The 72,089-nt window shown below is 35.3% G+C and overlaps 1 long non-coding RNA gene across 1 annotated transcript; it reads right to left on the bottom strand.

Moving 5' to 3' along the window:
* Positions 1-34,263: 34,263 nt before the first annotated feature.
* Positions 34,264-43,111, bottom strand: LOC116421064. Its single transcript, XR_004231383.1, has 3 exons — positions 43,027-43,111; positions 40,929-41,047; positions 34,264-34,423 (listed from the first exon to the last, which is right to left on the bottom strand). It is a non-coding gene; the product is annotated as an uncharacterized LOC116421064 (long non-coding RNA).
* Between the last annotated feature and the right edge of the window lie 28,978 nt (positions 43,112-72,089).

Here is a 72,089-nt window from a genome sequence, read left to right as displayed (position 1 = left end):
ATAACAGTTGAATAATATTAACATTTCTCCCCTTCTTTAAATTGAAAAGGAGGGGATTCTACCTGCCAAGATAAATGCAGGAGCTTTGTGAACATAATTGCAAAACACTTTTCACACAAATAAACTAAGATCTAAACAATTGGAAAAATATCAATTGCTCATGAGTGGGCTGAGTTAATAAAAAGGACAATTCTACTTAAATTAATCTACTTATTCATGCCATGTCAAAAAAATTGCCAAAATTATTTTATAGAGTTAGAAAATAGCTAGAAAAATAATTTCAAAATTCATCTGGAAGAACAAAAGGTCAAAAATAACAAGGGAATTAATGAAAAAGAAAAAGCAAAGGAAGATGGTTTAGCAATACCAGACTACATTAGAAATTTGTACTAAAACTACATTAAAAAACAGCAGTCATCTGAACTATTTGGTTCTGGATAAAAAAGAGTGGTAGAATATATAGAACAGGATAGGTACACAAGACATAAGAATCAATGACTGTTGTAATATACTGTTTGATAAACCCAAAGACTACAGCTTTTGGGATTAGAACTCATTATATGACAAAAACTTCTGGGAAAACTGGAAAATAGGAAAACAGAAATTAGGCATAGACCAATATCCCACACCCTATACCAAGCTGATGTTGAAATGAGTTCATGATTTAGGCAAAAAGAGTGATATTATGCACAAATTAAGAGAACAAGGGATAGTCTACCTCTTAGGGAAACATTTTTGAACAAAGAAAATTGAAGAACCTTATGAAATTCAAAATGGACAACTTTGATTACGTTAAGTTAAAAAGTTTTTGCACAAACAAAACCAATACAGCAAAGATTAGAAGGAAGAAGAAAACAGCCAATGTTTTTGATAAAGACTTAATTTCTAAAATATATGGAGATATTCAAATTTATAAGAATATAGCCATTCTTATACCCCAAAGAGATACTAAAGAAGGGAAAGGAACCTGTATGTGCCAAAATGTTTGTGGCAGCCCTGTTTGTAGTGGCTAGAAGCTGGAAAATGAATGGATGCCCATCAATTGGAGAATGGTTGAGTAAATTGTGGTATATGAATGTTATGGAATAGTATTATTCTGTAAGAAATGACCATCAGGATGAATACAGAGAGGATTGGCGAGACTTACATGAACTGATGCTGAGTGAAATGAGCAGAACCAGGAGATCATTATATACCTCAACAACGATACTGTAAGAGGATGTATTCTGATGGAAGTGGATTTCTTCGACAAAGAGAAGATCTAACTTAGTTTCAGTTGATCAAGGATGGACAGAAGCAGCTACACCCAAAGAAAGAACACTAGGAAATGAATGTAAACTGCTTGCATTTTTGTTCTTCTTCCTGGGTTATTTATATCTTCTAAATCCAATTCTCCCTGAGCAACTAGAGAACTGTTCGGTTCTGCACACATATATTGTATCCAAAATCTGCTGTAACCTATTTAACATGTATAGGACTGCTTGCCATCTGGGGGAGGGGGGGGAGGGAGGGAGGGGAGAAATCGGAACAGAAGTGAGTGCAAGGGATAATGTTGTAAAAAATTACCCTGGCATGGGTTCTGTCAATAAAAAGTTATTAAAAAAAAAAAGAATATAGCCATTCCCCAACTGATACGTGATAAAAGTTTATGAACAGTTTTTTGGAATTTCAGAATTTCAGAAGAAATTAAAGCTACTTCTACTTATATGAAAAAATGCTCTAAATCACTATTGATTAGAGAAATGCAAATTCATACAACTCTGAAGTACTACATCACACTTCCTCACAGATAGGCTAAGATGACAGGAAAAAAATATTAATGAATGTTGGAGGGATGTGGGAAAACTGGGACATTAATGCATTGGTGGAGTTGTGAAATGATACAATCATCTTAAAGAGCAGTTTGGAATTATTCTCCAAAGGGCTATAAAGCTATGCATACCCTTTGATCCGTAGTGTCATTATTGAGTTCACAGAGATCATAAAAGAGGGAAAAGGACTCCCATGTGCAAAAATGTTTGTAGCAGATTTTTTTTTTTTTTTTGTGGTGGCAAGGAATTGGAAATTTAGTGGATGCCCATCAGTTGAGGAATGACTGAATAAATTATGGTATATGAAAGTAATAAAATATTGTTCTATAAGAAATCATGAACAGGCTGATTTCAGAAAAGCCTAGAAAGGCTCATGTGAACTGATTCTGAGTGGAGTAAACAGAACCAGGAGAACATTGGACATAATTAAACCAAGATTATGTGATGATCAACTATGTTATACTTAGCTCTTCTCAGCAACGCAGGGATCCAAGACAATTCCAATAGACTTGAGAAAGAAAATGCCACAGTATCTTAGAGACTAAATATAAATCAAAGCATCCTGTTTTCCTGTTTTGGGGGAGGTTTGCTTTTTTGGGAAGCTTTTCCCTTTTGTTTTGATTTTTTTTTCACAACATGGCTAATATGGAAATATGTTTATAATGACTATACATGTATAATCTATATTAGATTGTTTGCTGTCTTGGGAAGGGGATAAGTAAGGGAAAGAGGGAGAAAATAATTTTGGAACTCAAAATCTCACAAAAATGAATGTTGAAAACTATCAATATGTAATTGGAAAAATAACATACTATCAAAAAAAAAGACAAATTGACTAGAAGTTTCTTTAGTTCTTATAGTATCATTCTTCTCTTTCAATTCTTTCTTTTCCTCTCACCATTGTTCAAATGGCTTCTTATGAGCCTCAATCTTTTTTTTCTCCTGGTATTTTTTACTGATTTCTAGCCTCAAGTTTCTCCTTTGGTCATTCTTTCCTAACCCCTGCCATTTTTTTCCCCATCTTGAGTCATTCTTGTCCCCCCTCCTTCCCTCCCCCTCACCTTTTTTTTTTTTTGGGCAATTCAGTCTCTTTTCTGAGATATTCTAAAGGTACCTGCCCATGCCATGTGGTCCCCAGTCATGAGGACTCCAGATATAGCTATCTAATCACAATCCACTATGACATCTTCTTTTCTTCCAGTCATTAGTCCACTCCACTGGTGATAATGTCAAAGACCCACCCACATAGAAGACATTGTCTCACTAATCTATTGTACTTTGTTGGTAATGCCCATAGCTAGACTTATACATAAATTGACCTGGATCCATATCTGAATACACCCTCTTCACTGAATCATAATCATAGGACCATAGATTTAGAGTTGGAAGGAATCTTAGAAATCTTCTAATTCAATTTCTTTTGTTTTATAGAAAGGCAAACAGGCTCAGACCTAATAGAAGGTAGAGACACCTTAATCCAGAACACCTTTTGCTCTATCAATTAATCTCTGACTTGGTCTACTTCCTGAATAAATTCAGTCCTTCCAATCATAAGGCTGATTTCTGTCCATGTTCCAGCCTCCAAATTATCTGAAATCCACTCCCAAAACACTTCTGTCACAAACACTCATGGACTAGATCCCCTACTGTTGTGTCAAAACTCCATCAAAAGAACATTTTGATGGTGCCTAAATGGCAGGGGGAATTTGCAAGCTTAACAAAAAGCAGACAGCTGTCTTCTCTTACCTAGTTTTCTTTTTTATAACTCAAATGCTCCTTGAGTCTCACAATGAGCAAATATAAACTGAAATGCCAGTCTGGGATTGTACCAGCATGTTTATAGAGTGCCATGATCTAGGAACTGAGATGGCCAAAAGCACCAGCTGACAAATAGAGATATAGAACCTATGAGATTAGGAACTGAAATTCAGGATATAGAAACTCTCCTATCAACAAAACCCAATTTTCCTAAAATTCAGTTTTTTTTTTTAAACAATACTTGCATTCCCCATCCTTGAACATGGCTGATATGCTTAGGATACTGGTCTTGTTCAATCGTTTTAGTCATGTCTGATTCTTTGTGACCCCATTTTAGGGTTTTCTTGGGAAAGGTATTGAAGAAGTTTGCCATTTCCTATTCCAGCTCATTTTACAGATGAGGAAACTGAGGCAAGATTTACCCAGGGTCACACATCTAGTAAATGTCTAAAGCCAGAAGTAAACTCAGAAAGATGAGTCTTCTTGGCTTCACTTCTGGCACTTTACTGTGCCATTGAGGAACCTGGACTAATGGAGATGGTATTTTCTACTTTTACTTTTATTTATCTATTCATTCATTCACTCATTCATTTATTTATTTTATATAGTTCCTAGATTGAGAGTTAGAAAGGAATTTTAAAGGCATCTAGTCCAATCCCCTTATTTTACAGACAAGTGACATCTGCTAACAATACTACCAATATCTCCCCATGAAAGAAGCTTCTCCCATTTCAGGTTCCTTAGATAGGCTAGCCAGAACATACTAGAACCGGCATGGCTATAACCAGGGTCTGATTTAAGCACTCCTAGTTGTACTGACATCATCCTTCTCCCAGAATATCCCTTATACTCGCAACCCTTAGAAGCCTGCCAAGATAAGCTAGCACCTGGCCAACTTGGCAATCACTCCATAAATGCCAAGGTCAATTCTTGCTTCTCTTCCAATGCTGATATGGAAATGTGTGCCTTCGGGGATAAGGGGAGCACTGCATGTCATCTGTGTGACCAAATGGACTGTTTCATCAACGTAACAAGCACTTGGAGCCCTCCTAATTGTTCCCAGAGCTCTGCTCTGCTACCTTTCCTAACCCATCTCAGGTGACTGAGGAAAAAGGAGCAGGTGTGATGCCGCTGTTGCTTTTATCAGTTGTCGGTTGCAATCATGTTGCTCTCACTCACACTCTTTCCATTCAAAACCATGTTCACTTTTCTCTTGTGCTCCAGCACTTCCTCCTCCTTGAGGAGACTTCCTGAAGCTCAGAAACTTGCCATTTAGATATGCTTTGTAATGCGCAATCTGTGCAGGATTTCTCGTCACATCTTCCAGTGCTTACTAGTACAGCTGACTAGGAGGTTGCAAAGGCAGAATCCCCCATCCTACAGTGCAGTGCCGCGATTCTCCTGCTTTCTCCTTCTTTCCTTTTCTATATACATAGACTTCTTTCTTCATAGACTACTGTCTTCATAGACAGTACAAAACCCACTAAGCCTCCCAAAACCTTGACACTTCATCACATGTTGATTCTTTTGCATACATTCTGTACTGCCCAAAGAAATCCTACCACCAACTCTCCTATCAACAGTATACAAACCCTACCTTCTTCAATAGGAAGGACTACTTTCTTTATAAAAATTTTTATTTGATTTCATCTTAGATTCAAATAATAGTGAGGAGAGTTTTATCTTTTTGTTTATTGGGGAAAGTTCTAGTATTTCCCCATTGCAAATGATAAGTAGTTCTTGGTTTTAAATAAAAACTTTGACTGAATAATGATCCTTTCATCCTTACGCTTTTTGGATATTTTGGAACAAATATGTGCCAAGTATGTCTTTGTTCCCTCCCAGCTATTGTCATTGTCATATTAGTCATGTGGCCTAAAAATTTTATTTCTATGATCATTTTTGTTTTTTAATTTAATGTTTTTGTTTTTTTGGTGAGTTAGTCAGGGTCCAATGACCAGGGTCACACAACTAGTAAATATCAAGTGTCTGAAGTCAGATTTGAACTCCAGTCCTCCTGACTCCGAGGCTGATGCTATATCTGCTGGTCTTCTACCTGACCCCTTTTTAATATAACTTTGAGCCAATCTTTTGCTTTTACTATAAATCCAACTTGGTTATAATTAATTTTAAATTGTTATTATTTTAGTCTTTAAAGAATTAATAACATTTCCATCTTACTGGGAAGTGCATACCTGTTTAGAACCCAAACCACTATGACACAGTTTTTATAGTGTCCATATATTTATGATACAATGGTTTTTTAAAAGTTATTTTTTTTTACTGAAAACTACCATTAACCAGTCTTTTTATTGGCAATAAATTAATATTAACATAATAAATTTGTTATATAGTCTTTTAGAAAAGATCTTATTTAATATCATTGCCTAAATATTTATTAGTGAGATGAGTATCTAGTTTTCTTTCTCTGTATTATCTCATTTTGACATAGGTATTAGGAACATTTTTGTCTCATAAAAAGTTTGGTAGAGTGCCTTATTTTGCAACTATTAAGAATTATTTTTAAAGCATAGGAATTAATTATTCTTTGAATGTTTGATAGAATTTGTATCTCTACATGGACCAAAATCTTTTTTTTTTTTTTTTTTTTTTTTGTAGTTCATATATGTCTTGTTTCTTGAGGAGGACATGTTATGTTACACTTTTTGGTAAAATCTATTTCCTTTAAATTCTGTTTTGTTCAACTTTAATTTTGCATAACTTATTTCTATTTTATTGTGATTTTAATTTAATTTGATTTTCTCTCTCTTTTGATCAGATTAATGAAAAGTATATTTTATCAGTCTTAAAAAAGCTGTTTTATTTCTCTTAAACAGTCTTTTTGTTTTTCATTTTGTTTTTTCCTTCTCTTTTCCAACATTTCTTTTTTTATACTTGTTTTGTGTTCATTTAGTTATTTTTTAGTTTTTAAGAATTACACACTCACTTTATATATACACATACACACTCTTCCTCTCTCTCATATATTTTTTAAGAGATCTAATTTTTCCTGAGGATTATTTTTGCTGCAGCCCTCAAATTTTGTCTTATTGTTGTCATTTTCTTTTATTCAATTGTTAATTGTGTGTATGATTTGTTCTTTTGTCTCATTATTTAAGATGCCATTAATTGCTATTAGTGTCCATTTGGCTATGAATGTTTTGTGCTCTCTGAATTTATTACCATTTTTGTTATGTTTTGGTTTGTAAGAGATGTATTAATTTTTTAATAGTTATTTGGGTCAGCAATTTTTAAAAAAGTACATTGTGATGATGAAAAAATGTATACATACATATATATGTATATGTATATATAATATAATCATTCCAAATGTCTTTCAAATTTAAATTTTCTAATAGTCTTCTACTATATATTTACTTTTTGTTTTTTTTCATTTATTCAACTTTAAGAATAAACAATAAAATTTTTTTATAATTATTATGTTGTTAATTTTCGATATATCTCAATTAGCTTTTTTAAAGAAATGAATTTAGATGCCATTCCATTTAGTATGTTTGGTGTTTGCATTGTTTCATTATCTATGAGCATTTAAATTTAACAATTTCCCTGTTTATTTTTCTTAGCCCTATGATTTTGTATTACTGTTCTGCCTGATATAATGACTTTAACTTGTTTTTTGGAATGCTTTTATGCATAACAAATTTTGTTCCAGTAGCTCATTTACATTCTACATATGCTTTTGTTTTAAAATATGCTTTCTGTGTGCATGTAATTTTTGGATTTTGTTTTATTATGTATTCTATCATTTTCAAAAAATTATTGGGGTTATTATAAATGTTTAGTTTGCATTTTTGATTAATTCTTTTATACTAATTTTCTCCCAAACCACTTTTATGTTGGGACTTGGTCCCAATTAGTTCTGCTTCCACTAATTTGATTCCATACTTCTATCATAGTTTTTCCCATGTAATTCCTCCTTAACGCACTCTATCTCAGTTTTCCCAACTTCTTTGTGATTATTTTCTATTCCTTCCTTTCTTCTCAGTTCTTTTTCATTTCCCAAGCAAGGATGGAACTTGTAGCTACAAAAATTTGCAAAGAAAACATATCCTTGTCCACATCCAAAGAAAAGCTAAAAAGGCATTATGAAATAAATTGTGCAATTCCTAATTTAATGGATCTTACAAAGTGTCAGTCTAGAGTTAGATTGTTATTATACCTGACTAGGTTTGCTTAGAGGTTCACAAGACAATATTTGCAGCTCAGAAAATATCACTGGCAATTTAAATTTGAGTGTACTTTAAATAGTTTAATATGGAAAGAAATATTGAGAGAAAGTGTTTTACTTTTTAATTATGTGCCAATTCTACCACTTGGGAAAGTGTTTCACTTCTCCATGGATCTGACAGGTACATTTTTCAATGTTCCCCTAATTTATGATATTACCCTTTATGTCAAAGTCATTTATCTGTTTTAACTTTACCTTGTTATACAGTTTGAGTGTCTTCTCTTCATAGTTTCTGCCACACTCCTTTTCAGTTTTCCCAACAATTTTAGTTAAATGTTGAGTTCCTGTCTCCAAAGCTTGGTCTTTGTGTTTATCAAATATTAGATTACTATGGTCATTTACTATTGTATGTTGTGTACTTAATCTATTTTATTGATCCACCACTCTATTTCTTAGCCAGTACCAGTACCCTTGTTTCCAAGGGTAATGTTTTTATAATATAGCTTGAAATCTGGAACTGCTAGACCACTTTCCTTTACTTTTTTTCCCCACTGATTCCCTTGATATTCTTGACCTTTTATTCTTTCAGACAAAATTTTGTTATTATTTTTTCTTAGTTCTATGAAATAATTCTTTTGTAGTTTTATTGGTATGGCACTGAATAAGTAAATTAACTTCAGTAGCATTGTCATTTTTATATATTGGTTCAGTCTAGCCATGAACAATTAATTTATCCAATTATTTAGATTTATCTTTATTTATGTGAAGTATTTTATAATTGTGTTCATATAATCCCAGGATTTGTCTTGACAGGTGGACTCCCAAATATTTTGTTGTCTGAAGTCTCTTGCTGCTGGGTTTTGTTGTTAGAATAGAGAAGTGCTCATGATTTATGTGTGTTTATTTACAATCTTCAATTTTATTGAAGCTGTTAATTATTTAAAGTAGGTTTTTGATTGATTCTCTACGGTTTTCTAGTATATTATCATATCATCTGCAATGAGTGACAGTTTTGTTTTTACATTGCCTAATTTTATTCCTTTAATTTCTTTTTCTTCTCCTATTGTTATTACTAGCATTTCTAGTACCGTGTTGGATAATAGTGGTGATATTGGACATTCTGGCTTTTACCCTGATCTTACTGGGAAGATTTCAAGTTTATTTTCATTATTGGTAATGCTTACTCTTGGTTTAAGAAAGATACTGTTTATCATTTTAAGAAAGTCTTCATTTTACCCTATGCTTTCTAGTTTTTTTTTTTTTATAAAAGAATGAGTGTTGCAGTTTATTAAAGATTTATTCTTCTTATTTATTGATATAATTTTTGTTATTGTTATTGAAATGGTGAATTATAACAATAATTTTCCTATTGTTGAACCAGTCTTGCATCACTGATATAAATCTTAACTATTCATTGTATATGATCTTTGTGATATATTGCTATAATCTTCTTGCTAGTATTTTAATCTGAAAATGTTACATAGATATTCTTTAAGGAAATTAGTTTATAGTTTTTTTCCCCCTCTATTTTTGCTCTCCCTGGTTTAGGTATCAAAGCCATATTTTGTCAAAAAAGGAACTTTTTTTTTCTCAAAAAATTTAGTCAAAATAAAGACAGGACTCCTTCTTTACCTATTTTTTTTTCATATAGTTTATATGGTATTGGAATTAATTGTTTCTTAAATATTTGGCAGAATAACTTGAGAATCCATCTGGTCCTGAAGACTTTTTCTTAGAGAACTCACTTATAGCTTGTTCAAGTTTTTTTTTTTTTTCCTAAGACAGGGTTTTATAAGTATTGTATTTCCTCTTTTGTTAAACCAATCAGTTAATATTAACCTAAATATTCATCTTTCACTCAAGTTGTCAGTTTTACTGGCATACAATTGGGCAAAATGGGCTTTAATTTCATCTTTATGGTGGTGCATTTACTCTTTTTCCATTATTTCATTTATTTTTTTTTCTTCTTTTTAAAAACCAAATTAACCCAATGTTTATCTATATTATTGATTTCCCCATAAAATCTGTTCCTAGTTTTATTAATTAGTTCAATTTTTTAAACTTTGAATTTTATTAATCTCTTCTTTAGTCTTCAAGATTTCCATTTTGGTGTTTAATTAGGGATTTTTGATTTGTTTTTTTCTAGTCCTTTTAGTTATATGTCCAACTTATTGATCTATTCTTTCTTCCTTTCATTGATGTACATATTTAGAGATAGACATTTTCCCAAAGTACTGCTTTGACAGCATCCCACAAATTTTGGAATGTTGTCTCATTGCTGTCATTTTAAAAATGAAATTATTGATTATTTCTGTGATTTGTTCTTTGACCCACTCATTCTTTAAAATTACATTATTTGCTTTCTAATTAGTTTTAAATATAATCTTGCATGACCCTTTTATTAAATATAATTTATATTAAATATAATTTCCATTATGATTTGGAAAAGATACATTTATCATTTCTACTTTTTTGTCTTAATGATGAGATTTTGTGCCCCAATACAAGGTCAATTTTCGTAAAGGTATCACACACAGCTGAGAAAAAGGTATACTCATTTCTATTCTTGTTTAATTTTCTTCAAAGTTTATCATGTCTCACTTTTCTAAGATTCTATTCATCTTCTTGCCTTCTTTCTTTTTTGTTTTATGGTTAGAGTTATCTAACTCTGAGAAGGAGTTGAGTACATCCTCTAGTACAGATTTATTGTCTGTAAATTCATGCAACTTTTCCTGTAAAAATTTAGATGCTATAGCATTTGGTATATATATATATATATATATATATATATATATATATATATATATATAGTTCCTTTTAAGCAAGATGTAGTTTTCCCTCCTAAGTCTTTTTATTAGGTGTATTTTTATTTTTGCTTTCTTTGAGATCATGATTGCTAGTATTATCTTTTTTTATATCAGTTGAAACATAATAGATTCTGTTTCAGCCTCTTATTTTAATTTTGCATGTATCTGTCATTTCACGTGTGTTTCTTAAAAACAACATACTGTTGAATTCTGGTTTCTAATCTGCTTTACACTTTGCTATACACTTATTTTATGGGTGAGTTTGTCCCATTCACATTTATAGTTATGATTATTAGCCATGCATTTCTCTCCGTCTTTTCTTTTTTTTTTTCGTTATTCCTTTTCTCTCCTTTTAGGATGTCTACCTTCTAAAGCCTATTTTGCTTCTGACCACTGCCTTCTTTTATCTTTTATTATTCCTTCCTTTTTGTTATTGCCCTTCCCTCCTATTTCTCTATTAAGATAGTTTATTTAAGCTATTAAACTGTGCATATTTGTTGACCCAGTAATATTTCTCCTAGGTTTATACTACAAATAAATAAAAGAAAGAGGGAAAACTACTACATGTGCAAATATATTTATAGCAACTCTTTTCTTGGTGGCAAAGAATTAGAAACTGAGGGGAATGGTTGAACAAGTTATGTGATATGAATATATAGTGTAATGAGCCAGAACTTGAAACAAGGTGCTAAGTGGAATCGAGGAGACAATGGTTAAATCTAGTTTAGCATTGATTTAATCCTACAACAAATAATGGCTTCCTAGTCATATAATGACTGATGTATACTCAGTATGGAACATATAAGCTAGGAGTCTTAGCCAGGATTGACATTTGGAGGAAGGTAGAGGCAGAAGCTGGCAGAGGCAAAGGACTGGTGGCAGGAGCTCAAGCTCTCGGAACCAAGACTACAGAAGGCCTCTAAGAAAGCTAACCAGGCCCCAGAAAAGGAAACAAGACCTTTTAGAAGACAATAAAGGATTTGGACTTTAACACCTGGCTGCATTTGTGGTGATTACTGAACTGAAAAGAAGGCTGCTCCCAGAGACCCCAAGAGAACCAAAACAAAGAACATTACAATATAGAACACTTTTCTGCTATGACAAATGTTGATGGAAATAGTTTTAAAGAAATCTGTGAAGACCTGTATGAACTGATGCACTATAAAGTGAACAAAATAAGGTAACCAATTTATATAATAAAAGTTGAAAAAGTTGAAAAAGCAAACAACTCTGAGAAACTTAAGAACTTTGATCAACATGTTGACTAACCACAAACACAGAAAGCTTTTAATGAAACATGCTATCCACCTCCAGATACAGAGGTGATAAACCCAGAATGTAGACTGAAGCATATCCATCTCTATCTATATGTAAATAAAAGTATATGCTCTAAGTGTATAATCCTGTGAACTCTCAAATCATATAACTTATTTACTTTTTAACTCTTCTCCTTATAAAGCTGGCCTTAGGTAGGAGAAATTGACAATCAATACTTCACTAGAGTAGTGATATAAAGAAGAAAATAAATTTTCACATTATGACTGGTAGTGCCCAGTTATGGGCAAAATTTGGTAGTTGAGGAGTTTTGTCTGGAGTGTCCCTTATTTGCAGGACTCAAAGCTCAGCTAGCTTTTAATTAATCCCTTTTAAAGCATTAGTTGAATGACTTAAAATATTACCCCTTGCAGAGGTGTTTGTTCTTAAATAAGAAGATTTTGGAGAAAAATCTTCAAGACATAAAGGAATAAAGCTAATGTTAGGCACAGGGACAAGGAATAAGGAGAATATTGTTTTTGGTGACTCATCAAGTCAGACAATCAATCAATAGGGGTTTAATTATTTACTATGTGACAACTGTGTGTGCTAAGGTCTGTGGACATAAAGAAAGGCAAAATAGTTTTCTCTGCCCTGGAGGAACATATTATCTACTGTCATGCTATCTATATTACTACGAGAAGACAATATACCAAAAAAAAATGCACAACACATATACACATACATGTACGTTTATATATATTTATAGGGCAGTTAGGTGACATAGTAGAGAGTGCCAGACCTAAAATCAGGGAGACTCCTCTTTCTGAATTCAAACCTGAATTCAAAGACACTTACTAGCTGTATAATCCTGGGCAAGTTACTTAACTCTGTCTACCTCAGTTTCATCATCTAGAAAATGAACTAGAGAAGGAAATGGCAAAATACTCCAGTGAAGAAGACCCCAAATGGGTTCATGAAGAGTCAGATACAACTATAAAATACATACATACATACATACATATATACATATATATGTATATATATACATATATATGTATACACACACACACACACACACACACATATATATATATATATATATATATATATATATATAGAAAGAGAGAGAGAGAGAGAGAGAGAGAGAGAGAGAGAGAGAGAGAGAGAAAGGATGGAAAATAAGGAAGAAGGGAGAAAGAAAGGAGGTAAGGGGAGGAGAAATTCAGGGGAGAGAGGAGGGAGAAAGAGAACAGATGAAAAACAATATAAAATAAGTGACATAAACATATGTGTGTGTGTGTTTGAAGACCAAGAAAGGTAATGGGTTTTGAGCTAAATCTTGAAGGAAGCCAGGGAAACTTAAAGAGGTGAAGGTGAAGGGGGAGAATGATTTAGGCATGGGAGACAGTCAGTAGAAAGGCATGGAGATGGGAGGTGGAGTGCAATATTTGAGAAACTACATATAAGCCAGTATTATTGGATCTCTAAAGTATGTGGAGGGAAGTTATGTTATAAGAAGACTGGAAAGTTGGGAAAAGTGGACTAAGCTATGGAGTTTAAAACTAGCTCAGGTACGGAATGGAGCCAGCCAAAGTTTCTGTGCTGATTGTAGTAAGATCAGTCCCATGAATGATCACTTCACTTCTAGCCTGGTCAAATTAGTTTGGTCTCAAAAAAATTAAGAAAATAATAAAAATCACCTTGGCATTTGACTAGAGGATGAAATGGAATAGAGAGGGACTTTAGGGAGGGATGGCAAGCAGTTAGAAAGCTGTTATAATGGTTCAGTTTGGGGCAGCTAGATGATGCAGTGGAGTTTCCTTTTCTGGGGCCTGGTTAGCTTTCTTGGAGGCCTTCTGTAGTCTTGGTTCCGAGAGCTTGAGCTCCTGCCACCAGTTTCTTTGCCTCTGCCAGCTTCTGCCTCTAGCTTCCTCTCTCTAAAAGAACAATTTGTATTTGTTCCTGCAGGTAATAGGGAGTTACCAGAACTCATGGGACAGGTGAGTAATGTAGTTAGACCTATCCTTGAGAAAAACCATCTTGTCTGGGAGTGGAAGCTCCCTGCTTAACTTTGGCTACCAGGAGATTAGGGCTAGTCTGGAGGGAATGGATCAGGTTGCCTAAGGAAAGGAAAACTAGCTCAGGTAGGAAATGGAGCCAGCCAAAGTTTCTGTGCTGATTGTAGTAAGATCAGTCCCATGAATGGTCACCACTTCTAGCCTGGTCAAATTAGTGACACCATTTGGTCTTAAAAAAAAAAAAAAAAAAGGAAATAATAAAAATCACCTTGGCATTTGACTAGAGGATGAAATGGAATGGAGAGGGACTTTAGGGAGGGATGGCAAGCAGTTAAAAAGCTGTTATAATGGTTCAGTTTGGGGCAGCTAGATGATGCAGTGGACATAGCACCAGTCCTGAAGTCAGAAGCACCTGAATTCAAACACTTAACACATACTGTCTGTGTGACCCTGGGCAAGTCACTTAACTCCAATTGTCTAGCCAAAAACCAAAATAAACAAAGAATAGCCTACTTCTCTGCCTCTTAAATGTAGTAACCTTTCCCCCAAAACTGAAAAAGACAGAAAGAAAGGGGAACTATTTGCAGGCAAAATTAGGCCTTTATAATAATAATAACTAAGATTTAGTGATCATTATGTGTCTGGTACTTTGCAGTTATTATTTCATTTGATGCTTGCAACAACCTTGAGTTTGTTGGACTCTCTGTGACACCATTTGGGGTTTTCTTGGCAAAAGATTTGCCATTTCCTTCTCCAGCTGTTTTTATAGATGAGGAACTGAAGTAAACAGGATTGAATTCAGGAAGATAAATTTTCCGGACTCTAGGCCTGGTACTCTATTCATTGAGCCACCTGGTACTCCTGAGAAGTAGATGCTATTATTATCCCCATTTTACAGATGAGAAAACTGAGGCAGAGGTTAAGTGACTTACTTAGTGTCACACAGTAAGTTCCTGTGATCATTTTTGAACTCAGGTCTTTCTGACTATAGGCCCAGGTCTCTATCACTCACTACTGCCCCTGTGGTCTAACTATAGTTTACTTTATGAGTGGTTTGATAGAATGTTTCATTTTTGCATAATTGGGGCTTAGCAGTGTGCCTGTGACATAGCAGGTGCTTAATACAGTTTTATTCATTAATTTATTAATTGATTGACTAATTGGTAAGTGGGGAGTTTGCTTGACCGATTTGGGCAAAATTAGCTTGCCCTGTAAGAGCAATGTGTTCTTACCTGCTTTCCCCAATATTCAGCACAATTGAAAAATGATCATAAATAATAGCATTGAAACTTTCAAAAGATCAGGTTCTGGAAAACAGATACATTTCAAAGAAACAGTATTCTACCTAGTTAAAAAAAGGTCTTTTCATACATTTTTGACATGCTTTATTTCTGATCTCTTTTTTGATAACTGAAGGTATGTAGAAAGATCCCATAACAGTTTCTTGGAAATAATAAAATAGCTTCAAGTGACTTATCTGCCAAGAAATCTGAAGATGAATATAAGGCTATAAAGGAAGAATCACTTCATATTTCATAAAGCTGCAATTCAGATTCATGGCAGGTGAGGAGTGGAAAGTAGAATTATCCCAAGAATGTTTTATAGTGCATATGGAGATATTCAGTTCATTGTACCAAAGAAATTCTGACTTGAATTAAGGGAATGAAGATGATCACTTTCTCCCCTCTGGTCTCATTGCAGTGATTTCTTTCTGGAGATAGTGGTGTCAGAGCATGGCTAATCGAGTATAAAGATATAACATCAAAGTTTGTCAGGCTTTATAGTCTGTGATAGAAGAATACAGATTTGAATCTTTAGTACCTTAACTTATCCTAGCCTACTTCTTTTTGTTGTTCAGCCCCCATTTCAGGGTTTATTTGGCAGAAATACTGGAGTGATTTGCCTTTTCCAGCACACTTTACAGATAAGAAAATTGACTCAAATAGGATTAAGTGACTTGCCCAGGATCATACAACTGAGACCGAATTTGAACTCAGGAAGAGTTCCTTGACTCCAGGCCTAGCACTCTTCCATATGCACCACCTAGCTGCCCTACAGCCTATTTCACATTGTTTTGGTTTAGGAAGGACTTTTTAAAAATCTTATTTTTATTGATATTTTTTGTTTTCACAAAACCTTTCTTTTCTTTCTCTTATTCAACCAGCTATCCCTTGCTATAAGACTTTAAAAAAAGGGAAGTAACCAGCAATTTAGCAAAACTAACCAAGACATATATTGTATCTTAATAGTACATACAATTTTTTATACCCTAGGTTTCTACCTCAGTATGGAAGGGAGAAAGGTGATTTTCTCAAGTCTTCTTGAGAGTCAGGTTTGCTCAGTCAAATTCCATGGCATTTATTTTTTTCCTTTCCATTTACATTATTGTAGCCAATTCTATAATTGTAGCCATTGTGTATATTATTTCCTAATTCTGATTGTTCTGCTTTATATCAGTTCCTATAAGTCTTTTCTTGCTTAGAAAAGACCTCTTGATTCTAAGCATTGTTAGATACTGTAAGAATGAAAAGAAACCTTTAGAGGACATTTAATTCAAGAAAGTATTTTACATTTTCTTCCATTTTTTCATTCTTTTTAGTTTTCTTGACTGAGTCTTAATGTCCCATAGAATCATTAATGAGCTTGCATTTGTCCCATTCTAATTTTTAATGTGTGATTTTCTTCAGTTAGCTTTTATATTTCTTTTCCCATTTGATCAATTTTACTTTTCATTTTTCTTCAGTGGATTTTTTTTTGGGGGGCCTATTGGGTTTTTTAGGGATTTGATTTCTCTAGTGGATTTTTATTTTGCATTTGTTCAACTGTATTTTTAAGGAATTGTTTTCTTCAGTCAATTTTTTTCCTTCCTTTCCCAAGCTGTTGACTCTTTCTTGCATACCTTTCATTTATTTTTCCAATTTTTCTTCTACCTCTCCTATTTGCCTTTTGAAGTCTTTTATGAGTACTTCCAAGAAGTCTCTTTGGGCTTGAGAGCAATTCATATTACTCTTTGAAATTTCCTCTGTGGACATTTTGTCCTCATTTAAGTTGGTGTTTTGGTCTTCCCTCTCACCATAGTAGCTTTTTATAGTTAAAGTTCTTTTCTGTTTCTTGATCATTTTCTCTTCTTCTCTTTTAAAGTTTTCTCTGTTGTACCTTTTATGGTAGAGCTCTGCTCCTGGAGTAAAGAGGATGCTGTCCCAAGCTTCCTGTGCAGCTCTATCTGCCCCAGTCCCCAAGTTTAGCATGCTATGTACTGCTCTATGTTGCTTCTGCTAATAATATAGAACACCTAACTCACACTTATTTATATTTATATTATATTTATATTTATATCAGTTTTCCCATATAGACTTAGCTTTCCAACTCTAGATGTATCTTCCTGAGTCCAAATCTGGTCTTAGATACTTATTATCTGTGTGATCCTGGGCAAGTCATTTAATCCAATTTGCCCCATTTTCCTCATTTGTAAAATGAGCTAGAGAAGAAAATGGCAAAATCATTCTAGCATCTTTTCCAAGAAAATCTCAAATGGGGTCATACAGAATTGAATATGATTGAAATGATTGAGCAACAATAAATTTCTTCTCACTGTAGTCTTTTCAGTGAAAAACCTGGGGGCTCCTCCAGTTTCTTTTTATTTTTTATTATAGCTTTTTATTTTTTATAAGTTATATGCATGAGTAATTTTTCAGCATTGACAATTGCAAAACCTTTTGTTCCAACTTTTCCCCTTCTTCCCTCTCCCTCCCCCCCCCCATCCCTTCCCCCAGATGGCAGGTTGATCAATACATGTTAAATATGTTAGAGTATAAGTTAAATACAATATATGTATACATGTCTATACAGTTATTTTGCTGCACAAAAAGAGTCGGACTTTGAAATAATGTGCAGTTAGCTTGTGAAGAAAATCAAAATGCAGGTGGACAAAAATAGAGGGATTGGGAATTCTATGTAGTGGTTCATAGTCATCTCCCAGAATTCTCTCACTGGGTGTAGTTGGTTCAATTCATTACTGCTCTATTGTAATTGATTTGTTTCATCTCATTGCTGGAGATGGCCACGTCCATCAGAATAATTGATCATCATATAGTATTGTTGTTGAAGTATATAATGATCTCTTGGCCCTTCTCGTTTCACTCAGCATCAGTTCATGTAAGTCTCTCCAGGCCTTTCTGAAATCATCCTGTTGGTCATTTCTTACCAAACAATAGCATTCCATAATATTCATATACCATAATTTATTCAGCCATTCTCCAATTGATGGGCATCCACTCAATTTCCAGTTTCTGGCCCCTACAAACAGGGCTGCCACAAACATTTGTGCACATACAGGTCCCTTTCCCTTCTTTAATATTTCTTTGGGATATAAGCCCAGTAGAAACATTGCTGGATCAAAGGGTATGCACAGTTTGATAACTTTTTGGGGCTCCTCCAGTTTCAAAGTTCTATTGGTAGCTTTTATTGGTCTGGACAGTCTCTGGCTCATGGGATAGGTAAGAGAATTAGGGGTAAGATGGAGGAGTGGGGCAGAAGTCATATGAAGTGAGATAAAGAGTAAGAATGGGGTCCCTTTAGGAAATTTGAGGAGTAAGGATAAAAGCTGTAATATAAAGGAGAGAACTCTAGGAACACTGAGGGAAAGAACAGTGTGGCACCAAACAGAAGTATCAGGACATGGATTTCTATTTTGCTGCTTCTATTCTCCTCCATTTCAATCAATCAACTGATTTATCAAAAATTATTTATTAGGCATTTATTATGTTCGAGGCACAGATACTTAATAAATGCTTTTTTGACATATTGTCTTGATGGGAATGCAAATAAAGAAATGAAATAATCTTCCCTCTTAAGAAACTGACATCCTAAAGGGAGAGACAAAAAGTACATATATAAAGAGAACAAATACAAATAAACATATCATAGCTAAATAAAAGATAGCTTGAGAAGAAGAGCATTGTCAATGGAGGAATTAGGAAAGGTTTCACTAGCCCATGAGTTCTTTTTTTCTTTTCTTTTCTTTTCTTTTTTATTTAATAGTCTTTTATTTACAGGTTATATGTATGGGTAACTTTACAGCATTAACAACTGCCAAACCTCTTGTTCCAATTTTTCACCTCTTACCCCCCCACCCCCTCCCCCAGATGGCAGGATGACCAGTAGATGTTAAATATATTAAAATATAAATTAGATACACAATAAATATACATGACCAAACTGTTATTTTGCCATACAAAAAGAATCAGACTCTGAAATATTGTACAATTAGCTTGTGAAGGAAATCAAAAATGCAGGTAGCCCATGAGTTCTTAATAATTTTTGTGTCATGTACTCCACTGGCATTCCACAAAACCTATGGACCTCTTCTCAAAAGAATATTTTAAATGCATAAAATAAAATACATAGGAATACATAATGTCAAAATATATTTTTTTTCAAAAAAGTTCATGGACCTCAGATTATGATACATACATATATAAACAAATATGTTTATTTCCCCTCTGAAATCTATACAAAGAAGGGGTCCATAATCTCAAGTTAAGAACCCTGTATATGTAAAGTGATGTATGAACTGTTTGTCTTGAAGGAAAAGATGAATTCCAGTGTGAGGAGATGAGGAGATAATTCATTCCAGATATGACAGACTCTAATGTAAAAGCAGGGAGAAAGGAGTGGGGTTTGTAAGGAAAGAGAGAAGGCCATTTTGGATGGATAATAGAATAAGGGAGAGGGAGAGTTCTTTTTCTTTTCTCTGCATGTCATCAGAGCACTGGAGGAAGGGAAGAAGGAAGGAAATCTGCAGGAAAGAAAGGGAAGTTGCAGCAGCTATTTGCATATTTACCAGTACATTTATACATTTGGGTAAATGACAGATAAACTATTCTAATATTGAAAACACAGGACCTAAAAGTTGGATATCATAGATTTATAACTGGCAGGGACCTCAGAGACCAATTATAGCATTTTACAGATGAGTTTAAGAGATGATAAACAGTGATTTGGCTGTGTATCACACAGGAAACTTATATTACTGAGCTGAAACTAGAAATTGGATCCTTTATCTCCAAACCCAGTCTTCCTTTTACTGTACTATGCTTATATTAATTCATGGTTTTTAAATGTCTGGATTTAAAAAAACACACACATAGGAAATGTTATTTTGTTTCAGACATGTTATTTCTATACAATAACTTTATAGTTTATTATATCTTCTTACCCTGAAGAAGAATTACAATTATGGTTAATTGATAAGCATTTTATTAAGTGCCTACTGTATACCAGGCATTATGCTAAGCCCTAGGAATACAAATAAAGGCAAGAGATGGTCCCTGTCCTCAAGGAGTTCATAATATAATGAAGGAGACAATATGCAAACATCTGTGTACACATGAAATATATACAATAAATAATCAAGCATTAGGTAAAGGGGGATTAGCAAAGGCTTCTCATAGAAGATGAAATTTTTATTAGGATCTTAAGGAAAACCAGGGAAGCTTGTACTTAGATTACAAAAATCACACTTTGCTCCTGTTAAAGGCATTTTTGTGAATGGCAATAGGCTCTGGAAATAAAACAGAATTTCTGCTCTGGTTCCAATCTGTCATCTCATTAACTGCATAGTTCTGATAGTTTAATATACATTACATTATGTATACAGGGATTTTCCCTCATTTTGGCAATTTTTCTTTTTTCTTGCAATCTAGCTTTTATTGTCCTAAAAACTAGACTTTAAAAGCTCTCCAATGACCTTCATATAGCCAAATACAATAGCTACTTTTTTACCCTTGATTTTCTTGATCTCCCTGATGAATTTCACTTTTCACTATTCATTCATTCATGAAACTTTCATCCCTGGTTTTCTATAACCCTCCACTATTCTGGTTTTTCTATGATCTTCCCTGCTCTCTTCTTTACTTCCCCTTTTCTTCCCCAGTCATATATATTTTCATACATATTTTATATAATTTTATACATTCAACCAGGGTCAGTCCTTGACTTATATTCTTCTTTCTCTATATTCTTTCCTTGAAAGACCTAATTCATTCTCAAGGTGCCTACTATAATTTCTAATGACCCTAAATCTAAATCTCTAATTCTGTCCACTTCTATCACTTTCATATCACCTACTTTGATGTCCCATGGGCATCTCAAACTCGACTTGTCTATTAATGAATTCTCTTCCCTCCAAAGCTTTAATTAGGATCTTTCCTTCTAATGTTAATTTCTCTGTTAATCATACTATTACTCTGACAAATTGACAACTTCAGTAATCTTTGAATTATAATATTTTGTCATTTCATAGACTAAACAGGCAGAGGAGACCTGAGAAGTCATTTAATTGAAGCCATTCATTTTATAGATCATGAAACTAAGACCTAGAGAGTGAAGTAACATGCTGAAGATATATAGGAAATTAATTATCTTCCATATGTAACAGGTTATCAAATATAATAAAATTTTCCTTCAAAATGTCTTTTAGAATAGGCTCTTTTTTTCAATCCCATGACCACATCACAGTCCAAACTTTTATTACCTTACATTTAATTGATTAGAAGTCTTTTAGCTTTCCTTTCCATGAGTTTAATCTTTCACTTCTCCGATTTACTGCTAGACTAATTTTTCTTAAAAGTGATCATATGGAGTAGAGAAAAGTGGGTCAGGAAATTCCCAGTGTAGTCTTAATCTGACATTTACTTGTTTGACTCTCAGAAAGCCTTCCCTGTATATATATATATATATATATATATATATATATATATATATACACATACATGAAACTTTGCAAGATTTCTTTTTTTTTTTCTTTTTCTTTTTAATAGCCTTTTATTTACAAGTTATATGTATGGGTAACTTTACAGCATTGACAAGTGCCAAACCTCTTGTTCCAATTTTTCCCCTCCTTCCCCCCACCCCCTCCCCCAGATGGCAGGATGAACAGTAGATGTTAAATATATTAAAATATAAATTAGATACACAATAAGTATACATGACCAAACCGTTATTTTTGCAAGATTTCTTAAGAGTTTATAGATTCGATTTCTTTCTTGACTATGCCTTAAACCCAAATCATTCTGGCTCCCATTGATTGGCCAATAAAATAGGTCCAAGCCCTGGTCATTGTTTGGGCCCCGATGATTCAGACTGAATGTAAATATCAATTGTTCTGTGTTTGGTCAGAAACTCTGAGAGTTTTTCCCTCCCAGATTGATTTTTTTTTTTTTTTCGACTAGGTAAAAGAGACCTTTTTTTTTTACTTCATTTTTTCTAACCTTAATCACTGTATGGATCTTACCTCAGTAAAACTGAGACTTATTAAAGACTTTTAGTTTAAAAAGAGCAAGGTTTTTCACTTCTTCCAGGGTCATCTCCTGTCATCCTGATGTATATCTTGCTACTGGGCCCAGATGGCTCTGGAGGAGAAAGTGAGAGTGGTGACTTTACATAGCCTTCCTTCCCTTAAATCCAATTCACTTGCATGTTATGACATCATTTCCTTGATATCTTGGTCCTGTTCCAGAATAAAGGATAAATAATAATCACATATAAATTCAATTCAACAATTATTTATTAAGTTACATATACAAAGTCAAAAATGTATACCCCCTAGCATTCTATGATCTATAGAGTTGATTAAACAGTCTCTTGTTGTGTAACTTCTCTGTTTAAAAAAAATCTCCATTTCCTACTATACCAAATCTAAGCTCGTTATAACTTAGCCACCCCCTCTTTCCTGCTTCTTTTCTACTCATGCTACCCTTTTAGTCAGGCCAGTTTCTTTACCCACTTGTCCATTCCTGCCTCTATTTAGCTTTATTTTATTGTTCACCTCAGCTGAAAAGCCCTTAATAGAACTAATGTAAAACTGCATTAGTTCTATTGTGTTTTAAATTTTCAGTAGAAAAAGATCCAAGACCCTTTAAGAAGAGACTTGTAGTAACTTAGAAGTTCTGTAAGGGAGAGAAATGTTCTTGAAATGAGAAAGGAAAGCTATTCTTTAGCTAAACATAACAATTGAGTCTAGTGGAAGAAGTCAAGGTTTCATGAAAAGAGTAATGGATTTAATTTCACAAGTTGGGTCTAAATTCTGAATAATAACTGTCTAACATTGAATAAGATACTTCTCTCTGAGTCTCCGATTCTTCATCTGTAAAATGAGGAGAGGCATTGGGATGGATGATTAGAAGGGGTCCTGTTTTAATATTCTACATTTCTAAAATCCTTGACTTCCTCAGTAGGGGTGTGTACTAATGAAGATAAAAATGCATCCATTTCTTTTTAACCTATGTGATTCTTATTCATTCTCCCCATAAGTCTTTTTTAGAGGATTCATCCAAAATGCTAAAGGCCTTTTTTTTTTTTCAGTTCTTGTATCTTAAAGATATTATTGTAGCTATCAGGCTATTCATTTTTAATCCTAATTCTTCCTGCCTTTTTCAGTCATTCTTTACCCAATTTCATACAAGTCATTGCTTGTTAACACAATGAAGTCCGCTTATATCCACATTATATGTTTCTGTTTCTTTGGGTTACTTGTAATTTTGATTCTGAAATTATGGTATTCTATGATTCACAGCAACTATGTAGTATCATGTGCAGAATACTGGTGTTGAAGCGAAATGGGTTTTTGTGACAGTGAGTGTGTGCAGTTTTCAAATGTCATCCATTTTAGCCCTCTCTTATTATTCAACTCTGGACCCATCTCAGTGTTACACACACACACACACACACACACACACACATACACACACATACACACACACACACAAATAGATGAACTTATTTATTACTCAACAGGCTATCTAGCTAATTGCATGTCATAGTACCAGCAATATAGATTTTATTTTTCCAATGAGATTCGATATTTTTCCACAGTGCTGTAGATTTAACTGAACAGGCTTTGTAATGTGTTTTTTTTTTTTTTTTTATAACAATTGATGCAATCAGCAGTATATTTTCTTTGAAGAGGATCATTTAGAAAATCTTACAATCAATAAAGAAACCTTCTTTTGTTTGGATTGTACACAGGGCACCTTTTAAGACACCACTGATTATATTTCTCCCTGTTTAACACCTAGCTTGAAGTCATTACTTAGTAGATTGTTACAAGTTATTTCTGCATTTGCATGTCATAGATTCTGGCATGGTTTTGTCATATATGTGGGAGGCATCTTGTTTGATGTGTTCCTTCAAGGCTGCATTTTGTTTTATGGAACAAAGCTGATTTGAATCCCAGTTCTTCCTATTTACTATGTATGAGCTATATCTATAATTTGGATAAATCATTTTGGTCCTAGTTCCTACATTCTTTGCTGAAATTAGTTGGACTCTTCCAAATCTAATCTATAATTCTATGATTCTAAATTGTTTGTTTAAATGATAGCGATATCTTATATTTTCTATTTCTCAAATATATGGCCAGAAATGTGTGGCCTAAGGGAGAAAGTTATCTATGAAGGAGTATTTCTTTTGTTTCATGTCTTCATCAAGAATACTTCTCATGATCATTCTTAAATAAGTTTCATAGAAGTATGAATGATTTAGTAGCCACTGATGCTGTCTTTGTTATTTATTATTATTATTATTAGGTAAGACGTATTAGGTAAGAAGATTCTTTTGGAATCTTGATCTCTTTGAGATACCCTGACTATTAACTACTGAATAGCTTTAAAATTGCATTACCTTCAGCACATATTTCTTTTTTGACTGTTGGTCAGGTTCATCTGTTCACCTCAACTTCATCTTCCTAAGTGCTATTTCTACTTCCTTAAATCATTTGTTAGATATTAAGGTGGTAGAGTAAAATGTAGTGGTTCGATTATCATTGTTCATGAAAACAGGCTGTTATAGAAACGCTGGAAGATCTGTTCCACTTGCATTTTTTTGGTTGACATTCTCTTAGTTTCATCTATAGATGTACTCAGGATGATCTGGTTCACCCGGATCTCACTATAGGCTCATTTTTTTTTCTTCAAAAACTTTTTTGACAATTTTTATAGCAATGATGTTTAAAATCTTACATCTTCTCACCCTTCTCCATAATTTTGCTAATGAGCTCGAATTGCAAAATTTCATTGGCTGCTATATCTCTTTCCTTGGCAAGAAGATTGAATGTTTGTCAGCTGAGGTGATATCTAGACTTTTTTGTTTTTGTGGTAAATACTTTGCATCTGATTAACTTTTCTAAAAAATAGTATTAATTTAATGTCTTCCCTTTTTTGTACATTTAAAAAAAATTGACAATTGTTTAATAGATAAGCCTGAAGTTGGGTTTCTGTTGTCACTTCCCTCCCCCACTTTTGTATTTACTTTGTTCTAACCAGTCAATGATCTGTCTGCACATAATGGATCCTGAAATTATTGTTATGTTTGTAGCTTTGTGTTTCCTATCTGTTAAAATATAGCTAGTTTCATTTTCATTCATTAATTTATTCATTCAACAATGAATGTGTCAGATACTGTGCTTTGCACAGAGAATACAAAGACAAAAAAAATTTTTTAAAGATTATTTAAGAGTATTTAAAAAAAAATTTAAAAAAGATTTTTTGGTATTCTTGGCCTATTTTTTAGATACTCCACTTATCACCATGGAAGCAAAGGAACACTGAACAGAACTTGGGCCCATTTTGTATTTTTGCCCATTTTGTACATTACTAGAGATAAAAAATATTCCTTATCTTCAGTCTGGACTTCTGTTGATAAACTTTCCATATTTAATTGGATTGATCTGCAGACAGCAAGCAAGGATCTTGTTGGTCATTCCATATTTGAGACTTCTCTAATTTAAACTTGCCAGAGTTTGTATTCCTCCTGTTTTAATATTCCTCTGGCCTTTGAGAATCCAGAATCATTTTTACACTATGAAGAGACAATGGTGTAGGGATTTTGTGGATACCAAAATAGCACCATTTTAATTCCAGCCATCCTTCAAGATCCAACTCAAATGCCAACTCCTTCATGAAGCCTTCTCTGATCCCTTGAGGCTTATAGTTAGAATCAGAGAACCAGGATTTGAATATCTATTACTAGCTCCATGAATGTAGGCACGTAACTTCACTTGTTCCTCATCTGTGAAAGGAGTGAGTTGGATTAGATCAGGCATTCTTAATCTATGATCTGTTCTTAAAACATAGTTTGATTGCTGTATTTCAGTTGAATTGGTTTCCTTTGTTATTTTATGCATTTTAAAAACATTCTTCTGATAAGGGGGTTTATAGCTTTCACTGATGTATGATCTATCAGAGATCTATGACACAAATAAGGTTGATTTTTTTTGAGCTTTGTGCTAGGTGATATCTATCTGGGAGTCTCTTCCAATGATTAATTCTATGATCCTATTATCATAGGTGAGAAGTGATTATATATATGCTGTCTCTCTTAGTAGATCATAAATTTCTTGTGTTCCGAGACTGCATCTTCATTTTATAGTCTTCTTAGTACCTAACACATTGTAGGATTTCAAGAAATGTTTTGAATTGAATTTCTAAACTGAATTACTTAGCATGACTACAAAAGTAACATAACAGATTTTTTTTTTTTTTTAATAAACAGGCCAGAATTTTATAAAGTTAAATAAAGGCAAAAAGACAATAATTCTAAAAGGGGGAAACAGTATATTCCTTTTTAGGCTTCATTTCCAATTCCCCTCTCTTAACTTTTTCAACATTGCCTTAGAAACTTTTTTATCCTTGGAAGTTCACTCTAATCCTGAACTTCACGTATTGGAGTATCCTCTTTCCTGGAAGTTCCTGCCTTTGACTGATTCCTTCTACCATTTTATAGAAAAGCAACCAAACTATCTCATTTGAGTTACTATTTTTTTTCTAGCTTCTGACACTACCAGGTCTTGCTCTCAAGCAAGACCACAATCCTCTGCTAAAGCAAACTTTCTTTATGTTTGGACTGAGTTTTGAGCTCTATTGAGGACCCAGAAGAAATAATCCTTCCAGAATTTTAACTCCATAGCAAGAATTCTTAATTTCTTTTAAGAGACCTTTTGGAAGTCCAGTGAAGTTTATAGATCCCTTTTATATAAAGTAAAATACCTAAAAATACTAAGGAAGTCAATTATACTAAAATAGTTATAAAAAAATTAAAAAATTCACAAACCCCAAGTTAAGAAGTCCTTCTCTAAGAGGATCAGATTAGAGACCTTCTCTTATTAAAGCTAATTCTTTTTTTCCACTGCTGTCTGATCTCTGATTTCACAAAAACTTTCAAAGGAGCAAGTCCCTGATGTTGGAGAGGTAAGGAAGTATAATGGCTAGATGGCTGGAGTTGGAATCTGTAAGACCTAAGGGTGTATTCTATTTTAGACATATTAGCTATGTGACTTTGGACAAATAATTTCATCTCTTTGGTATTTAGTTTCTTCAACTATAAAGTGAATGGTGCCAGACTCAATGACCTCTAAGGACTCTTTCTACTTAACATCCATAGGATCTAGGTTCAAATAGAGTGACTACATATCTTCATGTCCTATCTCTAACACTTTGTAGATGTGTGACCCTAGGTGTTACTTAGGCCAACACTTAGCATAATACGGCACATGTTGTTGTTCACTTGTTCAGTCATCATCCAACTCTTCCTGATTCCATGAACCCTCCTATCCATATGTTTTGTTGGCAGATACTGGAGTGGTTTGCCATTTGTCCAGTGGATTAAGGAAAATAAGAAAAAATTAAGGAAAATTAAAGTTAAATATCTTGCCCAGGCTCATGTAACTAGGAAGTGTCCCAGGCTTTCCTAACTCCAGGCCTAGTGCTTTATCTACTGAGCTATCAACCTTCCCTGCCTGGCACATTGTAGGTGATTAATAAATACTTATTGACTTGAGTTGAATTGAATTTAACCACTCAATGCTCTAGGCAAGTTGTGATTTCCCTGCATTGAAGGAAGGAATTTCCTTAACTTGGAATCAAAGATCCAGCCCCTATCATATTCATTTATTATTTCTTTTAGATAATTTGATCAATTTCCCATCTACATTTTTTTTATACACACACACATGCAACACACATACACACTCACACTTTTAAAAAATAATTTTGCTTTTTTTAAAAAATAGCATTTTCTTTTTTTCCAAATACATGTAAAGATAGTTTTCAACATTCATTTTTGTAAAACTTTGTGTTCCAGTTTTTTTCTCCTTCCTTCCTTTCCCTCCCCACTCCCCAAAACAGCAAACAATCTGCTATAGGTTAAATATGTGCAATTCTTTAAAACATATTTCCATATTTGTGAAAGAAAAATCAATTCAAAAAGAAAAAAATCATATCGCTCACACATATTTAGGATTATTGTTTCTTCATTAGAATGTTGTAGTCCTTGAAGTCAAAGACCATGTTGTCTTTCTTTATATCTCCAGCATAGGCATGTGCTTAGTAAATATTCATTGATTGACACAAATCAATTTATCAGATTATCTAATAGAGAGCTAACAGTCTTCTTTGGGACATAGGGCAGGTAAATTTTGATGTTGGTGGTGGAGAAAATGAAAAGAAAAAGGGAGATGTTTTGCCACAGTTTCCTTGAATTGTTCTGCCTCAGTTTCCCTGAATTATAATACCTCAGCTTCCCTGCATTAGTTTCCCTGAATTATAATATCTCAATTTCCTTGAGTTAGTATGCTATGTCCCTCCCTTTTCTTGACCATTAGGACTAATATAAATTAGAGTTGGGATCCCTGATCATTAGCATTCCATGGAGCAGATGGCTCATCTCAGATACCTAGAAGGCATCTTCTATCTCTCTTGTTCCAGACTTCTTGTCTCTAGCTTGACTACCTTCTTCACTCCCAATTTATCAGAATTTATGGTCCTCACCCCCAACCTGTCAGAACCGAATTTATGGTCTGTTCCTGAAAAGTTTCTGCTTACCAGTGCTCTACCCCCCTCTGCCTTTGTCTCTCCTGATCTCTGGAGTCCTATAAAGAATCCCTGGAATTCTTCACTCCTTGCTGGATACTTTGAGACTTATTCAGCCCTGGGGGCAACATGGATCCTGTTTTGCCCCTAGCACAATCTCTCCCTCTCAAATAAAATATTAAAAAACTCTCTAATTTCTATCTTGCCTCAGTTTCTCTGACATTACAGAAACAGGGCTTCAGAGTGTGGGGCATTGCTCCCCATTGCAGAAATGAGAAGCCCTGGGCACCAAGGGGACAGGAGAGAGAGCTGAGTGCTGACAGTAAGCATAGGAAGGAACATGAGGAAAGATACAACTGTTGAGGTATGAGAAATGAGGGTTGAGAGTCCCCTGACAGCAATGGGGTCCCCTGGATGGTCACAGGCTTTGTGAAAGAATTTGCAAAACCGAATGAATATGGGCCTGAGGTTTGTGGCAAAAAATGGGTTTATTACACTAAGAAAACAACTTTCTTAGTGGGCAAAATCCTGTTCAGATTTTTGCAAAGGTTTGGGCACACAGCCTTTGATTATATTGGATTTTTGTTGCCTGAGTCAGGGAGCATTTTGAGGGACTAATTTTCAATTCAATAGAAGGTGGTGATTATGCCCCTGGCCAAGATCTCCAATTGAATTGTAGGAGAAGATTGCTTATCTGGGAGTTTCCCTATGAACAGGAGGGTGGGGCCCCTCCCAGAGATAAGATCCAGGACCACCCTTCCCCACAAAATCAAAGGGGACACAGTTTACATGACAACCAGGTGATCAGATCCCAAAAGGTTGTCCTAGATTTGTCTATATATGTGGTTATAAAAGGTCAGGGTTTTGAAAGAGCTGCTGGGAACTGCAACTTCCATGGTCGCTGAAGAAATCCCTGAGTTTTTCTCTGAGAAATTAGGGCCAGAGCAGAAGGAAGTTTTTTCTCTTGTTGTCCCCAAGGATGATTAGTAGATCCTTCAAATTGGACTTTTTATATTTCCCTTTACGATGCAGACAGTTTCATTTATGTCCTCATTTGTCGTGCAAAGTACTAAATGATCAGAGATATACTGAGACTTTTGATTATTTCTGTGATGCCCATTAAAGTTTAAAAACAGATAATGCATGTTTGGGGAAATATAACATTGGTATGGAGACTGCCGCTCTTGGGTTTGTCAAATTCCAACATGCTGTGCATTTAAGGGGAAAAAAAATTGATGTCACTGCAAGATGTTGAATTAGTTGGCTGGATGTGCCATAGTAATAATGATGAATAATAAATGGCCAAGAATACTCTGCAACTCTGGGGAGGAGGAAGAGAAAGCTAGCAAGGAGAATTTATGTCCTTGTAAGGCAGAAGATTAAGTCCTAGATTTTCTGTTTGTCCTTTGAAGAAAACCCCCCTCAAAGACAGATTCTTAGGGAAGAAAAAGATGATTTCCTATCAAAGGAGACTGACTCTTTTTGAGACAAAATATGTATGAAGTATACTTGGAAGACAGGTTCCTTTCTCCCATCCTCTTCTACCAAATAAGTACTTTCCACAGATCTTTCAGATGGGGTTACACTATCTCTTTTCAAATAGTCTTCCTCTTCTTACTTCCTTATCTGTCAACTAGGGAGAACAATTTGTATCTCATGTAATTTACAGGAATTAAAGGGGATAATGGATCAAAAATATTTTTGATGTATCATCTCTGTTAAGTACTGCACTTTTTATTATTACTATTATTCTCACAAGTCTTAAATCTCACAAGATTTAAAGCTGAAAGAGCCCTTAGAAGCTCTTGAATCCAAATCTCTCATTTTATAGAAGAGAATACTGAGGTTTAGAATTTGCCCAAGATCATACAAGTAGTAAATGGCAGACCCAACTGCTTTGTCTTTAAATCCAACATATTTCCAAGGCACTGTACTCTGAAAGTTTGTTTCCTATGCTACTAGTAAGAGCCATAATAAGTTGGAAGACAGAAAGAAAACTGGCTACCAAGACTTGGAATCAAATTGATATTTAACAATTATATTCTTTGTCTTCAAAAGAGACTTAGATACACATCTATCCCGTTGAAATAGCCAATTTGAGGAGGAGTAAAATGATATGATGACTATCTTAGCAATCTAATCTTTTGTGACACATTTTCTCTGTACTGTGAAAACTGTGGTGTTTTGTGATGTCTAAGAGAGAGTGTCAGCCAGATGAGTAGTTGAATGAATGACCTTTAAGACAAGAGAAATGGCAGGACTTGCCCATACTTTTCTCCTCCCTCCCCCTACCTTTCCTACTGGCCCCTAGGAGAATAGTCTTCCCTCACTTAGAGAGCCATTCTTTGTTCTTTAGCTTTATTCTTTATCTCTTAGCTTCTGCCCTTACAATCTATGTTGCTTCCTACCCAGAATCCCTTGACCTTTGGTCTTATTTCTCACAGCCTTCTTGAGCCATAACCAAAGACTCATACTCTATTATCTGTCATCTCTCCATCTATCCAATAAATATTTATTGGAGTCTAACCCGTTGAAGGTGGAACAATGGATAAAAGCACCAGGCTTGGAGTTAGGAAGAGTCATCTTCCTGAAACACTTACTAACTGTGTGACTCTGGACAAATCAGTTAAATCTTTTTTGTCTCAGTTTCTTCATCTGTAAAATGAGCTGCAGAAGGAAATGGCAAACTACTTCAAGCATCTTTGCCAGGAAAGCCAGGAAGAGTTGCACACAACTGAAAAACAGTTAAATGTCAACCAGTTAGAGAAGAAACATAGGAGAGGAAAAGGAGGGCCACGTTAGACTTTAATATTTTATTTTCCCCAGTTACATGTAAAACAACTTTTACATTTGTTTTTAAATCTTTGAGTTCCAGTTTCTCTCCCTTCCTCTCCATCCCCAAATCCCCATTGAGAAAGGAGGGCCATGTTAGAACTCAGGAGATCTAGGTTCTTGTATATGGCAATCTTGGAGTCATAGCACCTTAGTAAATCCTAGCTTTGTTATTTACTCTCTGTGTGATCTTGCTCTTATTATCCCCATTTTATAGATCAGGAAACTTGAAACTGAGACCATTTAAATGGCTTGCCCAGGACCAGCTAATCAATTAGCACTTAGAAGTACTTCCTACTTCATTGTAGTCATTGTAAATAACTGGTAGATGCCTGAGGTAGGCTTTGAATTCTTTTCTTCCTGACTTTCCATCTAGTGCCCTGGATCTTAGTTTCTTTATCTATAAAATGAGAGAGTTGAGCAAGCACTTTAAGGTCCCTTTCAGCTCTTCATCTGGGATTATATCATCTTACTTCTAGCTTCATCACTAGCTCACATGGCCAATCTTGGGCAAATCATTCCTTTCTCCTAGCTTTTGTTTTTGGGATAGGATGATTTCTAAGGTCCTTTCAAATTCTGAGATTGTCTTTGTTTATATTCTGTTCCACAGCATCCTCTTGATTAGGCAGCGGTGGTCCAATGGATAGTGAGTACAAGAGAGAACAAAAGCATGGCTAAGGAAGGGAATATCCAAACTTTTATTTAGGACCTGTGGAATAGAAATGGAAATGTAGCTGGCATGGATGCATGAATAAATCATTGCTCATCATAAAAATGATGAGGGGAACATCCCATTGAGCCATTCATTCTCTGAGTAATATATAGAGGATTTATGTCAACTGCACATATTAAAAAAGAGACAATGCAAACTGTGATGTCTGGGACTGCAAACTCTTTTGCTGTATGAAGCACATACTTTTCCATTCTGTTCTTTGCAATACCCAGAATTAAGAAACACCTTGGGCCTTTTACTTTTTGAAATTTACCTTTGGCAGGATTCTGCAGCTCTCTCTGTGACCATGCAATAGAAAAATGACCTTTTCCTAAGTACCTCTTGTCCTCTCTAAGGGGACAAGTTTCAGAGAAGGTATTGATGGAGGGATTTTTCCTCACTAGGGAGTTCTTTGTATTTTTTGGTATTCATTATATTTTATTTTGCCCAGTTACATGTAAAAGACAATTTTTTACATTAAAAAAAAAAAATTTTGAGTTCCAGATTCTCCTCCTTCTTCCTACCCCATTCTCCTCCCCCCATGGAGAAGGCACATGTGAAGTTGTACAAAACATTTCTATAAAAGTCATATTATGAAAGAAAACATAGATCTCTCCTCCCTCCAAAAAACCCTCTAGAAAAATAAAGAAAAAAAATGCTTCAATTTGTATTCAGACACAATAAATTCTTTCTCTGGGTTTGGATGACATTTTTCATCATAAATCCTTCAGAGAGGTCTTGGATAGTTGTATTTCTGAGACTAGCAACGTCGTTCACATTTAATCATCTCACAACATTGCTATTACTTTGTACACAGTACATTTCACTTTGCATGAGCTCATGGAGGACTTTCCAGGTTTTTCCTGATGGCATCCTGCTCATCATTTCTAATAAACCACAGGTCTAATATTAATCCCTGGTTCTTAATTCCTCCTCATCCAAAAAAAGTAGATCTCTTTATTTGCTTTCTTTCAACCCTGCTATCTTTACATTATGAGAATCCTTACTGAATTTACTTTTCGCATTGGGCATTTCTAAATTTAGGAAGAATGTGGAGGTTTAGAGCTTTCTTGTTCAACTCCGTCCTTTTAGAAAAGAAGAAAGGCGTGGTGAGCTGCTTACTTATGTAATAAATTAATGTCAGAGCCAAGACTATGCCAGTATTCTTTTTCATGAATTCTGGGATCTTGTTTTTGATATTCTGTATTTTTATGGGTACCTATGGAAAACTTTTTCTCTTTATAATTTCTCATGTGTTTATTTTTGCATATGTGTATGTGTGTAATCCCTTCATTGCTCTAACATCAACCAAGTTCAACAATATGGATAGTACTACACATTCATAATTCCAATTTCTTCAAGAAAGAGAAGGAACACATTTTTATATTTTTTTCCTCTGGGGAAGCTGCAACATATTAACTTATAATTAATGCATTAGCAAGAATTAGTTTAGGTTCCAACAAACATTTACTCAGTACCTACTCTTAAGATGCTCTGTTGAATAGATAGGAATGCAAAAATGACATAAAATCATACAATTCCTTCTTTTAAGGAACTTACAATCTATTAGGAGAGGCAAAAATTGTACATAAACAACTATCATATGAGGCAGAATATTTTAAGTACAAAGGAGAAGCTGAGACAAAGTGCTAGATGAAGATGTGAAAGGTGAGATTGCTTGTAGTTGGGCTCATCTGGGAATGCTAAATGGACTAAATAAGCCCCAAAAGCCCTTGAAGAGAAAGAAGGTTGATGATGGGGGGCATGTATTTCAGTCCTGAGGGCTAGTGTTAGCAAAGGAAAGAAAGCAAGAGAAGAATGGTGAATTGTATAGTTTGTAAAGGGAACTTAAAATGTCGAGTGTGCAAGAATGAAAATAGAAAGATATATTGGAGCTAGATCCCACAATCTACAGCCATGGGCAATTATTGAAAATTTTTGAGCTGGAAAGTTGCTGAGTTTAAACCCTCCATTTGAAGGATTATCTTGGTTGCTATAGTAGTCCTTACCTGTAATTTCTGAGGTCGGCTGGGAAAGCTGACTTGTGGCTCTCTGGAGTTTGAGAGTCCTTAGCTGCAGTAGATGCTGATCAAGTGTTCATAGTAAGCTTGCCATCAATGTGGTGAGCCCTTGGAAAGCGGAGCCACCAGTTGTTTAGGGAAGGGCCTAGCAGACCTAGGTTAGAAATGAACCAGGTTAAAACTACTGGGGATGATTAGCAGTGGGTTTGGATTAGGAGGAACAATCCTTGTATTTACAGCTTGGGAGAAATGGGTCATAGGGGAAAAAAAGATTACTTCAGTTTTTGTGTGAAGGAAGGATTATAGAGCAGAAACACTGGAGGTACAGAGATAGATTATGATAAGAGTTCAGAGGAGAGGTGATTAAAGTTAAAAGCTGAGTAGTGTATATTGAAATTGGAAAAGAAGGTTTTTTTGTTTTTGTTTTTTTCCCAGAACAAAGTCAGCATTGTGTTGGAACCAGTCGGTACATGCTCCAGAGAGCTGATTGTTAAATTTTCAGTGTAATCACTTATACCTCATAAATCACCAAGTGCTATAAATCAGGGCTTGATTTATTGTTCTATTGATTGTTTAGATTTAAGAAGGTGATGGAGAAGTGATGGTAATGTCAGCCCATCCTTGAAAAATCTATTAGCCTCTCAACCATCTAGCAGAATGCTGGATCCTGAGGAGATGTTACTCAGAATAGTTAATACCATTATCTATTCTCAGAATGGACTTTATGAGTTTAAGAGGTTAGGTTAATGAAATTCTGTCCAGGAGGAAGTGAGGGCAAAAGGGTGCTTTATTACACCAAGAGCACAGTGAGCACTGGTGCGGAGGAAGTGGTGAAGAACAAGTGAGAGAGAAGTGGTGTGCAATAAAAAGAGTTTTGGATGCTGAGTCTAATGACCTTGATTCCAGGTCCAGCTTCATTGTATTTCAGTTGTGTGACCTTGAATATAAATTACTTAACCTTTTTGAGCTACAAGAATTCTGTAAAATGGGGACAGTAGTACCTAATTTGCCTATCCCACAGAATTCTTCTAACAATCAGCTGATATAATGTATGTGAAAGTACTCTCAAAACCATAAATAACCACACACATATATGAGTTGTAGATACTTGCAACACAGATTACCTACCTTATAATTTTCCTAATGTTCAATTCTTCTATTCCAGAAGGAGAGATAGTATAATCCAATGGAAGACTTATCTTCCTGAGTTCAAATGTGACCTCAGACACTTAGTAGCTGTATGATTCTGGGCAAGTCACTTCATCCTATTTGGCTCAGTTTTCTCAACTGTAAAATGAGCTGATATGAAATGATAAACTACTCTAGAATCTTTGCAAAATAAAAGAAATGGGGTTGTGCAGAATTGGACACAACTGAAAAAAATGACTCAACAAAACAACATTGCTTCCCGTATGACCTTGATTGCACTTAGTATTTTTATTTTCCCCATTTATAAAATGATGGGGTTGAACCAGATGACTTCTAAGGCTCTTTCTATGTCTAAATCTATGATCAAAGTAGATGAGGCTGTCAAGAGCTCTTTCACTTTTTAAAAATTATTTTTATTTTTTTTTTAGGAGATGTTGTTGATTTACTCAGTTGTCCTCTGAAAAAGAGACTGCATTCAGATTTTCTTTATTTCTCAGACAGGTAAGTTCAGAAGTTTCAGTATTCCTATATCTTGCACAAGAAGCCATTGAAAATGCCAGGAATGGAACTAAGGAGGCTTCAGCTTTTAGGCCCTTGTCTCTAACCTGGGCTTTCTCCCATGGGAAATTCATTGCCAGTAGGATGGGTGATGGACATTCCCATCAGTATTCTTTTATGCAAGCTGTATTTGGTTAGAACCTTTCCTGACAATATTTTTTGGTTCTATTTCTTCTTCCAGGCAGTCCTCCTTTTCTCAGAGGATTGTTTCTATTTTCTCTTTGCTCACCAACGCTCTGGTTGTGGCTGCTGTATGGGAGGCAGGGAGGAAGCAGTGTTATGCAGCCTGGGGTTTCTGTGCAATGTATTCAGTGTCTCATCTATTATTAATGCAGACCTAAGACTGCCCTCCTTTGTGAGACTTCAATACTTCATATGTAAATTTCAATCTGGCTTCACAAATGCTGGGACAAAGGGCAGTCTGCTCAGTGGCTTCTATTGCACCAGATAACACTTTATTAAGACTAGAAATCAAATTTTCTTCCCCAGCTACAGCATGTACAAAATTTGGATTCCAAGCTAAAATAAAAATGTCTCTGCATCCTATTTGATTTTTTTTTATTACTAATCACTTACTAACATTGCTCGTCTTCCACCAAAACCTGGCCCTATGAATTAGTGGAATAAGAAATAACTGATGTGGTTATGATTTGAAAAGACCTTTGTGACGCTCCCAAAATAGATGTACAATACCTAAACTTCTCACTCTTTTGAAATATTCATTCAACAATTATTTATTATGCATTTGTTATACATAATTATTATGGCATTAAATGCCCTTATGAAAAAAGCAAATATATATTCTGGAGGTTAGGGAAGTGGGATTAAGGTACTAAGTCATTATGAGCCATGATTATATACTGATTTCATCAACTCCCATGGTTCAGCTAAAATCTTTATTCAGCTGACTCTCTCTCACATCTGTATATACAACCTCCATCTTTCTCCTGAGTTCTAGTCTCATACCTTTGGTTCTCTCATGGATGTATTTACTCATAAGGGAAGATGTCAGTTATTCTCCCCATTAAATACACACAGATACACACACACACACACACACACACACACACACACACACTCACAGCTTAGTTGATTTAGTTATAGAGGGACAAGAATATAATCATAAGGTGTTAATTAGGTGTTAAACTAACTGCAAAAGTTGTGTCTAAGTTGTGATTCCTTTATCAAGTCTGAACACCTTTCTAATTAAGTCAAAAAGGAGACTTTAAATAGACAAGACCTGAAGAGCTCAAAGCAGACAGTAGGAGAGATTATAGGAGCTGCCTGTGGAAGTGAATGGGGGGGAAGAGATTTATTTCTCCTCCCCCTTCCACATATGTTACATGGATTTTAGGGAAGCTATTAGATTACTAGGAGATATTGTACATGGTGTGGAGTAGAGGAAAAAATCCAATTACAGACAGATAAAGAGAAGTAGCCTCCAGAAAGTGACAGCTTAAGGAGTATGACCCTTGACAAGGGAGAGTTAAATTGAAAAGAGCAACCCAGAGTACCCAGAATGAGGATTTTACAAAGAGAAACTATACCACCAATAGTTGTGAGTTGTCTTTGATACATGTGAATCCTATATTTGTCCCTCAAAACCATTGTGCTCTAAGTTTGGGGTCATGCTTCTCATGAATGCTGTAGATATTTGTGGGAGAGTGAGCTCTATGGCTGGGTGAAATATCTTATAACTACTGTTCTTGTAATGCTTTATTACTATTATTCTGAACAAATCCCTCTGCTAAGTGCTAATTAAGTCTACTGGATTATTGTTTAATTAATTAATGGGAAGCACAATGGTGAAGGCTTGTGAAGTACAGGACACTTTATAGGGGTCCTCAAACTATGGCCCGCAGGCCAGATGCAACAGCTGAGGACGATTATCTCCCTCACCCAGGGCTCTGAAGTTTCTTTATTTAAAGGCCCACAAAACAAAGGTTTTGTTTTTACTGTAGTCTGGCCCTCCAACAGTCTGAGGGACAGTGAACTGGCCCCCTATTTTACAAATTTGAAGACCCCTGCTGGCTTAGAACATGAAGCAGTGACTTTTTTGGGCAATTATCAAAGAGTGGACTTTGGAAAATAGCCCAGAAGATATGCTGCACATTAAATGACTTATAGGCATCTTAAATTCATTATACCCCAAACAGAACATATTATCTTCCCATGACCATTCAAAGACTCTATGACAGCTATCAATGGGCCTTGGGAGGAATGAGGAGGATAAATAAAATACTTTATTTCTGTGCAGGGTACCATCACCCTTCCAAGTTTGAAATTTGGAGTTATCCTTGATTCTTTTTTTTTGTGGTTTTGATCAGGTCTTTGATTTCACTGACCTAGGGAGCTATATAGGTAAGGAAGAATTTTTTCCAAAAAGTTACCATTGACACACATATACAAATAAATATACATATATATATATATATATATATATATATATATATACATACACACGTATTTATGCATATATATATTTAGTCAATAGTCATTTTATATATGCATATAAATGAGAGTATAAGTATATATAGATAAAATATGTAATATAAATATAAGTACATATGAAGATATGTATAATCTGATCAAAGTAAATACATCTATTTATGCATACATATAATATATACAAGTATAAATGTATGTATGTATCTCTGTGTGTATGTGTAGTAAATAGGCATTGATTAATGTCATCAGTATGTGTAGTATGTGTAGTAAAAAGCCCTACAATGTACCAGCTATTGTACCAAGTTGGGATTAAAAAAAAAAGGTTAAAAATAATCCCTGCCTTTGGGAAGTTTACAATCATGTGTGTGTGTGTGTGTGTGTGTGTGTGTGTGTATTTATCTGTACACACATATATATTGTTTATCTCCTGAAGATATGTGTGTTCCTCAAGGGCAGGTGCTAAAATAGCAGCAAAAAGGTCTTTGTTTCTTTGACCTGGATTTCTGATTCCATCTCTGTAGGTAGCTTCCAGGTAAGAAAACTTCTTGTATCAATGCAGATCATCAATTATTCTATATTCTAATATAATATTAAATTATTTTATAGTATTAGAGAGTTGTTTGGGATATCCGTATTTTTAAGTGACTCAGCATCATACAGTAAGCCTGTGTCAGAGATGCAGCTTGAATCCAGGATGCTCTCTACCTGTTATACCATACCACTTCTTACAGAGGGGACACTAAATGCTTGTTGAATTGATAGAACTAGATTCTTAAGGATTGAGGCATAGGATGAGTAGGTTTTGTTGAAGAATGGGGAAGGAAGCATCGGGAACATGGGATCAAATTCCGATGAGAGTTGTTCTAGGTAGACATTTCTTAAATCTGAAGTCTACAAATCACTCTCTTCCTTCTCATTTCTCCCAAGGTCTATTAATAGATATAGAGTCTTTGAACGTGCATGAGGAAAAATGCATCTTCATTTTTATATACCTCTAATTTTTCCTTGGTTTTAAAAACATTTTTCTGAGGAACCCACAGATTTCACTAGACTGCCCAAAGGGTCTGTGATCCCCCAAATGTTGAGAATTTAGGTATTCCTCTAGGTGCTCCTGGGTGGTCAAAGAAAAGCACAAGAGTACTGAACATGAGGGAGAACTGAAAGGGAGATAGGGTGCTGACAGGAAAGGACACAGTGAGTTAGAAGAGAGTAATCTGATAAAAGTAATTCACACTAAGGTGATTTAGCCCATGCAAGGATATTTGAATTTCAAGAGGTACTTGTTAACTCAGGGGAATCTGTAATTGGTGTGTTTGTGCATTCAGTTTCCTTGATTGCATTAATAACCCCCTATTTTAGGGCTCCATCTTCAAAATGTTGGTTCTAGGGATATGTAAGTGTTTGGACTTAGTAGGAAAAGTCAGGTCAGTGAGATGGCTAAGGAAGGAGAGGAGAATACTGGGTTGTTTTTTAGATACTGGGGAGTCAGAGGGTCTCTAGGCTTCCTTATAGAATTATAGATTTAAAAATGATCCAGTTTCTCAATTGTATATGTGAGGAACCTGCCTAAGTTCATATAAGTACTATATATATCAAAGCCAGAATTTGAATTCATGCTCCTGACTCAGTGTTTCTTAAACTCATATTTATATAATTCTGTTTTGAAAAAGTTTACAAAGCACTTTCCTCATAACAGTTTTGGGAAGTGTTTACTTCAGTATCATGTTCATTTTACAGATGAGGAAACTGAGACCCCAGGTACCTTGTCATTGTCACACACAATCACCTCATCCTAGAGTCAGCTTTTTTTTTTTTTCCATCATACCATACTTCTATCCCCCCCCTTTTTTTTCAGGACTCCCTCTGTAACTCTCCAAGCCACTTTACTGTGCTTCTGAGTTAAGATTTTTAGAAGCTATTGGCCCCAAGTTTGCTATTGGCTATCCACTCATTCTTCAGACCACCTGAACAATAAAACAAATACACACCACAGCCATATGCTTACTCTCTCCCTCCCCATTTTTATGGGTCACAGAAACAATCAATAAAGGGAAAAGAAAAAGACATCTTGGGGAAAATAACAGTAGATGCTTGGATCTCCTTGACTCCTAGTCAGCACCTCTGAGCTTCCCACAAGCACACAGTTCCAACACAAAAGAGAAATAGAGCGAATTAAATTTTCCAAGCCACTGCCTGATTTCTTTTAGACCAGGGGCATAAGATCACATGCTCTGGGTTCAGATAAATTGGAAACAAACTGGCTGGTTCCCAGGACCAAAATGGATAGAGCAATTGAGCGGTGCAAAAGATACAGTAAATGATACACATACAGTGGGCGAATGTCCCTAGAAGCAAGGAAAGAGTAACAAATATAGACTGTCAGTTTCTTTAATAATAGAAGAAAGAAATCACTGCAATAAAGGGCAGGGACTTTACCCAAGACCCAAATCAGCTTTATAAATCTTGGAAAGTACAATAGGTCTCTAACACAGAATACCACTTACATGAATCTGAAGCCAGAGTGAAGAATTTGGAGATGTAGTTCCATCGGAGGATGAACAGTGATTTGTATGCAGAACTGCTAACACATCCAAATGAGGGTAGTCTTCAAAGTATACCATTCCTGCCTCAAGTAATGCAATTCATTAAAGACATTCATTAAAGCCATCTTTGCCTTGCATAAAAGAATCTGTCATTTAAAAAAAAAAATCTGCATTCTTTTTGGTAGGAGTTGTGGTTTAAATGTCTACAGCCTGAGCTCAATGATTAAATATGTTGAGTTATATATCATTTTTTTTCTGAGTAACCCTGTAAAGTTCTTATATTGATAAATAGGAATTTTAAATATATGTTAATGGCTTCCTACAAACCATGATACTAGTGCTTGAGATTTCAAGGTTATTTCATTGATTGAATATCCATTTTTTTTTAATACCCCAAAACAACTTCTTGAGTTAGTTCCTATCATTCCTTCAAAATTTTCAAAGTATCTTATAGTCAAGTGACTATTTCCATAACAGAACTGATAAATTCTTTGTTTAATCCGGCTAATTTGCATCCAGTTTAAGATTAGTGGATCTCATACAATCTGAGTTCTAAGAGGAAATAATTAGACTGGAATCATGCATCTTGTACTCTTAATAGATTTAGAGGGCATAATAGAAGCATTATTGACTGAGGTTTCCATCATGTAGGTCTAAGCTTTTTTTCTCCCCTAAAAGTCAAAGAAGTTATCAAAGCTTCATTTGTCTGAGGTACTAATGCTCAATTCTAGTTATTTAAACACTTGGAATATGCCATTCCTTGAGGAGTCAGAATGTCCCACTACTATGGGACTTATCTCATACAGATCCATAACTTGTTTGTTTGTTTTTTTGCAAGGCAATTGGAGTTAAATGAATTGCCCAGGATCACACAGCTAGTAAGTGTTAAAAGGCTTAACAATGAGACTGGATTTGAATTCAGGTCCTCCTGACTATAGGATCAGTGCTTTATCCACTGCACCATCTAGCTGCCCAAGTTATTACATATAGATAACCAGAAAAGTTTCTCTCTGGGAAGTAGAGGGACCTTATCTATCTTAGCCAGTGCTTTATCTTTGTTTAGTATGCCTTCCATGCTATGAGATAATATTTGTAAAAAGTAAGAAAAATGATTATTATTATTAAGCATTGATTTGGTGAAATTCAGATTTCTCCCTTTTTCTTTATCCTCACTTTAGTCCCTGAAGGTAAAGCTAACCTTTTCTTCCATTCAGACCCCACTCAGGAGGGGCAGCCATTATGTTCTATTCAGATTTTGGTGGGAATAAATTTTTTGAATAGATTACCTCTGGCTGGGATTAATTTAGAAGAAAATGACACAATCAAAGTTCAGATCCAGCCCTTTATTGTAATATTCATTCTCTTATTAATTTTAACTAATTAGAATTGATTGCCAGCCTTGGGAACATACCTTACACCATGATGGTCTTTGGTCTAGGAGAGAGACCACCAAATAGCCACCCCTTTTTTTAAAATGCTAATATTGCTAATAAAGTCATTAAATTAAAATTGTTTCTCAAACCTTTTAAAATGCTATAAGAGCTTAGCATAGTGCTTGACATGTAGTGAGTACTTAATAAATGCTTGTTCCCTTCCTCCTCCTTTCTTTACCTCCCTGCTGTACCTAAGTAAGTATCTTTGACTATTTCGTTCTGTTCTAATCTTATACTTGAAGTCAATGGTTTGAATCTAGGGGATTTAAAGATGCCTGCTTATACATTCTGATTTTAAAAAATCGAACATCTAGAGTATATGATTACATAATGCCAGAATCTGGTGATTGGACTAAAGTTTTCATTTCTATATGAGTCCTTGTAGAGGCAAAACCCAACAGACTGGCCCCTGGTCCCATGTTAGTCTGGAATGAAATTCAGATGATCTCAGCATGTTCCATTTCTTCTTGAGAACAGAATAAGCAATCTATTCTGTTGTGTTGCCACTTCAGAGAACAAGGCTCTTAGGTCTGAGAAATTATTTTTAAGCCATAAAGAATATTAACTGAGAAAAAAAGGAGAAAGTTTTAGAAGAACTCCAGGAAAATATATGCCTAATGACATACCTTTTGATCAGAGTTGTGTATTTGTCTTCCCTTAGAGCAAGATGGAAGCTAGTAGTTTAACCTCACTGTATTTTTCCATGTTACTTGTTTGCCAGCAGGAATGCCCTCTGGTAGCAAATGAGAATTTATTGGGCACAAGTCCTAACTAACCTTCAGACCTCCACTTTCCTTCTTCCCTTCTGGCACATTCCTGTGGGCAGGCTAATAAGACTTTTATCTCATTCAGAGGTGAGAAACTCATGCCAGCTTCCAGAACTTCTCTCTTTATTGGTGCAGAACTTCAGTCTATTTACAGTGTTATATCTGTGACATGGAAAGCTGTTAATCATTGGGGGATATTACTATAGAAATATCTGATATGTTAAAGAAAAATCTGTACATCTTTATAAGGACAAATTTTCCAAGAGGACAATCATTGAAATAGTTGCTTTCTTGATTAAAAGAAAAATGTACTAGTTGATAATTTTCTAAAGAAGGCTGCCAGGCATCCATATAAAAAGAGCACATAATTGCAAACCTACACATTTCACAGTAGTCCCTGTGCAATGCACAGGCTCTGTTGACACTTTTAAGTGTTTCTCCCTCATCAACAAATTCCACTCTGATTTACCTTGGTGCTAAAATTATATTGCATGGAAAAAGTGTGGACTATTTTTGTGTCTAAAACAAAGCCAGTCCAAGTGGAATATATGAACCTATAAAAATATAGGCAGAATGCTGTTTTCTTTGTGAGATTAAGCTAGGTTTCTTTTAAACTTTGCTTTATTCATCTGAGACATCAATTAAACACAATCTAATTATGAAGGTTCAAAAGGAGTATACTTGGCCCATAGATTGGCAAAAAACAAACTTTTCCAGTTTGATTCATTCATAGATTTTTGCTAAGACCTATAATTTTTAAAGGTATGGAGAAATTCCTTTTATGACACAAATTGATAATTATACCTCAATTTAGAGTTGCTGGGGGAGGAGAGGAAGAAATTAAAGGATTAGGAGGGGTAGTGAACTGAGAAATGATTTGCTTAGTGTCACACAACCAGTATGAGTCAGAGGTGAGGCTTGAACTTTTTATTATACCATGTCTCACATATATGTCTAAATGTCTATCTATCCATCTATCTTTCTATCGTCTATCATGCTTATATATGTATATGTGTACATATGTTTATAAATGTTTAATATATATATAAAATATGCATTCATGCTCATTTATATTTACCTCTCTATTTTTTTCAGTCTCCCTATTTCTCTCTCTGTCTGCCTCTTTCTCTATATGTACTCTTCAATTATGAGAGATGTAAAAAACCAAACAAACCAAATTCATTCCAGTTTATATTCATATGAAGACATGAAAGCAGGTTAGAAGAAGCAGAATTAGAAGCTACCAGGTTCACAGCTGGAACATTCTGATATAACTGAATCTCAAGAGCAAGTAATATATTGATTCCTTATTGATTCAATAATCTGACAATTCTCTCATTCATGGAAACTTCATGTGTCACAAGAAAAAGTATAGATATAAGATGATTTCCAGGTCACTTATAGCCCAACATCTGTTTTATTAATTTTAAATAAAAGTGCTTTTGGTTGTTAAGAAAACATTACTATAAAATGAATAAGCAAAATGATCACATTTTTAATACAGTTTATGAAATCTGTACAGAAATAGGCAGATTTATATTTGCTTTTTATCTCACATGGGCATGAGAAATAATGGGAACATAAATCTCTGTAGAATAATAAAAAATATAATTTAATACCTCTTCTTGAGATGGAAATTGTCTTGTGTTTCATCATGCTATTCCCTTTCTAAGACTAATTTGGGTTTCTTTGAAACTTTGCTTTATTCATCTGAAACATCAATTGAGCATTGTCTAATTATGAGAGCTTGAAAAGAGTAAATTTTGATTAGCCCGTAGATTGACAAGAACAAACTGATTTAGAGTTATATTGATTTCTAGTTTAAAAAATAAAAATCACATTCATACTCAGAACAAAGGTATGTAGTTAGATGTTGTAGTTTGCAGTCTCTCTTTAAGAGCATTTTGAATGTTCATTCTTATACTATAAATGTGAAGGTTAATTTTGACGAGGAAGAGAACAAATGAAGAGAGCTGTCTAGTGATATCTTTGTTGCCCAGAAACACTGCTCATTTGTACTGACACCTTTCTAGAGAATTGGCTAAAATATAGATATCATATGGCCAATCAACCAGAGATCTTGGATATTCAGGATTTTTAGACATCTAAAGTATAATGAATGCAGTTAATAGATTAGCCTTAAAGCATCAAGGATTCTACAGTGAAAAGAACATAAATATCATTTAAAAAATAAACAGAAGCAAAAAAGCAAAAAAAAAAAAAAAAAAAAAAAAAAAAGAACTTGGAATGGGGAATAAACAAATTGGGCAATTTTGTTACTACCTTGTTAAATTTAATATATGCTATAAAATTATATATGGAAATAGAAGTTGAGTGACATATATGATTTTCTTTTTAATTTTAAATTTGATTTTTGGAATGTTTGTATGTTGATGATTGTTAAATTTCAATAATAAAAGAAGAAAATGGAAAAAGAAAGATCTTGTAGCTTTCTGAATAGCCAAAAAATTTTAAATGACAGTCTCTCTAGTTTTCTCACAAAGTACATTTTTTTAAAAAATTGGCAATCCTTGTTAACTGTGGGGATAGAGACTAGACCTGTGATTTCATTGGTGTAAATAACTCCTAAGCTAAGAAACTTGGTGCTGATTCTCTTTGTGGTCACAAAGAATTGGAAACAGAGGAGATGCCCATCAATTGGAGGATGATTGAGCAAGTTATGGTATATGATTGTAGTGGAATACTATTGTGCTATAAGCCAAAATGAAGGGAGGGTTCTAGAAAAACCTGGTGTGACATATATGAAATGATGCAAAATTAAGTGAGCAGAACTAGAAAAACACAATAATATCAATATTATAAATACAAACAATTATGAAAAACTTAGGAACTAATTAACACAATGACTACCTACCTACAATTCCAGAGGACTCATGATAGAGAAGTGATAGAGTGTATAGATTGAAAAATATCTATATCTTATCTAACATATCCATTTATAAATGTAACACATATATATGTTAGCACATGATATGTGACCATGAGCAAATTATTATATTTTTCAGTGCCCTATATATATATATACATCAGTGTCTATGTATGTATACCTATAAATCCATGCACAAATATATGCATATATATGTGTGTATGTATGTATATATGTAATGGCCTTTCTACTTCCCACAGATCTTAGTAAAGCACATGGCATATCCTGTGGCCAAAACAAATATTTGTTTGTGAAATCTCAGAATTGGAAGGAATACTACCACCAAAATGGTGATGAACCCCTTCCTATTTAGCTAGGTTGGCCTTCATAATAGCTAGCATTTGTATAGTGCTTTAAGTTTTACAAAGAGCTATTATAAACGTTATTTTATTTTAGCCTCACAAAATTTTAAGAAGCAAGTGCTATTATTATCACTTTCATTTAAAGGAAGCTTATATAGGAAAATACTCTAGATCAGGTCAGGATTTCTTAAACTTTTTTTTCACCTGCAGTCCCTTTTCACACCAGAAATATTTATTTTCACTTAATATTTTATTTTTTCCAATTACATGTAAAGACAGTTTTCAACATTCATTTTTAAAAAAGATATTCCTTGTTTTTTAAAAATATTTTATTTTATTATTATTATTTTTAATAATTATAACTTTTTATTGACAGTACCCATGCCTGGGTAATTTTTTACAACATTATCCCTTTGCACTCACTTCTGATCCGACTTTTCCCCTCCATCTGTCCACCCCCTCCTCCCGATGGCAAGCAGTCCTATACATGTTAAATATGTCACAGTATATCCTAGATACAATATATGTGTACAGAACCGAACAGTTCTCTTGTTGCACAGGAAGAATTGGATTCAGAAGGTAAAAATAATCCGGGAAGAAAAACAAAAATGCAAACGTTTACATTCATTTCCCAATGTTCTTTCTTTGAGTGTAGCTGCTTCTGTCCATCATTGATCAATTGAAACTGAGTTAGATCTTCTCTTTGTCAAAGAGATCCACTTCCATCAGAATACATCCTCATACAGTATCGTTGTTGAAGTATATAATGATCTCCTGGTTCTGCTCATTTCACTTAGCATCAGTTCATGTAAGTCTCTCCAAGCCTCTCTGTATTTCTCCTGCTGGTCATTTCTTAAAGAACAATAGTATTCTATAACATTCATATACCACAATTTATCCAATCATTCTCCAATTGATGGGCATCCATTCATTTTCCAGTTTCTAGCGACTACAACAGGCTCACCACAAACATTCTTGCACATACAGGTCTCTTTCCTTTCTTTAGTATCTCTTTGGGGTATAAGCCCAGTAGTAGCACTGCTGGGTCAAAGGGTATGCACATTATAATGAAATCTTTTTCTTCCTCCAGCCCTCCTATCCCTCACTTCTACCCACCATGTTGCTGTGACAAATCAGATGAAACATTTCTAAATATTCTCACAGTTGAGAATAGAGGTCATTTGGAAGAAGTTCATTCCCTCAATGTCAGGTGAACTTTTGCAGTAAAGAATATAATGTACATATGAATATGGAAATACAGTACATTTAGTGATGCTGCTGCCTGTCAGATTATGTTATCAAGACAGGACTGTTCTTCAAAGTCTCAGCCTATGGAAGCCAGATAGGACTGTGTGCCCTACCCCTTCCAATTAGGCAAAGATGATGGACTCCTACTGTGTATGTGCATGCACGGCTTCTAAATCAGGGCCCTTGTGTTTGTATCTTTTCTCTCCTATAGCAAGCTCACCAATTCTGATAGCCAAGGTTGTGGATACTCCCCTTTTTAGTGCTCAAAACCAGAGGTTGTCATATAAAAGTGGAATAAAACTTGAGTGTAAATTTCATTTACCAACTGTTTAACCTTAGTTAAGTCATTGCATCTTGGATTTTTTCATTTGTAAAATGGGAATAATAATATTTCCATTACTACCTAGCAGTGTTGTAAACATCAATTGAGATAATATGTGGAAGGTGCTTTGTGAACCATAAGGAGTAAGTAAATATCATGTATTATCCGTTTAGTTAGCCAGGAGACTGTTGAACTATGGAGTCATAGTAAGTAAAAGAAATAAATCTAAGGCCTGGAGTACTTTGTTCCCATTCTTCTTTTCCCTGATTTCTTTCCTACTAGGAAGCAGAATAAATGTAGTCAGAAGCACAATTTTTGGCTGGTTGTGTGAGCCTGGCCAATTTTTGCCTTACTGCTTTGAGTTGTAATGGATGATGTGTTTCTGTCAATGGAAATTCTTGAACATGCATCCCTAATAAATGTATATGTATTTATAAATTCTATAAATGTATCATTGCATTAATATATTACACACATAATTAAAACACATAAGATAGAAATGCAAAAAGATGACATCAAGATTAACTAAGCCATTACAAATAACTTTAACTTGTATTTTTAATGTTACAAATCTGCTTTTTCACTAACATTTGATCATTAAACTAATAATAATTTTTGTTGTTCAGTCATTTTTCACCTACATCTGATTCCAGGCCTAGTGCTTTATCTACCATTCCACTTACTTGCCCCATCTAACACAGTTTTTTCAGTTGTTTTAGTTGTGTCCAACTCTTTGTAATACCACTTAGGGTTTTCTTGAATGGAGTGATTTGCCATTTTCTTCTTAAACTCATTTTAGAAATGAGGAACTGAGGCAAATAGGGTTAAGTAACTTGCCCAGGATCACACAGCTAATAATCACACATTTGGAATCTGAAAAATGAGTCCTCCTGATATTAGGCCCAGGCACTCTATCCATTGTGCCACTTACCTGCCCCAACAACAGTATTTAACTCTAATATTTAAATAGCAATATTTAATAGCATTAATTTAATAATATTTGATACCATTAAGCTAATAATATTTTAATGAGAGAAATGAAATTGAATATACTTCATTTTTGGGAAAAATCTTGATTTGATATTTTTGAGGCAGTGATTTGAAGACCTGGTTCCATGTTCTGTTTATTTGTATCCTTGGTTTAATGACTACCATTGCTGAAAAATGATGTCTCACAGAGTTAGATAGATGCAAATGAAAAGTGCATTGTTGGCTGAATGACTATGTTAGTAAATTATGATATACTCATTGCCATCCACCATAGCTAGCTCTCTCTCTCTCTATCATCTCTATATAAATGAAGGTTTTTTGTTATCATTGTTGTTATTGTAATTAATTTAGTAAATTGTCATCTTTTCTGATTTTAGGAAGCAGCAGTGGGATATGAGTTCTAACAATCATATGTGATGAGGTAGAGAGAAAGGTTGGGAGGCAAGGCAGGTAGCAGGACCTTGAGTAGCCCTTGATGTCTTTGTGATGAATGGCTACTCTATTTGCTAGACTTAGGGTTGACGGTCTTTTTTTTTTTTTAATTTTCTGATGATTTTTTTCAATATAATTTATTTCTGTTATAATTTTTAATATTTTATCTTACATATTTAAAAACCTTATTCTGGAAAGGCTCTACTATCTTCACCAGGCTACCAAAGGGATCTATGATATAAAAATAAGGGTTAAGAAGCACTATTTCTAAACTTTCTGATGGCTTGGGGATGAAATATGGATTAGGGTTGTAGGATTGGAAATTTGGGAGAATTCTGTGCTTGGCTGTTTAAGCCCCAAGTCTTCTGATAGTAGTAACTACCACTTATCTTTCACTAGCTGCTCCTGCCATGCCAACTGTCATTGGGCTCTCTGCTTTATTCCCAGCCTCAGTACCAGCTTCCCTGACTTTGATGGTGGAGGCTGGGGAAGGTAAAAGCCCAGTTGGGATTCAGGACCCTGGGACAATGGATACACTCATTCCTTGTCCCTGTAGAAGATGGGAGAAAGAAAAAACAGGGTAATAGGGGAAGGGATGTGCAAGGGGGACACTTCCTGTTTGTCTGTCACAATATCTGGGGAGGACTCTCTATTGATGAGCAGAGCAAACAGGAAAGAGGAACTGAGGCTAAATGTGCCATGCCTGCAGGTCCATCTATTGTAGACTGGCAATCAATTCAAATATATTACAGTTGACAAGAGTTTATGAGGACCTTTTTCTACTTTGAGGCTAGAGGAGCATAAAAGGATTGTTCATTAACAGTTCTTCAGATATGACTGAACGATTTAGAAGGCTACTTCTGTTATGGGAGAGAGAGGGATGGGGAATGGGAGAGAGAGAAAGAGAGGGAGAAAGGAGAGAGAGAGAGAGAGAGAGAGAGAGAGAGAGAGAGAGAGAGAGAGGGAAAGAGAGAGAGAAGAGGAGAGAGAGAGAAAGAGGGAGAGAGAGAGAGAAAGGAGAGGGGGGAGAGAGAGAGAGAGAGAAGGAGGGAGGGAGGGAGAGAGGAAAAAAGGGAGAAAGGGAGGGAGAGAGAGAGGGAGGGGGAGAGAAAGTGAGGGAGGGAGAGAGGAAAAAAGGGAGAAAGGGAGGGAGAGAGAGAGGGAGGGGGAGAGAAAGTGAGGGAGAGAGAGAGAGAAAAGGAAGCAGGGAGAGGAGACAGACAGACAGACAGACAGAAATAGAGAGAGAGATTGAAATAGAGGAGAGACACACAGAGAGATAGAAAGAAAAAGAAAAAGAAAAAAAGAGAGAGAGGCAGAGCGACACAGAAAAAAAACAGACAGAAAGAGAGACAGAGATGCAGGCAAGACCTCTTATGGAACAATTGCCCTTTGGAGATTTTATATTTCCATGTATGTTTTTTTCCTGGTATGTTTCTGTGAAACTTTGTATAAGTCTTCTTTTGCTATTATTTTAAAATGAGAGGGTTAGACTAGATCTTTGGTTTTTAAATTTTTTGGCTTCAGGACCCCTTTATATCCTAAAAATAACAGAGAACCACCCCCAAAGAACTTCTGTGCACAACATTAGAAATACAAATGTTTTTGTACTATCATGAAAATAGTTTTGAACCACTGAAAGGGTCTTGCAGATCTCCAGGGGTTCCAGGACCACATTTTGAGAACTGGTGTATTAGATGATCTCAAAGGTGCCTTTCAACTGAATTTATGATCCTCTGAGAGAGGGTTCAGTGCAGCAATTATATACATTATGAGCTAAACATTCTTCATGTCAGTCCAAAAAGCCTTGCTCTCACTAGGGTAGTAATGGCTTAATCAGACAAATACATTTCTGCTCATGTGTAATCCTGCTTATGGGACTTCCTTCCAAATAACAAAATGCTTTACTTTTAAAGAATCATGATTTCTGCTATATCAGAAGAGTTTGCCTACCAAATGCTTTATGAGAAGATGCTAGGAGGTAGGAAGGTGATGTTTTAAAATTTGAAAGTGTCCTTCGTAACATTAAAAAAAAAAAGATTTTATTTAATATAGTACTTTTTTCTCTAGACTGCTATCTACCTTTTCATGGGTATTGCTGTAGCCCAAATCAATCAATCATTTGTTGACCAACTTTCTGATCTTGAGCCTCTTTGTATGCTTTCAGAGCTTGTATGCTCTGAGACCTTGGGGATGTATATAAGGGTAGACTGTGTGTGTGTGTGTATGTGAGTGTGGGAGCATTTGCTTCCTTCTATTAAGTTCAACTTGCTTATAACTTATACTTTGTACACTTGTGCATTGACTTCTGAGGACATGGATTTTATTGATGGCTACTTTCTTTGATTCTGTGATTTACTCAGGATCTCTGCTGCTTTTCTTCTTCCTGTTGTTTTACCTACAACTCTATGTGTTATCAGACTTGACAGATATATGTAGGTCAGACAATTTTCTCACTTTCCATTCCTTTTCATTTTAAAGCTTTCTTGATCAGATTTGGAAGAAACTAGGTTTATACATATTGGTTAGTTGTTTCAATCATATCTGACTCTTTGTCACCCCGTTTGGGATTTTCTTGGCAAAGATATTCAAATGGCTTGCCATTTCTTTCTCCAGCTCATTTTACAGATGAGGAACTAAGGCAAACAGGGTTATCTGACTTGCCCAGGGTCATATAATTATAAGTGTCTGAAGTTAGATTTTTATTTTTATTTTTTTCTGAGACACTTGGGTTAAATGACTTGCCCAAGGTCACAAAGCCAAGAAGTGGTAAGTGTCTGAGACCAGATTTGAACGCAAGTCCTCCTGACTTCAGGGCTGGCGGTAGAAGTTAGATTTGAGCTTATAAAGCTAAGCCTTCGTGATTTCAGGTCCAGTATTCTATCTATTGCACCACCTAGCTGGCGTACATATACACACATACACGCATATACATCTATGCACACATGCTTACACACACATAGATGCACACAGAGCAACAACTCTGACCCCTACTGCCTGAAAGGCAGGTATTCCACCTCTCCCCTATGGAGGTATTTAGGATCACTGCTATTTCCCTTTGCCCTTTTTCCTTTTGTATTTTACCCTTGTCTTTCAGCCTCTCCCCCATAAAATCCCCCCAATTGTAGATTTTTCTGTACCACAGTTCAATTTAACTACTTAACAGTTGGATTAATTCATGCTAAGGAATATTTACTCTAAAGGTATAGCAAGAATAAACATTCTCCTCCTCTAACACCTGGCCACATATTCTCCTCCTGTACCATTTCATTGTCTGGGGAGGGGATTGGGTTCACAGCTTAGCTTTGCTTTTATACAGCAAAATATCAAGTTCCAAGGCCAACCCCACATTTCCCAGAGCCTGAAGCACCCCAGATTCTTGGGCTTTTCCTGATGGACTGATTAGCTGCACATCTGGGCTTGAAATCCTGGAATCCTTCAAGGTCACTATAGTTTGATGATAGGTCTGACGTATCTCTGAAATCTAGCATTAAAAACTCTAAGCTCTTTCAGGCCATAGAAGTGAAAAAGAAGATCCAGGGAAAATAGTCTTTCCTTTTCTCTACTTCATGTGCTCATGTGGTGGGCAGACTTAAATCTTAACTTTCTTTGGATGCTTCCCAGTCTGGTAGGTTTTTTTTTTTTTTTTTTTTTTTTTTGAGGATTTTTTTTAATAACTTTTTATTGCCAGGGTAATTTTTTACAACATTATCTCTTGCACTCACTTCTGTTCTGATTTTTCCCCTCCTTCCCTCCACTCCCTCCCCCAGATGGCAAGCAGTCCTAAATATGTTAAATAGATATCTTAGATACAATATATGTGTGCAGAACTGAACAGTTCTCTTGTTGCTCAGGGAGAATTGGATTTAGAAGGTAAAAATAACCCGGGAAGAAAAACAAAAATGCAAACAGTTTACTTTCATTTCCCAGTGTTCTTTCTTTGGGTGTTGCTGCTTTTGTCCTTCATTGATCAATTGAAACTGAGTTAGATCTTCTCTTTGTTGAAGAAATCCACTTCCATCAGAATACATCCTCATACAGTATCATTGTTGAAGTGTATAATGATCTCCTGGTTCTGCTCATTTCACTCAGCATTAGTTCATGTAAGTCTCTCCAAGCTTCTCTGTATTCATCCTGCTGGTCATTTCTTACAGAACAATAATATTTCATAACATTCATATATCACAATTTACCCAACCATTCTCCAACTGATGGGCATCCATTCAGTTTCCAGCTTCTGGCCACTACAAACAGGGCTGCCACAAACATTTTGGCACATACAGGTCCCTTTCCCTTCTTTAGTATCTCTTTGGGGTATAAGCCCAGTAGTAGCACTGCTGGATCAAAGGGTATGCACAGTTTGATAACTTTTTGAGCATAGTTCCAAATTGCTCTCCAGAATGGCTGGATGTATTCACAATTCCACCAACAATGTATCAGTGTCCCTGTTTTCCCACATCCCCTCCAACATTCCGCCTTATCTTTCCCTGTCATTCTAGCCAATCTGACTGGTGTCCAGTCTGGTAGTTTTTAAAGAAGTAATTCATTCTGGCTACACAACCAACTGAAAGGCAATTCTCCACATGTTGTAGAGGACTACAGAATGTCTTCTTCCATAAGATCCCTTCATTTTAGGTGATTTGGGTATATATTGCAACACCTTCTTACAATATATATGTACACTTTTTTTTTAAAAGCCAGATTTCATTAAAAGTACTCTTATCTCTGGCTAAGAGCCCGTCAATCTTTTTATTTTAAACCATGGTGCACACAACAATACACATACACACTTAGTTGCACTTTTATTCAATGATACCTTGAAGTTTATAATGACATGCAGTTAGCTGTACCTAGTAAGAATGAGACATGGCAGCCTTTGGCCCAGATACATGCCAGTTCAATTACTTTGGAGTTTGACTTCTTAGATCTGTATAGTCCCATATCAAATAACAGATATTTATTAAATATTCACTATCCATTCTTCCTTATTTCCTCACCACAAAACCCACTCTTTCTTCAGACATTTATGTCATAAAACCTTCTTCAGAAGTTAAAAGTAGAAAAAATATAAAAAAGTCACTAACCTGTATTATACTTTTTGGCCGAAAGGTTCCATTCCTAGGCATATACTCCTAGCAAGTCAAAGACAGAAAGATCGAAATACCAATAGCAGTACTTCTTGCAGTAACAAAACAAAACAAAACAAATAAACAAAAACCCAAAACTAGAAAAAAAAATAGGTGCTCATTTATTAGAAAATCACTGAACAAAATGGGATATATGATTATAATTAAATACAATAGTATTTAATATTTATTTATTATAATGCCAAGAAAAATTGAGTATTGAGTACCACAGTTTAAGAATAATATTAGTAGTAAGGTGGAGAATATCCAGAGGAAGACAAGGAAAATGATTAAGGGCCTTAGTTCATGACACATGATAATTAGTTAAAAGAACTGAAGATGTTTAGCCTAGAGAAGAGTGGATTGGGCTTCCGCATAGTTGTGTTCAGGTAGTTGAAGAACTATTCAGTGAGAGAGGGTTTGGGCTTGAGAACCAGATCCAGTGAGAGGAAGTCCCAAAGAGGAAAATTTAGGCTTGATTTCAGGAAAATTTCCTGAAAATTAAAGATGCCTTTTCAGATTGGCTAAGATGACAAGAAAAGATAATAATAAAATTTGGAAGGGATGTGGAAAACTGGGATGATAATGTATCATTGGTGGAGTTGTGAAATGATCCAATCGTTGTGGAGAATAATTTGGAACTGTGCCCGAAGGATTATAGAACTGCACATACCTTTTGATCTAGCAGTGTCTCTACTAGGTTTTTATCATAAAGAGATCATAAAAGAGAGAAAAGGATTCAAATGCTGGTAGCAACTCTTTTTGTAGTGGCAAGACTGAATATGGATTGAAACACAGTAGTTTTTGGTGGTGTTGTTTGTTTCCCCTTTTGATCTGATTTTTCTTGTACAACACGACAAATACAGAAATATGTTTTAAAGAATTGCACGTATTTAACTATATCAGATTGGGGAGGGGGAAGATAAGAGAGAAAGGAAGGGAGAAAAACAAAGTTTTATAAAAAATGAATGTTGAAAACTATCTCTATGTATATTTGGAAAAATAAAATGCTATTTAATAAAAAGAAAATTAGAAGTGTCTCAAAGTGGAATGTTTCATCATAAGAGGAGGTGAGTTTCCTCTTTTTGGAGATCTTTTATCAGAACCTGTCTGACCACTCATGTGTGTCATACTAAAGATTGCGTTGTATGAATTGTTGAGCTCCCTTTTAACTTTCTCTGATTCTGAGAAATGAGGAATAGTAAGAAATTTATAAAGCATCAACCATGTGCTAGGCACTTTATAATATACTGTCAATAAATAGATAAAAATGAAATGTGCTAGCTTCCAAGAAGTTTCCATTCTATTAGCAAAGCTGAATTTGGCTTAGTGTACTCACTGATCTCATTCCCATGGGAGAGGGAGGGATGTCATCTACTGAATGATGAATATAATGGGACCAAAAGCTTACATCTCAAAGTGGTTTTCTCTCCTAGAGAGGATACTATTTGAAGGGTCAAGTCCTAATAATATCCATGACAGATGTGCATTTGTGCTGTTATTAAATTGCCTCATCCTTTGATCAGTGCATGATACTGACAGAATTAAAAAGCAATTCCAAATGTCACATAAAACTGTTAGATCTGTAAAGGGGGGAGGGAAGGAGGAAGGGGAAGGAGAGTTATGATTCCCCAGTCAAAGGTTAAAGGCCTAGGTTAGATGTCTTATATCATTGTCCAAAAAGACTTGTGCTGATCATAAGAAAAGACAGCAGGCATTTAGATAGGCAGCATAGAGCAAAGGGCTTGGAATCAGGAATATCTGAGTTAGAATTACAAGTTTCTTAATTATTTACTAGTTATTTACTGGTTGTATGACTGAGTGGGAAAGTCACTCAATTTCTATCAGCTTCATTTTCCTCATTTGTAACAAGCATTTCATAAGTGCTTACTATGTGCTAAGTACTCTGCTAAGCACTGGAAATAAAAATACAAGCAAAAATAAAGCTAGTCCCTACTCTCAAGGTCTCAAGGGCTGCTGATGAGGGAACCAAAATGATGAGACTAGTGTTCCTAGTGGTCAGGGAGTTAAATGATGAGATTAGTGCAGGTTTGGGATTCAGGGAACCAAATGAAGAGGTTTGGTTCCCCTAAATCCCCTTAGGATTTGGCACAAGGTAGAGAGCCCCCCTTTTGTTGGTGCAAAGGTCCTTTGTAAAGGAATTTATGAACTCAAAAAGCTGGACTGATAAAAAGAAGTTTATTATTGGCATTGGGAAGTCAGCCTTTGCTATGCATGAATAGAAAGATTGAATTTCTTGGTGGCAAGGTCCTGGCAGAGAAGTAAAGTTTCTAGTAGAGAATCCTGACAAAGAAGTATAAAGTCTGGTTGGGGAAATAGCTGAGGATAAAGAGAGGTTACCACTGAAAGAGATTATCATTTCAGCGGGCAGAGTTTGCTGCTATGCCAGGGAGAAAGAGTTTCTTTGGCATGGAATATTAGGTCCTCTACAAGGACTGAGCTTAAAATTGACTCTTTTTATAATAAAAGCCTTGGCTATAAACTGGGATTTGCCTCTTGATGGGCTTGAGCTGGAATTGAATGAGTCTTTCTTGACTAATCTTTAATTCAGTAGGGTTGGAATTCTCCAGCTCCGGACTCAACTAGCCCCACCTAGATAAACTACTTTTTTCTTGATTCCCTGGGGTGGGTCTCTCACAGAGGCAGGGTTCAAGGAGAATCTCTCCTTCAACGAGCTTTAAGTGCTTTACCTCATGGCTCATTCCCAAAGTCAGAGAGAAAGAAAGGGAAAGAGTTTCTGGGGTCCCCTCATCAAAGGAGCTCTTTTACTTAAATTTTTTTTCAATAAGTATTTTATTTTCCAAAGACATGTAGAGATTTTCAACATTCATTTTTGTAAGACTTTGTGTTCCACATTTTTCTCTCTCTCTCATTTCTCCCCTTCTCCAAATAGCAAATAATCTCATGTAGATTAAATGTGTGCAATACTTGTAAACACATTTTCACATTTGTCATGTTGTGCAAGAAAAATCAGACCAAAAGGGAAAAAATCATGAGAAAGAAAACAATCTAAAAGTGGAAAACACTGTTTCAATCCATATTCAGTCTCTTTGGATGTGGATGGCATTTTTCATCCTAAATCTATTGGAATTGCTTTGAATCACTGCATTGTTCAGAAGAGCCAAATCTACCACAGTTGATCATTATAGAATCTTGTTACTGTGTACAATGTTTTCTTGGTTCTGCAAGGAGCTTATATTCTAATGGGGAGAAAAATAATCCATAAAAGGGAGCTTAAAAGTGGGATAGTGATGAAGGCCTCTCAGGGTTACAGAGATGTTTATGCTGGGAGAATATCTCCCAGCTTATAAATAAAATTGTTTTTGATAACTATGAGAGCCGTCTGACTGACCGTGAGAGCATCCTGCTAACTAAAAAGTTATTGAGACTTTCAAATTAAAAAGGAAGGGTCATCGCCTCACCATCTGGCGGAATATGACATGTTATGGAAAACATATATTATTCTCTTTGCTTTTATGCTGAGGTAGAGTTCCACAAATAGATTGTACCTCCTGAGACCCAGCAGATGGGTTGAAGGGGAAGTGGGGAGGGGGATTTTGCAGTTAGGGTCTATAAAATCTGCTTTGCTGAACACACAAACATACTTCTCTTTTGACACTACCTTTGATCTTCAGAGAGTGTCCTTTCTTGAGAAAGGTAATAAACTTCTCTTTTTATTATACTTATTCTGATGCTCTGGAATTATTGGTAAGGATCTTCACATCCCACACAGAGTGGTAAGGGGGTATGCAGGGCAGAGGCTTGATGAAGACCATAGCTATATGGTAAGAAATGAAGAGATGGTTGACTTGGGGTACCCCACTTAAATGGAAGTTCTAGGAGGTACCATCCAATCAAAGGGAGAGACTATAAGGATGAAGGGTACTTCAAGGTTCAAATTCTAGGGCCTCTAGGATGAAGAGTTTTCTAAATAGAGTCACAAAGAGCGACTGAACAACAAACAACAATCGTAAAGAACACAAAGACAGAAAAGAAATCCTGTACTTAGTATTTGAGAGTTTATTTGAGACTTTAAAGGGTCATAAGTGGTCAATGGAGGAAACGTGATTGCTATAACTGGGTATAGATTCTCTAGTCTTATCTCCTTATCTTAATATGGGGGAAAAAAACCCAGACATCCAAAGTTATATTGCTTATTAATGGTAGAGTTGGAACTATAATACAGTCCTCCTAATTTGCAATCAAATGTTCTTTCTAGTCTCAAATGAGATTATGTATATAAAGCGCTTTGCAAATTTAAAATAACCAAATAAATGTGAATTATCAACATTATACTTTCAGCATCTGAAATTACTGGAGCAACTAGGTTGCAAGATAAATAGACCCCTTCTGGGACTTGAGTTGGAAGCCAAATCGTTAGTCTGGGAGGAAGGAGGTGGTGCTGGGTTTCCAGGGTTCATGAACCTACTTGCCTATTGGTGACAGTTGGTGAACAATTTGTATGGTTGTCAGTAGTGATGGTGGTCCTGTTCATCTCAATGACATTTAGAAGGGCCTGGATAAAAATAGACTTAATGGTTTAGAGGATGCTGATATTTTCTGCCTCTGAAGGCAAATGGTAGTCAAGGTGGTGGCAGTGGTTTGATCCACTTCTGTGAAACATTATCTGATTATTCCCATCCATATTGATCTCTTGCCTTTCTTATCTACTATAACACTCAGTATCGTTTGTACTGTACAGCTGAATTCAATTCCAAAACTATTTATTAAGCATATACCATGTGTTAAGCATTATTAGGCCCTAAGGGAGATAAAATGATAAATAAGGCATGATTTCTATTTTCAGTGAGTTTATCTTATAAGAGAGAATATAATGCAAATAACTATTACAAAATATGATAAAATGCAGAAATAAGGTTTAAGACTTCTTGTAGTTTCTTTGCCATGGTTTTCATCAAATCCACTTCATTTTTGGTTCTTCCCATTCTGATAGGTGAGACTTTTGTCTTTTCTAACCAAGAACTATACCGCCACAGGATTCCTAGCAGTTTTCTTGACATGTTCTGATAGAGTACTCTTATTTTCTCTCCTTCCCCACACCCCTCTTACTGTCCAGTACCCCTTCATGTGCTCCATTTGCTTATAAGCTCCTTGAGGACAGGATTGTCTTATTTGTTTCTATGTTTTCATAGTGCCTGACATACAGGAAGAGCATTATTAAAATGTTCTCTTGGTTCTGTCTCTCTCTTTCCCTTTCTTTCTCGTCTGTTTTTATCTCTCCCTTCCCCTCTTTTTTCCTCTTTCCTCTCCCTTTCCCTCTTCTTTTCTTTCTCTTTCTCTTTCCCTCTTCCCTCTCCCTCTCCTCCTCCCCTCTCTCTTTCTCTCCCTCTCTTCCTCCTTCATCTCTTCTCCCTCTCTTCTCTTCTCCCTTTCCCTCTTCCTGTTCCCCACTCTTCCCACTCACTCTCATTTAAAATCATCACGTTCTGGCTTGGGGTTAATTAGGAAAAACATCATAGAGAAGGTTCACTTGAGCTGGACTTTGAAGTATAGGTAGTATTTTCATTGGTGTCATTTATTTCTTTTCTTTTTAGGATATTTATCTCTTTTTGTTTCACTGTGTATTTTTTTTTATCTCAACTAGATTATAGTCTTGTCTAGAATAATTTTTTGTCTTTATTTCTTATCATTCTCTGGTCCTAAAGTAATACTGGGGACATGTAGGTGATCAATATAAATTTGATTGATCCTCAGATTAACTTGTAATTATTGATTTTGTACAAAAAACAGACAAACAAATAACACCAAAAAATCCCCAACAAAACAAATAATCCCCCATACCTGAAACCATATCTAATCATCTATATCTTGGTACTGAAATCAATATTAATATGAGACTTGTTATTTCATTGACAAAAAGGGTTTTCCAGTGAGATTACCTCTATGAATACAATTTTGTATCTACTCGAAAATTTGTGATCTTAGAGGGAGTTGCTAGAGGCATTTGAGAGGCATTGACTTGCTTTTGGTCTCTCAGTGAGGGAGAAAGATACCTATCTAGGTTTTCTTGCTTCCCAGGGCCAACTTGCTCTCTATTATATCATACTACTTTTCATTGTTAAATTATATATAAAGAAAAGATAGAGGAGAGGAGCAATGTATTTAACCCAGTGTGTTCAAAATACTAATTTCATTTGGTCATGGAAACTGAGTATGATTGGCTTCAGTTAATTGAATAGGAGTCTGCCCAGGAACAAAAGATTGTTGTTGAATCAGGTCCAGCTCTTCATAAACTCATTTTGAGTTTTTCATGGCAAAAACATTGGAATAATTTGTTCATTTTACAGATGAGGAAACTGAGGCAAACAGGGTTAAGTGACTTGCCCAGGGTCACATAGTTAGTAAGTGAGTAATGTCAGATTTGAACTCAAGAAGATGAATCTTATTGATTCCAGGCCTAATTCAGGATGTTCTTTCTATTTATTTTGCAACTTAGTTGCTCCAGCAATTTCAGTTGCTGAAAGTATAGTTATAATGTTGATAATTGACATTTATTTGGTGATTTTAGATTTGCAAAGCGCTTTATATACATAATCTCATTTGAGAATAGAAAGAACATTTGATTGCAAATTAGGAGGATTGTATTATAGTTCCAACTCTGCCATTAATAAGCAATATAACTTTGGATGTCTGGGTTTTTCCCCATATCAAGATGAGGAGACAAGATTAGAGAATCTCTAATGTCCCTTCCAAATCCAAATTTCTATGATCTGTTACATGATATTTGATTGTAATACAAGGCACAGCTTCAGTTTGCATACCTCACCACTCTGGAAGCAACTAGAGGCGCCAGTATATTGATTGTTTTATGAAGTTAAAGATGTGGTGAAAAAGAAAGCAGGATTCATGAGCTCACTTTGATTTGCCACTTACTAGTTGTCCTATACTTACCCATCCTCCTTACAGCTATAAAATATGGATAACAACACCAAAACAATCTTACCTCCTAAAGATTAATGAGAGAAAACTACTTTAAAAAAGTAAAGTACTATAAGAATGTGAATTATTAAATATTGGTCCAGACCTGTGATTTTATCATGTAATGAAGCTTTTGGTAAAAACTACCTTGACCAAAGAAGATCCAGTCTGGTTCTGTAATTTCTTGTTTTTATTTGTAATTCAAATTGACAATTTATTGTATTTATTAATTTATTACAATTTAACTTAGAGAGCAGCTTGAAAAATTGAGAATTTAAATGACTTGTCCCTCAACTATGTGCCAGAGGGGACTCTAAAAGAGTTCTCTATTCTCTATATCATGTTGTCTTTCCCATATATACATGTATCCCATATATACATATACATATAAAATATATACATACATAAAATACACATACACACATATATGTTATATTCAGTATTATTTGCACTTCAAAAATAAAGCAGAATTGAGTTTTTTGTTTTGTTTTGTTTTGTTTTTTGGTTGAGGCAATTGGGATTAAGTGACTTACCTAGAGTCATACAGCTAGGAAGTGTTAAGTGTCTGTGGCCAGATTTCAACTCTCTTGAATTTAGGCCCAATGTAAAAAGGGATAAGAGGGGCAGCTAGATGGTGCAGTAGATGGAGTACCAGCCCTGAAGTCAGGAAGACCTGAGTTCAAATCTGACCCCAGACACTTAACACTTCCTAGCTGTGTGATCCTAGGCAAGTCACAATTTGCATCAATTGCATCAACAAAAAGAAAGGGGGGGGGTAATAATAGCACCTATTTGCTAGAGTTGTTTGGAGAGTCAAATAAGATAAAATTTTAAAAAGCAATAAATAAAATAAAGCACTTAGAACAGTGCCCAGCACATAAAAGGTACTTAATACTTGCTTATTTTTAAAATTTTATTTTATTTTAAAATCTCCTTCCTTTTTCCCCAGCACCCAGCTTGTTTCAGAAATGACCTGAGTTAACCCGGTTTTAGCATGAAGGAAAGTTGTGAGCCTGAGTTAGATAATCCTCTGGAAATAAGGGCATAGGAGACAATGTCTGCCTTATGTCTATTGTGCTCAGTTCTTTTGTAGCCTTGTTGGATAAAATGTCATATTATTAGAGTTTTGACATATTAGAGGCTTGATAGCTAGGAAAGTCCTTTACCTTCATATGTGACTCATCAGTTCCCCCAGATCTATCATTACACAAGGTTTTCAGCCTACAAAGTGATAATTCACTAAAAAGTGACTCCATGGCAGACAACTGAAGCTACATCAATCCCTATAGCATTCTTTACAATTAAGGTCTTCCATTCCTCTTTACCCCTTTCACTGATTTGTTTCATCTTACTCCTCACTGTACCTGTGTTGCTTCTTTCTTTCTCTGCATCCAACATTCTTCAAGCACCAGCTCAGACCCCACATTTTCCTTGAGACCTTTTCTAATTTTTTTTTCTGAGTCACAGATGATGCAGACTTGTCCAAAGAAGAGAGTGTGATAGAATGGAAAGGTCACTGCTGGTGGAGTGATCAGAAAATCTAGGTTTGAATCTTAAATCTGCTACCTATGTGACAAATCCCTTAATTTATCTGTGCCTCAGTTTCCTCATCTCTGAAATGTGGGAGTTAGATTCTTTAACCTTATTTGTGTCATGGACCCCTCTGGGATTCTGGTAAAGGCTCTGGACCCTTTTTTTAAGAATAATATATTTAAATATATAAAACAATAGCTACATAGGTAAAAGAGAATTAGTTATATTAAAATATAGTTATAAAAATATTTTCAAAACCAAGTTTGCAAACCCCAGGTCAAGAACCCCTAGACTAGATCATCTCCCTTTGAGCTTTGAATTCTATGACTGTATGATTTTTGCATTGTCAGTCTCAAGAGACATTTGGAAGATAGATTCTGACAATCTGTATACCTGAGTGCTTTTAGTCTTGATTAGTTCATGAATATTTTTGCTGGACACTGGTGCTAAATATTGGGTCAATGGAGTTGAAGGGAAATCAAAGAATTAAAAAAAAGCATTTGTTAAGTGTTTACTATGTGCCAAGCACTGTGCTTGAGACTGGGGATACCAAAAAAAAAAAAAAAAAAAAAAAAAAAAAAAAAAAAAAAAAAAAAAAAAAAGCAAAGATAGTTCCTTTACTCTAGTCTACATTTAATAATCTCTGCCCTCTAGGAATTTATAGTCTAACAGAGGGAGAGAATACAGATAGTAGAATGATGGCTAGGGAAACCTTGCTCAATCCAAAATGTTACAGAGATAGTTGAATTGATTTGATCTTGGTTCATGGTTCCAGAAAGGGGAGGGATAATTGGTGCAGAAGTGAGGCAGTTGACAAAATAAAGTGTAGAGGAGCTGGCAGACAGGAGGGAGTGATATGAATATGGTTGGAACTTCCATGAAAGAGGAATATAGTTTGTCTTGAGAGAACTGAATAATTTTTTCCTTACTATGGCTTGCAAGAAACACAAGTGAAAAAAAGAAAACTTACAAGAAAATGAAAATGTTAACAAACTTTCTATAAACTTTAGTGTGTATGTTATATTCCAAAAGTCAGTTTATCTCCTGTAAAACTGATAACTCCATCATGCATTATTAGGCAGTTAGGTAGTGTAGTGGATAGAAGGATTCAGGAAGCTATTATTCAGTTGTTTTCAGTCATGTTGAGTCTTCTACTCATTTAGGGTTTTCTTTGGAAAAATACTGGAATGGTTTGCCATTTCCTCCTCAAACTCATTTTACAGCTCAGAAAACTGAGGCAAACAGAGTTAAGTGATTTGCCCAGGATCACAGAGTTGGTAAGTGTCTGAGACCAGACCCGAGTTCAAATGTGAATTCAGATACTTATTAGTGTATGATGTATGATCTTGGTTAAGTCACTGTTTTAGTTTCTTATCTGTAAAAAGGAAGGTACTGGATCCAATACTATGCCACATGGCCTCTCTATTAAATTATTCTGCCTTCATTAAAACTCTTATGAGTTCTTATGAGTACATGCCTTGTAAGTTTTACAAATATACTTGAATTTTATACCTTGCATTTTAAAACGGATCTAGATTTGATCAGTTTCTGTGTACTCATAGTTATACTCTGGGGACCTATTCTTGCTGGGTAGCTCCTTGGTACAATGGATAGAACATTAAGCTTGGATCAGGATCATTTTCCTAAGTTCAAATCTGGCCTAAGAATTAATAATTGTGTGACCCTGTGCAAGTCATTTAACCCTGTTTGCCTAAGTTTCCTCATCTACAAAATGAACTGGAGAAGGAATTGCCGAACTATTCCAGTATCTTTGCCAAAAAAAAAAAAATTCCAAATGGGCTCACAAAGAATTTGAAATAACTGAACAGAAATATGTTTTTACATTTATAAATTTATATTCTTTGTGATAGAAGAATAATATACAGAATCCTGATTTTGTAAGTTTATTTATTTCCCCTCTACACTACACAACAGTAATGGAAGTTCTGTCTGTATCTCATAATGTGGAGAAAGTTTTTTTTAACATATTTGTGAGTTCTCCCAATATCCTCTCCTCAAAGGCACTCTTTGAAAAGGGAAATTGGAGACATTCTCAGATGCCTTAATTCAAATAAATTGAATTAGACAAAATCTGATCTTCTCAATTTTGTTTTTGCATCCTTGCATCCAGCAATATGGAAGGGTTGGGGTAGAGGTTAGAGTGCCCTAGCAGCCTTACCATACCCCTATCCCAGTGCCTGAACAGGAGAAAGTGGCCTAGAGTAAGACTTGTGGGACTCAGGGTTCTGGCCTTCATGGTTGCCTGCTCTCATTTACATCTATTGGAGCCATGTCTGAAATGCGCACTCACTTCAACCAAAGCCTCTCCTTTCACAGATCCATACTTAGAGACACAGGCTGATCTAGAGCAATGTCAAAACTACTTCCATTTCCTATTCTTCAAGTACTTCCTATAGATTTGTAATTCTTTGTTCTCCTTTTTCATCACTTTCACAAAGGCAAAGGGTACAGGAAGAATCTTTCCACAAGTGGTTTCCAACATCTGTTTTCCTCTCTCGGTCCCACAATATAACAAACAGAAAGAATTCCTCAGGGAAGCACACATAATTAATTTTTAATTCTAATGCCCTCTTGATTCTAGCACCTTTTCTCTATTAATTATTTCTTATGTAACTTGTATATAGCTTACTTTGTATATATGTTTGCCAATTATTTTTCCCTTATTAGATTGTATTAGATTAGATTATTAGATTGTAAGTTCCTTTGAGGGCAGGGGATGTCTTTTGCATCCCTTTGTATTCTTAGGACTTAGTACAGTGCCAGGTACATAATGGGAAGCTAATAAACATTAATTGATTGATTGATATAATTGTGAGAGATTCTATTTCTTCTAGAATCATAGAATGATTAGAGACAGCAGAGGCCCACAAAGTCATTTAGTTCAACCCAACCCTGGAGAGAAATCCTTGTTGTGATTTATTTGAAATAGTTATTCAGTCTCTGTTTGAATTCCTTCAATAAAGAGACACATATTGCCTCTCAAGGTAGCACATTCAACTCATAGACAGATCAATTGGTAGGAAATTTTTTCTTACAGTGACACGAAATCTTCCTCTCCATACCTTCAACCTCCCAGTTCTGTCCTCTGGGACCAAATAGAACAAATCTAATTTTTCTTTCCAGTAGATAAGTAGGTAGTTAGAGATAAAACAGGGGAGCTAGGTGGCCCAGTGGATAGAATACCAGGCTTGGAGTCAGGAAGATTCATCACACACTTACCAGCTGTGTGATCCTGGGCAAGTCATATAACTGCCTCAGTTTCATCATCTGTAAAATGAGCTAGAGAAGGAAATGGCAAATCATTCCAGCATCTCTGCCAAAAGAACCCCAGGTGGGGTCATGAAGAGTTAGACATGACTGAAAATTATATACTATCACCACAGCTACAAGAATATTCCTTAGGTACTGGGTGAAGGGGCTACAGCACAAAAAAAGCAAACAATAAGCTCCCTGCCTTTATGGTGCTTACATTTTAGAAAAAAGATAATACCTAAAGAGGTGCTGGGAATCAGGATAAGTGGGCAGTTAGTCTCCAGATGTAGGTGAGGTCTACAAGTGTCCAGAAAATAAGATCAAGGTCTAGATCTGGGCAAGATGTGATCCAGATTACAAACCTACTTAAATATGATCTCACTTATTTAGGCTCCCAAGGATGGAGTCTAGATTTCTGATGAGAAGGAAAGATGAAGGCTGAGTAGAGGGAGCCATTCAAAAACTTCAATACATACTTGATACATACAGGCATCATATTTCCCCTTCTCATCCCCATCCCCTTTTCTTCTACAGACTGGACACCCCTAATAGATTCTTTTTGATCTGTCCTCCAGCCCACTTACATTTTGGGCCATGATCCTCTGTACATATCCCCTGGTTTGTCACATCCTCAAAAAGCTGAACACAATATATAAAAGAGGTAGAAAACAGTGGAATAGTTGTTCAGTCTTTTCAATCATGACCGACTCTTCATGATTCCACTTAGGGCTTTTCTTAGCAAAGATACTAGAGTGGTTTGACATTTCTTTCTCAGGTCACTTTACATTTGAGGAAACTTAGGCAAACAGGGTTAAGTGACTTCCCAGCATTTTCTACACATTTCTGTTTTGGCCAGGAATCCTGAGGTCTTCCCTTTCCAGTTGTATGTATATATATATATGTGTGTATATATTTTGTATATATGTACACATATTACATATGTGTAATATATGTACATATATTTTATATATGAATACATAATATACATAAATAAATAAAATATATTATATATAAAATATGTATTTTTTGATTAGGTGAAAGAGTCCATTCTTTTCCTCAATTGCATCTATCTTTAATCACTGAGTGGGTGCAGCCTCATTCAAATTGAGATCTCTTGAAGATTTTAGCTTAAAAAGACCAGGGTCTCTCACTGCATCCAGGGCCATCTCAGTTGTCTTGATCTATCTCTGGCCACTAGACCCAGATGGCTCTGGAGGGCAAAGTGAGATAGGGGACCTTGCCCAGCCCTCCCTTATTTAAATCCAATTCACTTGCAAATCATGGCATCATTTCCCTGATGTTGTGGTCCTCTTCAAGAACAAAGGACAAACAAAAACAATGAAGACAAACATTTGGTAGGTATCTGAGATCAGATTCAAAGTAGGGACTTCCTGACTTTAAGTCTAGGGCTCTATCTACTGAACCATCTACCTGTCCAGTGGAATTATCTTCCCTCTTATTCTGGACATGTATTTTTCCTTCTGTAGCCCAATATTCCATTAGTTTTTTGATTACTACATCACATTGTTGGCTCATTTTGAATTTGTGGTTCCATAAATCCCCCACTTTTTACATATAAAGTATTGTTTGTATATTTGTTTTATATATAAACTATTGCTTCTTCCATGAACTCTATATTTACTCAGATACTCAAATGGATCTATGATCTCATCAATATAGGAATTTCCTCCAATGGTGAAGATCTTAACCTATTCATGCCCTCCCATTCTCTGTGATATGCATATGTTCCCATGTCTTACCAAATGTTTGCCACAGGGGGTTCACCTCATATGCTAGAGGCCTCTCTTGAGTCACACGGGTAGCAGTAGAGCACTGTGACTGGCATCTCTACCTCTTATCACTATCCATCCATCTTCTCTTATATGATACAGTTCTTTGATGACATCCTTTGTACCTGTTCTTTAAAAAAAATTTAAACAGTATTTTATTTTTCCAAATACACGCAAAGATAGTTTTCAGCATTCACCTTTGTAAAACCTTGTGTTCCAAATTTTTCTTCCTTCCTCCCTCACACCTCCCCAAGATAGTAAGCAATTCAATATAGGTTAAACATGCATTTCTTTTAAACATATTTACATATTCATTATGCTGTGCAAGAAAAATCAGATCAAAAGGGAAAAACCATGAGAGGAAAAAAAAACAAGCAAACAACAACAATAATAAAAAGGTGAAAATACTACCCTTTGATCCACATTCAATCTCTAAAGTTCTTTCTCTGGATATGGATGGCACTTTCCATACTAAGTCTATTGGAATTCTCTTGAATCACCTTATTGTTGAGAAGAGCCAAGTTTATCACAGTTGATCATCACATAATCTTGTTGCTGTATACAATATTCTCTTGGTTCTGCTCATTTCACTTATTTTGCTCCTGTTCTTCAGAGTTGCTTGTTAATTATATGTATTATAGTCTACCCATACCTTTCATGTGTCTTTGCATTGCTCCCTGTGTGATGCTTGTCTTTAGTTCTTTGGAGAAGTTCTAGATTCTTGCTGCCATATAGCAATACTAGCTAAAAGGTTTGTGTTGAAAAGATGGGCCTTTGGTATTACAGGAAACTCGAGATCAGTTACAAGCTAACCAAATTCTCCTCAGCCTTTCCAACTGTCCAGTTTGTGTTCTATTTGTATTATCTGTCTCACATACATACACACCTACTGTTAGACAAGCTCTATAATAAGAGTTCTTTACATTTGGTATGATAGATCCCTTTTGTAGTTGAGTAAAACCTATGCAACTCTTATTAGGATAATTTTTTAAAAGAACAAAATAAAAGATATAAGAAGGGATCTAATCAAATGAAAAATGAAATGAAGTTGTCAAAATATTTTTAAAAATTCATGGACTCCCTGAGATCTATCCACAGGATCCATGGACCTCTGAGTAAGAACTGCTCCACAGGATGTTCATTCTGATGCAGGTTGAGATCTACTTAATTCTTCCTTTGTGGATGGGCAGACTAAGTATAACATACAGTATTACATGATAACTGTAATTGGCTTTACCATGAATTTTGCTGCTAATTATGTTATCTCCCTTTACATAGTTGGAGTCAGAGTATATATTGTTATGGTACTGCTTTTTCATTGTATGTAATTTGAAGTGTTTTCCTATTTCTTTTTACAAAGCATTTTCATTGATGTAGCACTGGAGTCAGGAAAGATTTTAATTCAAATTGAGCCCCAAATACTTCTGTGTAACCCTGAGCAAGATGCCTTAGTTTCTTCAACTATAAAATGGGGATAATAATAGCACCTATCACACAGGGTTGTTTTGAGGTTCGAATGAAATACTGTTTGTAAAATGTTTAACACAGTACCTGGCACAAATTAAGTGCTTAATAAAAGCTTGTTCCCCTTCCTCCCTTTCCCATTTTATATGTCACCTTGATTTCATGGATCTCTACCCTACCATCTTCTGAAAGAACTGTTCCGTATAATAAATAATATATTTTAAAAAGACAAGAAGAGGAATAATTCAACAAAAATGATGAATATGTTGGAAAAAACCCTGATATTATATATACAGTGTCCTATACTTATGGATTCTCTTCTCTCCCCTCATCACTTCTTTCCACTGGAAAGGAGAGAGGTAAGGTGTCTTCTCATATTACTTCTTTGAGGTCAAACATATTCTTTATATTAGTTAATATTCCATTACATTACATTACCCAGTTACATTCATGTAATGTGCTCCTGTATCACAATACATTCATATAGTGAAATTTATTTAGTGTGATATTGTGATCTAAGGGAGAGAAAATCATGGGCATTAGGAAAAGCTTCATGGAAGTTATAAAATTACCTGTCCTTTTGGTAGCATTATTTAGAGAAGAAGTAATAAAAGAACTCAGCCTCGGGCCCCTCTTCTTTCTGGCTCCTGTCCTGAGCTTTTGGATTTGTTAAGGAATGATAGGTCTAGGGGGATTTAAGTCTGGATTATAAATCACTCTTGAGGGCATTTATTTCTTTATTTCTTGGTATTTTTAAATTTATTAGTCTTTATTTATTTCTTCCAATTATAACCTTTGATCATTTTATAAAGCATTTGCAGCCAGTGCAGAGAAATTGGCAAGTTCCTCAGGGAGCCCATTTTTCACCATTCATCTCCTCCACTGGGTGTTGTATGCACCTAAACTTTTTACTCTAGACCTGCTCTGGTGCTCCCCAAAGAATCACATAACCATTGTCACCATGCTAAATTAAACTTAAAGTGATGGGGAGGACAAATTAGAACAGAAAAGAGAGGAAATAGTATACTCAATGGAGAGAAGATCTGAACAGTATAGACAGCGAAATATGGCAGCCAATAATTTTCTGGCCACAAGGAGGAGGAATGGGATTCTTACTTAGATATCAGAAGTGGAAAGCCATTAATCAGCCCCCTTCCCTTCAGCTTAGGGATGGGAGAATGTCTCTAAGGGAAGTTGTTTTGCCCAATCTAAATTCTCCCTTTTCTGTTCTAATTTGTCCTTCCTGTCACATTAAGTCTAACTCACCAGATTCACTACTATAGTCATGTTTCCCATCTCATTTATTAATAATTTAAAGACTTGAATACATTGTTGATTGTTCCGGTGCCAAAATGTTGGTGTTTTTTCTTCTTTAAAATAATAATAATAGTTCTCTCTGGGAGAGAACAATAAGAGAACAATAACTATTGTTATTAGCTGGAGGCTGAAGAAAGCAGAGGCAGAAGCCAAGGACAAAGCTGCAAGAGCTCTTGGAACCAAGCAGAGAGATAGGCCTGAGCTAACCGGGTTATATTGAAGGACACAATAAAAGATCTGAACTTTTATCAGCTAGCTGTGATTTTGGAGTAATTATTTACTTGTAACTGAAACTAAGGTTGCGTCCAGAAAACCTCCCCAAGAAACCTGCTTTCTTCCAGAGAGAACTATTATTATTATTTTAAAGAAGAAAAAACACCAACAGTTGATAATTATAGTAAGGAAAAAGATTTTAAAAGTTTTTCTGGGTGTACATCCTAAGGAAAAAACATTGGGGCTATCGTTGATACCCCATATCTCTGAAGAACAAGGGGTCCTATTCGATTGAACTCTTTTTTCTCTTTTGTCTTCTGCCTTATTTCTTCTGAATTCTCCATAATCCAATCCCAGCCACCTATTCAGAAATCTTACCAGAATTTCTTTTTGAAATTAGTGCTGTGGATTCTAGGAATTCTTATGCCTGAAAAGCAGAGTGACATTTTTGAATCAATACTGAAATGATTATTGATTTCTAAATACTTCCTAAGTACATTATTTTTTTTCAAATAATCTAGAGTTTTCTCAGAAACAAAAGTCAATTAAATTAATAGAAATCTGTTTAAATGGGAGCAGCTAGAGGGCATAGTGGAGAGAGCACCAGCCCTGAAGTCAGAAGGACCTGAGTTCAAATCTGGCCTCAGACATTTAACACTTCCTAGCTGTGTGACCCTGGGCAAGTCACTTAACCCCAATTGCCTCAGCCAAAAAAAAAAAAAAATCTGTTTAAAGGCTCTAAATCCTGCACTTTAGAAAAATTGTGACATTTGCCTCCTGTCCTGTAGTATTCTTCCCATTCTCCATGGTTGTGCAAAGATCACCAAGAATGATTCATCAGTCATATCTAAGCAATAAATTCTTTCTGGATGTGGGATTTAGTTTGTCTGAAGCTGGTAATTTGAATTTATTGAGGACAGTTAGCTGTTCCCTTACCATCTCTTCAATGATCTTTGGATTCTACTTACTCTTAATAATTTTTGTTCTATCCTTCCAGGTCTGAAG

This window comes from Sarcophilus harrisii, chromosome 1 (genome assembly GCF_902635505.1).
Source record: "Sarcophilus harrisii chromosome 1, mSarHar1.11, whole genome shotgun sequence".
Lineage (NCBI taxonomy): Eukaryota > Metazoa > Chordata > Mammalia > Dasyuromorphia > Dasyuridae > Sarcophilus > Sarcophilus harrisii.
The sequence above is the reverse complement of the archived record's forward strand: the minus strand, read 5'-3'. Positions and strand labels throughout refer to the sequence as shown.